The sequence below is a fragment of the Mauremys reevesii genome, linkage group 1 (genome assembly GCF_016161935.1).
Source record: "Mauremys reevesii isolate NIE-2019 linkage group 1, ASM1616193v1, whole genome shotgun sequence".
Taxonomy (NCBI): domain Eukaryota; kingdom Metazoa; phylum Chordata; order Testudines; family Geoemydidae; genus Mauremys; species Mauremys reevesii.
This window is the reverse complement of record NC_052623.1, coordinates 223,477,183-223,548,167: the sequence shown is the minus strand read 5'-3', so window position 1 is coordinate 223,548,167 and position 70,985 is coordinate 223,477,183. Positions and strand designations below refer to the sequence as shown.

Here is a 70,985-nt window from a genome sequence, read left to right as displayed (position 1 = left end):
ATGCCCCCATACCCCCTCGCTTGGGCCAAAACTTTGAAAGGTCTCAATTCTGCCTTCTTCCAGTTCTACTCCTCTCATGGTACTGCTCTCTCACCTACCCCAGTAAAGGAGAACTAGCAACTTAAAATGCCTTGTCCAAAAATTTTAAGTAACACTTAACTCTCAAATGCCTGAACAGCAAATGTAACTTTTCTTGTCTGCATAGTAAACACTGGCATTTTTATCTGTTTGAATAATCAAAGTGGTGCTTTCTGTGCCTTCTTTGTTGCAAAGATTTGAACTGCTTCCTGCTGAAGGTCCACAGTCTTGGCCAGCTCATGCTCTATTGAGATGGTGGCAAGGCTGACCAGCCTCTCCTGTGTCATTGTGGAGCATAGGTGTTTTTAATTAACTTCAGCTTGAGAAGTTGCGTTCTCCACTGGCAACTGTTACAGGAAGTGTTAGAAGTATGCGCAGAGCAACAAAAGTATTTGGAAAGAGTGTGGCCATCTTATTTGTGCACATATATTCCAGAACAGCCTTTGGAGTTGATCCTGCTGAAATGTATCTTGAAAGGGCTTTCAGTTTGTCACCTAAATAACTCGCATCAATATTGCGCATGCCGTCATGTGTCAACACTGTCTCTGGTGCTCTGCATTACTGGTGTAGGTCTTCTTCAGGCATAGTGAGGCGTTTTGGAATATCATACAACATCCCGAATATACTGCTGTGTTCCTTGAGCTGCATGAAACGTTCTTCAACTGACTGTATTGCACAATCTAGCACCTGGTTAAAAAATTCAACTTTGAATTGTTCTCTTATGGGATTATCCCATGCCTCGTAATCAAAATATCTTCTTCTTCAGTGATTCTTGTATTCTTGAATGGATGAGAAAATAGCTTCAGCGTGAAGTTCCTCTGCCAACTTCTGTGCACTCTTCAGAACATTTTGAAATCCCTCATCTGTCCGGTAAGACTGTAGGTATGACTTTGCTTTGTCCAGTTGTTCCATTGCTCCAGATATATCAAGGTCAACACCTTGGAGTCTCTTGTTTACAACATTTATTTCAAACAGTATGTCCTGCCACAACACAAAGCCACACAGAAATTTGAAGTTATATATGTTTCTGGGGATTCCATTTCCCTCTGCCACTGTTCTCCCAGATTCCTGTCATAGCATTATCCTCCATAATGGCAACTATGGCATCATCTATCTTCCCAATTTGGTGTTTGATAGGGTTTAATGCCTCCAGTCGCCTTTCCCATCTTGTGGTACTCAGTGGTTTCAGTGTCAGAGAGAATGTTCCCAGATGTTGCCTCAAAATTTGCAATCGATGTGTTGATGCAGAGAAAAATACATAGATGCTTTGAATTACATTAAAAATTCAGCAGCCTCACTAGAAGCTGATGCTGCATCACTGATCACCAAGTTCAATGTATGGGACATTGAACTGTATGGGACAAAAAGAGCTCAATGGTTTAACTCTCGGATCTGTGTCTGCACTCCTCTATTCTTTCCTCTCATGTGGCACCATTATCGTAGACCTGACCTCTCATGTCAGTTATCGCAATTCCTGTATCTTCCAGCTTTTTAAGCACATTTGTTATACTAGCTCCTGTAGTATCATCAATGTCAATAAATTTTAGGTTGCATCCGATGAAGTGGGTATTCACCCACGAAAGCTCATGCTGCAAAACGTCTGTTAGTCTATAAGGTGCCTCAGGATTCTTTGCTGCTTTTAATAAATTCTAGAAAATGTTCTCTGACAGTCACCATTGCAGGGACATTTTCACTAGGTTCTGTTGTTACAAAAAACACCATTAAAGTCATTTGTTCAGTATGGCTGATGTCAGGTGTGCAGTCCAGAATAACAGAGTAATATCTTTAAAAAGCGACAAAGACTCCTGTGGCACCTTATAGACTAACAGAAGTATTGAGCATAAGTTTTCGTGGGCGAATACCACTTTGTCATAGCAATATCTTGGTGACTTCAGATGTGCCACAATCTTATGTTTGACTTTTGTTGCCAGTAACTGTATGATCTCATTTTGAATTGTTTTTCCAAGGTAGTGGTGTGTGTACATTTCTTGGGTGGTGACTCTTCTTAGATGCTCCTGGTGTACAGCATCAAACTCAGCCATCAACTCCACAATTTTAAGGACGTTTCCATTGTTTGGCACATACAACTGATCTGAAGTGCCACACAGTGCTAGGTTTTGGGTAGCAAGAATTCTCACAATGGCAATGAGCCTTTTAGGAACCTTTTGCCAGTAAAGAGACTCTGCTGCAATCTTGTCTTGATGCTGATCATCTATGGTGGCCTTTAACCTTAGTCTCATCTCAAGCTCTTTCCAGCTATGGAATGCTCTCTGGTGATTTGCTGCCTTCCACGGCATGCCCCATTTCTAGTCAGATTTTCCAGTTCTTTGTTCCTGTAGAACCCAATGTGTCTGGAACATTAGACTGGAAGAGTCTGCAACAAAAAAGTATGCAGCATTCTGGGTTTTTGAGTACATAAGCCATGGCCTCTCCACTTTGTCACCATTGGGGATTTCACACCAGTAATGTGTTAGATGGAAACTTCTATTTTCATTGTCTTTGGGGAACATGAAGTTTTTCACTTGCTGTGGCCCATGCAGTACAAGGAAGTCCTCAGACAACTGCTCAAGTCGGTCCATAGTCCTGGATCATCTAGACTTAAGGAACTAAACTCAGCAGCAGCTGTTTCTAGCACCTCCACCACACTCTTCTCTGATCTACACTTTTCTTTAGGAATGTGCATGATTACATCCATTTGAGATGGAGATATGGATGCTGTAGTAGCTGCCAGGTCACCTGCACTCTGACTAACTGGAAGATCAGGCATCTCCTCACCACTCACATACTCACTGGGGCTGGAAGTCTATATATCTCAGGAGAGCTCCTTCCTGCTTAGCTAGAAAAGCTTCCTTTGCTTTCTTTCTTTTTCTGAATGCTGCCCCAGAGGGGCGTTTTCTTCTTTCACTCATGACTGCTGTCCTGTGCCAGCTAGAGTGGCTCTCAACACTCAATGGAAGGGGACAAATAAGCAGGCTGGTAGCAGGGCCTGAGTGAGGGAAGATATCAGCATCTTAAGGGCCTAACTGGCTCCTACTACTTCAGTTGACTGCCTGTTCTCCTCAAGTGGGTTCAGGGAAGCAGCAGGAAACAGGAAGCTCCCTGTGAAGCTGGTATTAATCAGTCCAGGCTCCTGGGGGTGCTCGAGAGGTACATAAGAGGCTCCTCCTCCTTTCTCTCCCTGCAGCTCCTGCTGCTTTCATTTATTCCCTCTCACCTTTTCTCCTGCCTGCCTGTTATGTCTCTTGTGCCCCCCTTCCTCTAGCACAGCACTCCACCATCTCTGTGCGTCTAGAGCAGAGAGATACATATGCACCAGCAGCAGACACAATTTTCTACACTCTGGGTCCTAGTGGCAACCCCCCATAGTCTGGCACCTGAGGTGGCCACCTGAGTTCACCTCATAGTAAGGACAACCCTGCTGCGCAGGGGGCAGGAGGGAGGGAGCTCAATAGACCAGTGACTGCGGTGGGAGGGGGGCACAGAACATCCCCTGCTCCAATGCTCCAGAGCAGTTTTCAAATGATAGTTTAGCCTGGCCCCAGACAGTCGCTTTCCTGACCCCTCACTGGTTACACTCCAAGGCTGCAGGATGGGCAGATAGGACATTAACTGTCCCTAGAATTGGGACTCACAGTGTATGTTGGGAAGGAATTCCATCTCCATCAGTTTACAAGAGTAACTGCTGGTCTCAACACAGAGCCAGCTACCAGAGCTACAGCTTGGCAAATAAATAAATAAATAAATAAATAAAAATAGATGGTTTGGTTCTCTGGTCATTGGGGAAGAAAAGCAAACTAACTTGAAGATTGTTTTGAGTTGATCCAAAAATGACTTTTTGGGGAAATTTTTGGCAAATGAAAAAGTAAAAAAAAAAGTTTAATGTTGACTGAAATCATTTGGACATTAGTTAATATTTGTTTGTTTATTTGTTTTTTATAGATAAAATTAAAGGAAATTTCTAATGGAAAAGTAATATAAAACTGAAAAAAACCAAAATGTTTTCTTTAGAAAGTGTTGAAATGAAATGAATTGTTCTGTGTGTATTTGGAACAATTGGGTGGAATTGTCAGGAATTTGTGACATGTTTCAGTGTCTCTGAATCTGCATTTTCACCAAAACATTTTGCAATGGAGACTTGTGCCCAGTCCCAATGACAAGCTCACAGGACTGAAGATGCAATGATATAACTCTGGGTCAGGGCCTCAGATCAGTGGCGTAGCCAGGTTCTAAGTGCAGGGGGAGGAAACATAAAAAAGGCGCCCCCCCTTGGCTCCTCCTCGGGCCGCTGTGCGTCCCCCCCCCCCTTGGCTGGCTCCTTCGGCCATGCCGCACCCCCGCTCCTTCGGCCACGCTGTGCTGCGGCCATGCTGCGCCACCGATCTGGGGCGCAGTGCGGCCCGGCCTGGCCGAGGAAGTTTTTAGGAGGGGAGGGCAGAAGAGGCGAGAAAGTTTCACGTGTCTCGGGCGGGACTCACCAGCTGCTGAGCGACTTCGGAGGAAGCCATGACACCGCGCCGGGCAGCCGCCACGGCAGTGGGAAGGGAGAAGCGCGCAGAAAGCTCCAGGCAGTTGGAATGTAACCAGCAGCTAGAGGGTCCATGCGGGGGTGCGTGGTCAAGCAAACGGGCGGGGAGGGGCATGGTGCAGGGGGGTGGGGTCACGGGAGCAACCCGAAGGGCGTGGATGCGCAGTAACCGCTTCACACCCCTGCCCCGGGCGATCCCCGCAGGTGGCGGCCTGGAGTCTTGGACGTGACATGAGCAGGGAGTGGATGGTCGGTCCCTACCCTACCCCCCATCCCGCACATGGGCCGCAAGCCGCTGCCGTGAGATGCTGCTGCTATCACATTAGCAAGGGGCAGGAAGCACTCAGCCGCCGAGCCCTGAGCCACCGCAGGAGGCGGCCGCGGCGATGTTGGGGCCACGCTGAGCTTGGGGCATGCTGGCCAAGGAGCTGGCCCCCTCACTCCTCTGGCTGCACCTACCAAACCCCCCCCATGGCTCCTCTGGCTGTGCTGCCCCCCCTTGCCTGCAGGAGCCCAGTGCCGGCCCCGCAGGCCAAGCTTCAGAGCTGAGCATGGGCCCCGCCTGCTGGCACCATGGTAACCCCTAACTATGGTGCCGCTTTTGGAAAATGTGCTGAGGGGAAGCGGCTGCTTCCCCTGCACCCGCCCTAGCTACACTACTGCCTCAGATCAAAAGGCAGGGCCGGCTCCAGACCCCAGCGCGCCAAGCGCACGCTTGGGGCGGCATTTTGCCGGCAGGGCGGCAGGCAGCTCCGGTGGACCTTCCGCAGTCATGCCTGCGGGAGGTCCACCGGAGCCGCGGGACAGGTGGACCTGCCGCAGGCTGCGGAGGGTCCGTTGCTGCCGCGGCTCCGGTGGACCTCCAGCAGGCATGACTGCGGAGGGTCTGCTGGTCCCGCGGCTCTGGTGGATCTCCCGCAGGCATGACCTCTGCTCCACCGGAGCCGCGGGACCAGCGGACCCTCCGCAGGCACGTCTGCAAGAGGTTGCCCGGAGCCGCGGGACCAGCGTGCTTGGGGCGGCCAAATTCCTAGAGCCGCCCCTGTCAAAAGGGCATTAGATAGCTGCTCCCTGTTAAGAGAGAGACACACAGACCTGAGTGACTGAACATCTCCTGCTTCTCTCTCATCAGGTTATAATCAATCTCCTCGTACACGGCCTCAGAGAAGGGATCCAAGGGTCTTCTGGAACCTGAAAACAAAGGGCAGGGTTTGCACAGGGTCACTGAAACCAGAGATGGGAAACACTATGGGATCATCCAGCCCCTCCCCAGGGCCCAATGTGATCCTACAACACATTCCCACTGCTGGAATTGAAATGAACCAGGGACAGGGTTTCTTTCCACAACAGCCCTTTGATAATGGTTCCCAGGGCTAGTTCGCTGTCAGGAAGCTTCCTCACATTCATCTTAAATGTCCCCTTTTTAATCTCATCCCATTATTCTGGGCTATTCCCCTTTGGAGCAGCTTAAATAATGCTTCTCCCATGATGCTGTCTATCGGCAAAATGGTGATAACACCTTTTTTTTTAAAATTGAGTTTAAGGCCAGGAGGGACCATTAAAACATCTAGTCTGACCTCCTGTATAACACAGGCCACTGCATTTCACCCAGATACCCTAGGTCTGAGCCCAAAGATGCATTTAGACTAAAGCATTTCAGTCCTCAGCAGAATAAGCCTTGTGTGCCACAGGCAGAAAGCAGGAACGACAAAGGTACCACCAATGCCCAAGGCCCCTCCAATGGCAGAGAATTGATTAGGTGAGAGATGTCTAGATTATCCCAGCAGGTGAACCATGCCCCATGCTGCAGAGGAAGAGGAAAATCCTCCAGGGTCCCTTTTTGCCAATCTTCCCTGGGGGAAAATTTCTTCCTTACCCCAAATCTGACAATCAGTTTGAACCTGAGCATGTGGAAAAGACACCAGCCACATATCTTAGCAAGAGGTTTCTCTGAACCACCTCAGAGGACTGGTCCAGCCCATCCAGCATCCCAGCTCCTCTGTAGCTAATGTCTGATGCTTCAGAAGAGGGCAAGAAACAAAACAAAGCAAAACAAAACACAAATATGGGGCTTCCCAGAATTCTTTCCTGACCCTGGAGGTAACTGGCTGAAGCCCTGAAGCATGAAGTCTGATTATAGTCAGAGGTGAAAGTAAGCCGGTCGGTCCGGCGTATCGCAAGAGCCAGTACGCTGTGCTGGACCACACCGGCTTCTGCGGCGGAGATTTCAAGGGCTCTGGGCTCCCCGCAGAGTCCTTTAAATCTCACCCACAGCTCGGCGCCCAGGCTGTGGCTGTGATTTAAAGGGCTCGGAGCTCCTGTGGCTGTGGGGAGCTCAGAGCCCTTTTAATTCCGCCCCGCAGCTTTGGCAGCCGGGCTGGGGCCGGGATTTAAAGGGCTCAGAGCTCCCCACCACTGCGGGAGCCCTGAGCCCTTTAAATCCCCCGCAGCTCTGGCGGCTGGGCCGGGGCTGGGATTTAAAGGGTCCAGAGATCTGCGGTGGCTGGAGCCCGGCCCTTTAATTTGCCCCTGAGCCCCAGGGCTCCCAGCCACCTCTGCAGCTGGGAGCCCCAGGTTGATTTAAAGGCCCTGGGGCTCCCAGCCACAGCCAGTGCCCCAGGGCCTTTAAATCTTGAGATGCCCTGCCTTCTTCCAGTTGAGGCCACACCTCTTCCAGATGAGGCCTCACACCCCTCAGGACTCCGCAGTACCGGTAAGTCTTGTGTTACTTTCACCCTGATTATAGTCATTGTCTTACTGCAAAGTTGTGAATGTTACGTGTATGTTGATGGCCACCCCGTTCTCCATCTTCTTTCCAATGAGCTGTTATCTATATGTTTGTACAGTGTTTTATAGAAGTAAAATCCTACAAGTGCCAGCTTTCAGTACAATACAGTATAATCCTTTCCCACACATCTCCTTCCTAAGATTGTCTTTTCTACTGGATCACTCTCTTCACAACTATTTACCACAGCTCGATTTTAAGACACGTTTTTTCCCGACAATATTTCCAATTTCTCTAGGTTCTTTTCCACGATGTCTCTCCTCATGATATTCAGAACCCCTCCTGTGACAGATACTGCAACCCCAGGTAGTATCTTTGGGAATCACTGTATTAAATCTATGAATAGTTTAAGTTCTACTGCATTTGGGAGGGTTACCACAGCTCCTTCCGAAGAAAAACAGGGTGGGTGGGTGGGTGGGGAGGCGTGATTAAGGTGAATCACTGAGACTGTAAACAACTCCAGAAAGATAACAGCCTTCAAGGTGGTTTATACACACTGGTTCAAACTCAGTTACCAGAGTCAAGAGACAAAGAAAACTTCTGGCATGAAAGGCTGTTTAAACAGACTAAGGGCCTTCATTTTGATTTATCAAATGGGCAGGACCTTCTGACCACGGGATCCCAACACTGAATCATTGGACGGACGGTGGTCTACCAGGCTGCTGAGAGAAAGCTGGCTCGTAACTTGTGACTGCTGGCAATGCACTGGTCAGAGCCTTTGGGGAGAACGCACAGCATTGGGGCTGGCCTGTAGGCAGACTGGGTTGCTGGGGTATCACAGTGGAAGGCAGGGGGCTGTGCAGCATTAAAACCCCTGGCCACAAGGAGGTGGGACAGAGGTTCCCACCCAGAGACAGGTGATGGCTGGGAGACCTGAGTAGGAACTCCTGGAGTGGATCACTGGAAGGTGGGGGGGATAGAGATGCAGCTTCTCTGAAACTGTCCCTAGCTAGTATCATCTCCAGATTTCATGACTGGACTGTTCAATTGCCAAACAGTTAATAAAATAGTAAATGAGAGAGGAGTTACCCAGGCACCCCGTCCACCCTACAGCCAATGGTACCACCCTCACCCTGACACCCTGCAGCCCCCTGCTCTTGCAGAGGCATTTCACACAGTGACATCAATCAGCACCCACCTCTGCGCTGTGCCTGGCACTTCGCACCTGCGCCCCAGGATGATTAAAACCAGGCAGAGCAGGGCCCCAGGATAATGCAGACGACCACGGGCACCGTGACTCTCCACTGTCAGTGGGAGGGCCCAGTGTGAGGAGCTGGATGGAAATGAACATACAACAGAGAGCGATTAGCCTGTGAGAGTCGGGGAATGGGGGGGCAGGGAGTTTCCCAGTCACTCATTGCACGGCCCAGGACAGCAGGGTAATGAGCTGGGACACAGTCTGTGCACCATGGGGGCAGCTCACAGGCTGCTGTTTGAATCATGGGCCCGGCCTGGTTAGCTGGAGCCAGCAAACAGGAACCACCCTGCTCAGCAGGGCCTGCAGCTCCACCCAGGTGTCATTCACCCTCAGATTTCCCAGGCCATGGAAAGGAGCTCCTTCCCTCAGGCTGCAGCTTGCAGCTCCTCCTCTATGACCCAGCACCAGGAAATGTAACCCTTGTTGGGAGGAGGATGCTTTACCTGGGGTATTTGGAGAATCTGTCCTCTCTGTCACACCTGCAAAGGGAAAGGGAAGAGAGTTGGAGCCTGGAGCAAGGCGAGGTGACGTGTTGGTTCCTGGGGAACCTCACCACTGAGAGTCCTGGTTGTCTCCAGCTGTCACCTCCACAAACTCCTCACAGCACAGCACAGGGCCTGCGATGGATGCAGGGGTTATGTGCCAGGCTGATGCACAGGCCAATCCTGACCCCTAAAAGGTCCCACTCCACCAGCATCCATGATGCTCCTGCACACTGGGAGATGGGAGAGGCCTAGTCTGGGACCAAGGGGTGGGGGAGAGGGGCTGATCCATCCCTCTTCCCATAGAAATTACAGCATGTAGCAGAGAACATCTCCTGCTTCACTCACCTGAGCAATTCACAGCAGCATCTTCACTTATGACCACGGTTGCTCTCACCCCAGGCTTGGCAGGACAGTCCCAGAGGAGATTGACTCACTGTCCTCTGCAGTTCAATGTCTCCACCCAGATGGGACCAGTCCCCTCTTGAGATACAGCCTTGTCCGGAGGCAGATAAAGCCAGATCCACAGCCCAAGTAGTTTACACACAACGTTAGCATCTGCCCATGTCCCAGAGAGTCATCACAAACTGTCCCCAGGAACCCTTAATGGTACCAAACCTCCACTCTGCCCCGGAGCATCATTCCTCCTCCCATGACGACATACTTCTCCTGGTGCAAATGTAGAAACCTCACATGTTACTGGGAGGCAGCTAGGGGAGAGAATCCTTAGGACCAAAAGAAGTGAGATAAGTAAAAACAGAGATACCACTGTGCAGCTGGGATTTCAGGCACTTTCGGTGAGCGAGGTTTCGATTTAGTTTGTTTTTTTCCTATGAAGAGAAAAAGCCGAGAGGTAGAATGCTGGAGTTGTGCGTTAACTGACGTGGAAATAGAATTTATCTGTGATTTTAACCCCTAATTTCAGCACTGTATAAACTGTGAAATGTGAACTCCAGGATCATTTAATACCTAATGAATTTGCTACTCAGATGCTACTGAGACACAGTGGTGGGATTCCAGTCTTGCGGAGACAAACTGCACGGCGGGCCATCTCTGATTATTTCATCCCCAAAGTTAGCCTGCCCACAGAAGCTGCTAATGATGATCTACAAAGAGAGCTTTTGCTTCAGCTCTCCGCTACACCTTATCTCACTGTATTATACACTGGTCCCTCTTTTATAATTAACTGATTAATTTTCCATGTTGTGTTGTTACAATCAAATGCTATTTGTCCATATTCTTATTCATTCCATACTCCTCCCACAGTATTCTTTTGCCAGCAAGTTAAAGAAGTCTGGGCTGGATGAATGGATGAAGTAGTGGATGAAAACTGGCTAGATGGATTTGGAGGCTCAGAAGGCAGTGATAAATGATTCCATGCTCTGGTGTGGCCATGCCAGTATCCCAAGTGGGGTACAAGGAGTCAGTGCTAGAGGCCCGATTTTGTTCAATATCTTCATTAATGATCTGAGGTGGTGTAGACTGCCCTTAGCAGGTTACAGGTAGCACTCCTTCGGAAGTGGTTGTTGTCTGCAGAGTGAGCTGAGATACAGAGGACCTAGACAAATTAGAGATTGACCAAAAGAAATATAGTGAGGTTCAACAAGGACAAGTGCAGAGTCTCCTTTGGGACTGAAGAATCCATTATATACTATAGACTAAGAGATAAATGGCTGGGCAGCAGTTGCAGAAAGGACCTAGGGGTTCACGGTGGGCAAAGCTGAATGGCAAAGTGGCAATTGTGCACCCTTATTGCCAAGAAGGCTAATGGCATTTTAGGTTGTATAAATGAGAGCATTTCCAGCAGATCGAGGATGCCAGTCATTCCCCTCTATTCAACCTGAAGTGAGGCCTCATTTAGATACTGTTGAGTTTTGGGCCACTACCAAAGAGGATGAGGGATAAATTGGAGGAGTCAGCGGAGGCATAAATGATTGGGGACTGGAGCACATGACTTATGAGAGAGGCTGAGGAACTGGGATTGTTTAGTCTGCAGAAGAGAGAAGAATGAGGAGATTTGATAGCTTAGCTTTCAACTACACAGAGAAGGGGTTCCAAAGGGGATGGAATCTAGACTGTTCTCAGTGGTAGAAGATGACAGAACAAGGAGTAATGGTCTCAGGTTGCAGAGGGGAGGTTTAGGTTGGACATTAGAAAAACTTTTTCACTAGTAGGGTGGTGGGAAGCACTGGAGATGGAGTTACCTGGGGAGGTGGTAGAGGAGATCTCGTTCCTTAGAGGTTTTAAGGCCAGGCTTGACAAAGCCCTGGTTAAGGATGATTTAGTTGGGTTTGGTCCTGCTTTGAGCAGAGAGGGTTGAACAAGATGACCTCCTGAGGTCCTTGAAACCCTGAGATTCTATGATTCTATGATTCTATATAAGGCTGTGAAAATATGTTTGTATCTTGTGTTAAGAATTTACATCGAGCTTACACTGAGATGTGAACTACAGCAAGTTCTATCATACACTTCAATTAGTGGGCACATTGCATATGTGTGTATCATGCACATGCAGGTAGTTTCAAATTACCAGTGCAAGAAATATGGGTCTCTTCTGCTCGGTTATCACACGACTTTGGATTCCAGGGCACTGATGGGCACTGCCAGAGGGAGCTGTGCTGCTCACTGCATCTAACGTGGTCCAGCCATGTGGGACCCTTTCCATATTCTGAGACTTCTGCAATATACCCTCCGTCCCCACAGTTCAGCTGTTTGCAGACAATTGTTGCGGTGACTTCAGACATCCCATTGGAGCAAACACTGCCCCACGTCCCATTGTAGAAAACCTCCAGCCGCCCGGCACAGTCACTGTCGCTCACCAGCCTCAGATCTGTGAACTCTAGAAGGAAATGCACAAAAGGGAATTTAAATCATCTGATTCTGAAATGAACTGGGGTGTGAAGAGTGAAATCGCAGCGATTGCTAATGATCCTGCACATCATTCTGCAGGAGCAACTGCTAGAGAACCACTCAGAATGAGAGACTCTTTTAGACACCACAGGCCCCTTAGAAATACAGTGGGCATCTCTGGAAGGCCACCAGTTGCCAGCAACTACATACAGATTGTAACAGGCCTGGAAGGATTGTGACATTGGCAGACCAGATGCCAGCTCTTGCCCAGGCTGCAGGCATTAGCTAAGACCTGACAATCTCATATCTGGAGACCAGGCCAGGTCACCTGTGTGTTACTTTGCTCAAAACAGGTATTAGTCTTGTAAAGAATGTATTTAGTGTTTAGACTCTGTGAATGGTGGTTAGTTGCTACAAGCATTAATCTCACTGTAATGTAAGGCAACTAAAATGATTAAGGGCAAGAGGGTCCATATGAGGAAATATTAAAGAGGCTAGGACTCTTCAGCTTGGAAAAGAGGAGACTAAGGGGATATGATGAGGTATATAAAATCATGAGTGATGTTGAGAAAGTGGATAAGGAAGGATTATTTACTTATTCCCATAATACAAGAACTAGGGGTCACCAAATGAATTAATAGGCAGCAGATTTAAAACAAATAAAAGTTCTTGCTTCACCAGTACTGAGTAACAATGGAACTCCTTACCTGAGGAGGTTGTAGATACTAGGACTATAACAGCGTTTAAAGAAGGCAGGATAAATTCATGGTGAGTGAAGTCCATAAAATGGCTATTAGCCAGGATGGGTAGGAATGGTGTCCCTAGTCTCTGTTTGTCGGAGGATGGAGATGGATGTGGGAGAGATCCTTGATCATTTACCTCTTAGGTTCACTCCCCTCTGGGACACCTGACATTGGCCACTGTCATTGTAGACAGATACTGGGCTAAGATGGACCTTTGGTCTCACTCGATATGGCTATTCTAATGTCTGTGGTCATGCTTCTGTCACTCCTAGGATTTAAATGGTAACTAATTTGTGTGTAGATGTTTGCTTGCTTTAACCTGTATTTCTTTTTTTATTCTTTTTATTTCTTTTTTCCTAGTCAATAAACCTGCATATAGTTAATTACGATTGGCTACAGGCATTGTCTTTGGTGTAAGATCTAGGTTACCAACTGACCTGGGGTAAGTGACTGGTCTCTTGGGACTGGAAACAACCTGAATGTCAAGTGATTTTTGGGTGTAAGTCCAGTTTGTGTGTGGGTGGCCAGATAGACTGGAGAGTCTAAGGCAACTGTCTATGACTCCATGGTAAGCTTGATATAGTGATCCTGGAGTTCACATCTGTTACTGACTTGGTGAAATCTAATAGAATATACCACCAGTTTGGGGAGTTGCCCTGTTCTTCACATTTTGCCCGGAGGTGAGCACTCAGAGCTGTGAGCTACCCCAGACAGCATGGCAGGGATCAAACAGTCTGACCTTCTGTAAAACAGCTGCATAGAGCCTAATAGGTTGAGTCTGACTTAAGCAGAGCTTCTAGAAAGGCATCCATTCTAGACACCAAGACTTCAAGAGATGCAGAATGCACCATTTCCCTGGCAGTTTGTTCTGATGGTTAATCACCCTCCCGGTTAAAAACCTGCGCCTTATTTCTGAGGCAAATTTGTCTGGTTTCAGCTTCCAGCCATCGACTCTTGTTCTGCCTTTCTCCATTAGATTAAAGAGCCCTTTAGTAAGTGCTATGTTCTCCTTGTGACCGTCATAAGTTTCCTCTTCGTCTTTCTGTTAAGCTGAACAGATTCAGCATCTTAAATCTCTCACCGTAAGGCTTTTATTCAAGCCCTCAGATCACTTTTGTGGCTCTTCTCTGCTCCCTCTCCAATTTTTGTGGACATCAGAACTGGACACAGTATTCCAGTATCTGTCTCACCAGTGCCATATACAACAGTAACATTTAGTCCTCCCTCCTACTCTCTGCTCCCCTGTGTATACATTCAAGGTTCGCATTAGCCCATTTTGATACACAGAGCACTGGGAGCTCATGTTCAGTTATTTCTCCACTAGGACCCTACATCCTTTTCAGTCACTGCTTTCCATGATACAGTCTCCTTCAGACACCTGAGATGCAGTATTCTAACATTAGGGAAATCTTCCAATAGCTCCAGTATCTCTGGGTGGGAGCTGAAGACTTTCTAATGGTGACTCTGTCATTAGTTGGGAGGCAGGGCTGTCCTGGGAGAAATATCATTATCAATATCCTTAAACATCTGCCTCCAAATTAAATCCCCTGGTAGCTTGTGGCTCTGCCAGGCATTCCAGAACAGACAGGCAAGAAACTCCAGGCATCTCTGTGTCTGCGGTTGTGCTGGCTGGCCTGGGAAGGGACGACCAGAGATCGGATTCATTCAGAGCTGATTCCGTCATCCCAGCCAGATCTGCCGGATCCTTCCCCATAATGAGCAGAACGAGTTTGCACTGATGGGCGTGTCCACATCAGTTGTTTCAGACAACATTGCCCAAGTCAGTAGATTGAAATCATCCAGACTGTCCCCAGCTGCCATTTGTAACAAATCTCACTCTCCCACGACTTTTAGCGACCTGTCCCATTCACCGTCCCGATCGCTGCTCCTGCAGAGATAGATCCCAGCTGCTGACATGTATTTTCCTACTGAACAGAGAATGCTTGTGAGATTTGGAAATGAATCACCTGAACAAAGCGACACCGACGTCCTCAGCAATTCCTGCCTGGGCTGTCTCAGATGTGGAGTTGTCTGCAGAGTCAGACAGTGCCATTTCCTGCACTCTGGACCTTCTCAGCCCCACGAGACTGCCTCAACTCAGACTTGGGGTTATAAAAACACCTCAGTGACTCCACACGGGTTCACCATACCACACTGGCATCTTCTGTGTCCATATTAAAATCAGCACTCCCTTACACACCAGGAGGAAATCTCGCTCTTCCATCACACGGCTCTCTCCGCATTCAGCGAGCTGGTGATTCAGAGGGACCTGGGATCAGGAGAAATACACTGGGTGCTCCTATCACACTAGGAAATAGTACAGAGTGTGTAGAGAATTATGGACTGTTTCTTAATAGAAGATATAAGCCAGTGATCGAGTGTGTGCAGTGTTAAAGACAGCCTCTGTCAGAAGACCTTATTCTTTGAATCTATAAAGTGGAAGGTGCTATAAAGTTGTAACACTACAGGCTTGACAGAAGGCTTGCTAGCCTCTGTAAATGAGTGAGTGAAATTCCTGCAGGATACTGATTGGGAAAATAGTCTCTGTGTGTGGTGGTAGAATGGCTGCTGGGAGTTTAATCCACTATCAAACTAATACCTAGAAACCAATGAAATGAGTGTCTACAAGCACTTACTTGAATCAATTCATAGATAATCTCTGTCAAGATTACTATGAGGTGTTGGCCAATGGAAGAACAGGGCTCACGGTGGTCAGGAACAGATTATTGTTGGTAAAATTCCTTGGTTCCCTCTGATCTCTTGCTCAGTCGGTGGCAACTTTCTTGGTTCACCTGGGTCCAGTGCAGGAGCTCCCAGTGTGAGACAGTTCTCGGCACTAGTGGTTCTGACTGGAGCTGCCCCTGAAGTGTGGTGTCATCTCTGAGCCCAAGCGTGAGATTCCAGCTGATCCAATTCACACCACTAAGCAGGTTGTGTGTGGGGCAGGAAGAGGGATGTTCTCTGTTGGTGAATATTGTGACTCAACATGTCAGTCTTTGCGTGTGTCTCAGAATCAGTGAGTCCTACAGCAAGGTGGTAGAGTTAAGGAATTACTCACTGCGCCGAGTTCAGACCCAGCTGCAGCCAGGAGAGACTGACAATGGTAAAGAAGGCAACAGCAGAGTCAGTGCAGAAGCGCACCCACTGGCTGTGTCAGGTACAGCATGTACTAGTATGGCAACCCTGACAGATGCAGTGTGTGTGCACTGGATCCCAAACAGCTCAAGGATCTTGGTGCCAAATAACATTTCAAGGCTAAGAGTGAAATCCTGGCCATGGAGAGTGCAATGCAAAACCTCCATTGACTTCAATGCAGCCCTGGAGTTTGCTCTAGAGACTGGAGCAGGAGAATGCCTGTGTGCAGCTTCAGTGTAGTGCAGGGGTGTAGCCATGGGTGGGCCATGGCCCCGCCAGTTAGCATCCAGAGCCCACCCAAATTGGGAGGCAGAGCCCCCCAAATCTTATATAGGCACCTATTACACACTCCACCACCTGCTCAAATTTTTACATTTGCTGTCTGGTTACCTAGGCACACCCTGCAGCCTGTGTGCCCCAGGCAGCCCCAGCTGGAGTGCCTGCTGAGCGGAAAGGCTGGCTGGAAGGGTGGAGGAAGAGATTCCCCCCTCCTGCCCCCTCACCAGGGCACTGGATCCCTCCTGCACACCTCCCTCTACCCCTTCCATCATTGTCCACTCCCCAAAATTCAGGACCCCTGTTTGAAATGGGCCATCCTGATTATCACTACAAAAGTTTTTTTCTCCTGCTGATAATGTGCCCCACCTTAATCGATTGGTCTGTCAACCTCATTTTCAGAGTTCTCTGTATATATATCATCTATATCTATATCTATCTTCCTGCTGTATTTTCCTCATACATCTAATGGAAGTGGGCTTCTGGCCATGAAGGCTGTGCTTTGAAGTAAAATGTATTTAGTCTCCAAGGTGCCACACAAAGTATTTCTCGTTCGTTCTGCTTATACAGACTAACGCTACCACTCCACTGAAACCCGTCCTAGCTATGGTACTAGTGTAGTGTGAAGGTAGAGAGTAGATTTGGGGCTTTCCCAGGGCAACTTCACAGGTTTTCTGCCACCCCAAGCAGTGGAAAAAAAAAGAAGCCTATCGGCGGCAGCTCAGTTGTGCCACTGCTCCATTCTTCTGGCCTTGGTTTAAGCGACAGTGTCGCTTTGTTCCCTCTCTTCATCTTTGGCAGCACTTTGGAGGCAGGTCAAGAGAAGAGAGAGAGACTGAGGGACTCAGCCACCACTGAATTCGGCAGAAGACCCAGAGAGGACGGACTGCATCGCCCTTTTGTATTGGCTTTTTCGCCCAAGCACCAGCTTCCTTAGCAGGTGTGCCTGGAGCTGGTCCTGGGCTCTCTGAGGAGCTATAACTGGGTACCAGAGCCCCTCAGGAAGACCATGTGGGATCATGCCAGAAAGAGATCCTGAAGGGCAGGTGTTTTCCTTAGAGAGGTTGATTCTCCTTCCAGTAGCTGTAGGGAGAAATCAGCATTTTCATGTGCTGAGGAGTTCCTCCAAGAACCAGGGCATGGGCTGGGTGGCTAGTTAGGAGGCAGAGAGGCAGGGCTGTGGGAAATTCAGTTAGGAATGCAGAGTATGCAACCCTCTGGCTGAGAAGCAGGAGAACACAGGTGATTTGCCCCCCCAAGGTACAAAGGTATCAGCTGTAAAGAGGAGAGTAGACGTCTGTTGTGGAAGTGCTGGGCAGTTACCTGAAGCTTAGCCATCCATGAGTGTATGTCGCACCACCCAGTGACTCTGGGCTCTGTGGGGAGACAGTCCTGCAAGCTCTGCAGTGTCCATTATTAGGAAGAAGAGTTGAAATCCAAGAGCTTCCCATGCAGTAGGTTTCTCTGTAAGGACCCCAGTTCCAGCCAGGCAAGAAGCCCTGTGGAGACTTTGTACATGGCTGAGAAGATGGGGCAGAGGGGGAGCTGCAACTTCTTAAGCAGGAGGGATCCCTTTGGTGAGGGAGAAGCAGATGATCACGGTGGCTTCTTTGGGTCTTAAAACTCTACAAATCCCCTGCCATAAACCCATAAGACCAGGCTCCATTTAGTCACAAGGGAACCAGAGTGTGCAGCCAAATAAGGCAAATAAGTTTTTTCTAGTGAATTATTTTTCCTGGGAGCTCTGGAACCACTTTCAGTACCCAGGATGGATAAATCGGGGTTGTACAGCATCAGGCTGTTGCCTGTACGACCCCTGCTGTCATTCACTTCCCAGAAACTAGAAGGCCTGTAGAGAAGGAGCAGGGGAGCACAGGAAAAACTAGGATGATCTTGTTGAGAGCAGTGACCATCATGTCAGTAGAGCTCAGTTCTGTTCTTGCCTCTGCTGCAGACTTCACAGGTGATGCTAAGCAGGTCTCTTAAGCCAGTTTTCATGGGGTGTGATTTGCAGAAGTACTGAAGCACTCACAACTGCCGCTAGGAGTCAAGACAAGATGTGGCTGCTCAGCCCAGCCTTCTGCATGATCAGGCAGTGTGGTCCAGGTGGAACCAGCACAGGGCTGCAAGTCAAAATATTCAGTTTTATCCTGGTTCCACTGCTGGCTCACTGGAGTGGCCTTGGGCAAGTCACTTTGTTTTCTCTCTCAGTTTCACCAGCTGTAAAAGGAGCTAATAATAATACTTATCCACCTGCTTACCTGGAGTTCTGTGCAGGTTTATTAATGTCTTGACAGTACTTTGAACACATAAAGCTCTGCAATGGTGAGTACACTGAAGGAATCAGAGCCCTAGAGGTCTCAGGTTGGGTGCCCAATCATCCCAAATAGTAGCAAGTTTGGAAGTTTGGCTTTAATCATTGTATGTAAAATTTTTTAAAGCAGCTAAATGATGTCAGGAGCCTACATGCCATTTCAGAAATGATTTGGGCTTCTACAAAGAAGGTAGAAGGCTTCAGGAGTTCTTGGGATCTCAGTGCTGGAAAAATGAGGTTAAAATCCTAAGTCTCTTAGCACTTGCAGAAATGTTATTCTTGGGCTTCTAAGTGCCTAAGTCCCTTTTGAAGCCTGCAGATTCTTATGATGCCTATCTCCCAGGGTGTTTGAAGACAATTCATTAATGTTTGTGGTGCACTCTGATAGTAGGCACCATAATATGAAGAGTGTATTCTGTATTTAAGGCAGTGTTTGTACAGTATGTAGAAGTGAATAAGGCCTTTAGGTCTGGGTTGAATGACAGGATAAAGAAATACTACAACTCCTTGGCCTAATCACCCATCCTCTCGTGCTAAAGGAGGCGGAGCTAGTGGGATGGAGGAATAATACAACATGTACATGAAATTAGGTGTGTCATAATGTATATACAGAGGAGAGGGTGGGGCTGAATTAATAACTGCGTAGGTAACCTTACTTTGATATTTCCTAATTCTTAGCATTTATTTGACTAATAACACTGTTTAATTTTTAATGTTTTTTTATGGAAGTACCTTCATTAGAGCTGTTAACAATACCCAGCATTTTCTTGTCAAGTACCTTGATAATGCAGTAGTTCCAACACAAACACATCAAAGAGTTGAGATGTAGAAATGGAATGAGAATTTTGTTTACAGATTCTAATCCTTAGAATCATAGAATCTCAGGGTTGGAAGGGACCTCAGGAGGGTCATCTGGTCAACCCCTGCTCAAAGCAGGACCAAACCCAGCTAAATCATCCCAGCCAGGTCTTTGTCAAGCCTGACATGCAAAACCCTCAGGAAGGGAGATTCCACTGCCTACCTAGGTAACCCATTCCCAGTTCTTCACACCCTACTAGTGAAAGAGTTTTCCTTAGCCAGCCTAAACCTCCCCTCACGGCAAGGACCATTATGTATTCTGTCATCTTCTACTGAGAACAGTCTAGATCCATGTCTTGGAACCCTTTCAGGTAGTTGAAAGCAGTTATCAAATCCCGCCTCATTCTTATAACCTGCCCAGACTAAACAATCCCAGTTCCTGGCCTCTCCTCATGATCATGTGCTCAGCCCCTAATCATTTTTATTTGCCTCCGCTGGACTCTCTCCAGACATCCACATCCTTCTTGTAGTGTGGGGCCCAAACTGGACACAGTACTCCAAATGAGGCCTCACCAGTGCTGAGTAGAGGGAATGATCATCCCTTGATCTGCTGAAATGCCCCTCACTTATCTGACCCAAAATGCCATTAACCTTCTTGGCAAGGGCACTGTTGACTCATATTCAGCTTTTACGTCCGTAACCTAGGTCCTTTTCTGCAGAACTGCACAACCATTCAGTCCCTAGTCTGTAACAATTGCATAGGGTTCTTCCATCTAAGTGCAGGACTCTGCACTTGTCATATTGAACCTCATCATGGCTACTTTTGGCCCAATCTCTAATTTGTCTAGGTCCTCTGTATCCTATCCCTACCCTCCCTGCGTATCCAACCACTCCTCCCAGTTTAGTGTCATCTGCAAACTTGCTAGGTGCAGTCCACACCATCCTCCAGATGAATTAATGAAGATACTGAACAAAATCGTAGCACGATACTTGGGCCTCACTTATTACAGCTGCCAACTAGACATGGAGACCATTGATCACTACCAGTTGAAACCACGACCAAAATGTTGATTCATTTAAACTTTTTGAAAATGAAAAATCAATTTTCCTTTTCATATTTGGGTTTAAGTTTCCCCATCTCCCCTATTTTTCATCTTTTCTTCACTGTAAAAGTTTGAAAAAATTTAAAAAATATTAGAAATTGCAGGGAGGAATCTTTCTGAGATTTGTTTTCCAACTGGAAAGGTGTGAAAAGTTAGAAAAAACCAAAGTGAGATAAATTCTCTACTTTCTCTGTGATGTGCTACCAAAAATATCCTCAGGAACTCAAGTGAGGAAATGTTTATTTCAGCAATTTATAATTCAAGCAAATCTGAAGGATTTCCTGCACTAGGGGAAGGAAAGACACTTCCTGGCCCCCAGCATTACCCTTTCCCCCAAATTGCAAGGCTGCAAAGCAGTGAGGAAGCATAAAAACTACTCAGAAGGTGTTGAAGGTATTTTATAATAGAAGTGTGAAGCAGCCTCCATGTTAGGGCTGCTAGTAGCTCCCCTCTAATTACTATAGCAGTGATTTCAAGAAGGATGGGGATAGTGAATTGGTGACATTTATGAAACCCGAAGGACAAAGTGCTGCCTCTGCTCCATTGCCCTGCGGAAGGACAGAGTTGCTAATGTTTTTACTGGAGAATCCAGGGCATTCCTGGGTCATCACTATTCTTTTTGTAATGATATTTATTTTATTTTTATTTTTAATGCGTTTACCATTATTATAGTGGGTTAGGATCTAGCTCCCCCTCCCCTTGCTGTGCCTGAGGTTCCCCTGCTTTAGGGTCTAAGGGGCAAGTGTCATTAATCCAAAATTACACTTACCTGAGCAAACCACACTGGCATCATTGTCGTGGGAGCACTGAGAGGCCCCCAGGGCAGTAACAGGGCAATACCCCAAATGAGATTCAGTTCCTTTACAGTGAAATGTGTCAGTCCGGACAGAGACAGTTCCCCTCCCAAAATACCCTCCTCCTGGGGCTGATATAGCGAATCCGCAGTCGAGCTGTCGACAGAGAATGTTGGCATCTGGTAAATCCCAGCGTGAGTCACAGAGGGTTCCCCAGGCACCAAGAACCTGGATCTCCACCCTCCCTGAGCATGTTGTGCTGCCGTTTACCAGCCGGAGCCCTGTGTGCCCTGGGGAGAAGAGAGAAGGAGTTTAGAAAGGGCTCCTTGGAGCTATTTTATATCATATAGTTAAAGAAAGGAAAGTCAGGGGGGATTTGATGCAATTTTAGTTATCTTGGATCATTTGTGTTTTATGAGAAGCTGGTGCCATCCTATTACCCCAGCTCTCTGCACAGTGATATCAGTATATTGGTTCACCCTAATCTAAAATTCACATCACTCAGATTTTAAAGACTTTGCACTGAATTCTTACCTGAGCATATGGCTCCAGCATCATTTGCGTGTGAGCATGTCTGACTGATGTTCGATATCCTGGGACAGAACGCACAGTGGGACTGTTCCCACACACTGGGCACTTCAGTCAGATTGGTCCATGTCCTTCTCCAGAAGTGAGCTCCTCCCTACGTGAGATGGACAGAGCACATTTCCACGGTAGCCAGTTCATTCCACAGATACGTTCAGCAGCTTTGAGATCAGTGGGCCTCCCCACAGACTATGAGTCCATGTTTCTCCATCTCTTCTTCCATCCGAACAGGTACTATCACCTCCGCCAGCCGGGGCTATTTTTGAAATTCAATGAAGCAGGTACAAGAGAGTCTCGGAGTTGGTCTCCTTGTATAAATTTTGGCTGAACACCAATCATGGCTCAGTGGAAAAGTGCAAGCAGCAGTTGGAAATAAAAAAGCAATATATAACAAATGGAAAACAGTAGTATTATATAACAATCCCAATATACATTTAGATATTAAGATGTGGCAGAAGAAATTGATAAAGGGAGGCTAATGATATTAGGGAAAAAATCATGGAGTTGCACTGTACTGAGAGACTACGTGAGCATTTTTAAGTATACCAGGAACAAACAAAAATCAGAGTGGTGAGTTCCACTGCAAATCAAGATATTTAAACTGTTAACAATGATGACAAAAGGCAGAAATATTAATACTTATTTCAATTTTGGACAAGAAACAGGATGTATCATATTATGTGAAAAAGGATGAACTCTTATCAGTCATTGTAACTCAGAGGAAGTTAAACAGTCTTTACTGTTGCCACTATCCATGAGCCTCAATGACTGAAGTAAACCATGAATAAGAAAATGTAGGGTTGGAAAATCTCAAGAGATGCATCTCCAAGGGAGGTTTAAGTATACCTGGCCCACCTGACAGATGTTTGTGTGTAACTTCTTGTACAAAGTCACTGATGGGGATTACAACCTCCCTATGTACTTGCCTTTCAGTACTTAATTATCCTATAGTTAGAAAGTTTTTCCACAACCTCTAATCTGAATCTCATTTGCTACAATCTAAAATGATTGTCTGATCCCCACCCTTGGTGGATATGGATAACAATTAATAAACTATCTTTCAGTTATTTGAAGACTGGTATCAGTTCACCTCTCACTCTTCTCTCTCTCCTTTAAAAATGTCAGATTAACAACATTTCCTCATGAATCAAGATTTCAGAAATCTCTTCCCTCTGTGCCCTCCTCTGGACATTCTTCAATTTGTCTTTATCTTTCTTAAACAGTAATGACAAAACGCTGGACACAATTATTCAGCTGAGCCACACCAGTGCTAAATGGTGGGACAATTACATCTGTGTCTTGTATAACATTCTTGTTAATACAATTCAGGTGGCATTCCCTTTTCCCACAACAGCATCACTTTCAGATTGTGATCCACTATAACAGATCATTTTCTACAGAACTACCTGTCAGCTATTCCAATTTGGGGGTTTCTTTGCATTTGATTTTTCCTTCGTAAAGTCTAATGCTTTGCATATCTTTATTAATTTCCTTTGCAGTTTCAGACCAATTCTCCAGTTATCCAAGATCAGTTTGAATTTTAACACCCTGCCTTCCAAAGGCACAGCTTTAACTTCATCTCATCCCACAAATTGTGTAGGGTGTCCTCTACTCCATCACCCAAGTTATTCTGAAACGCCTGTGAATAGTGCCAGCCAGGACAGTGTTATTTTGTATTTATCCATGGGACACAGCAATCACAGAAAAATAAAGCCTTTGAAGGCCCACGGAGACTGCTGTCTTTACCAGAAACTCCAGCTTTCCCCTCAAAATCTGGGCTGACTCAGCATATCCAGGAACCCCTGCTTCTGGGGATTGTATTTACAGTCTCCTTCCCTGCAGACCTTGCCTCACCCACTCTGTTCATCAGAAGACTGTGTTAGCTCAATTCCCAGAAGCTCGCATTTAGATTTTCCACCTCGGGGCCTTCCCAGGAGGGGCGTGCTCCCAGCTTAGCCAGATGGAAAAGTTCAAAACCCCTGACACCTGTTTTTGTCCAGTTGCAACAATGCTGAGTTCTATATGAAACCACTGTCTGCAGTCCTGGGACATGTGGGAGCTCAGATGAGGTTGCCCTTTGAACCCTGGTGATGTGAAAATAGCAGTAAAGGACTGGTGCACATAATGAGTTACAGAGATACAGATATTTCCCATGTTCTATGCAGAGGATTTATGATGAGCAAAAACTGAGCATGAGCTCCCACCACTGTGATGCTGCTGCAGGAAGCGCGAAGGTGATCTCTGGCTGTATAAGAGAGGCAATGAGAGTGGCTAGCTGAAAGCGCAGGATTTCAGTGTACCAGAAATTTCACTATTTTAAAATGTCCTGTGAATTGAAATCCAGCTAAAATTTTGTTTTGGAAACTCCAGCCCATGCGTTGTCAACATGAAATTCTCCCAGGAGTTGACAGATCACCGGATGAGCACTGACATCCTGTCCAGTTTCACCACTGTTGATATCAGGACAATCATGTCCGTTCTCCAAAGCCACTGCTGGGGCTCTGGGGCAGCCCTCATCATGTGGCCTGCCTGAACCCGGAGACCCCTGGGCTCCCCGGGCTCCTGGCCAGCTGGCAGCCTAAATAGGCAAATAGCCCAGTCCAGGGACATTCTGCACGAGGCAGGGCTGCCCCACCAGCAAGCTGACCCTCAGGACACAGAACCATCCCAGGACTTCAGAATCCCACAGTGTAGACCCTGGAGCTGAGCCTTGGTTGGGGCGCTGGGGCTCCCAGGGCTTCCTATCCATAACTGCAAGAGCCCATAGAAAGCATTGGCAGGGCTGCCCCTGGATATTACCCAGACCCTAGAAAGCCCAGGGTCTCTAATTCTGAGAGCCATCTGTGGTGGGGCACCTCAGGCTGCCGATCCTAGAAGAGTGGGGTACCCGGCCCTGGGACAATCTGCATGGCAGGACTAACAGGGAGCCACCAGAGACCTGGCAGAGAGAATGTGGACATTTCCACCAGACCCTGCGCCTTGGTTTGAGAAAGTTCTTTGAACCACAATTCATTTTTCATGACAAATGCAGATTCAACAAACTGGCATTTTCAATTTAAACTCTTGTTTGCCAAATAATTCCAACAGCTCTAGTAGGATGTTGATTTTTCCTGTGTGCAGCACTGGGAGACAATCTGCATCTGCTTTAGCATCACATTTATGAAGGATGTGAAAAATTTTGGAAGAACACCGAAGATCCACAATAATGATTCAGGCTTGTGTGCCCTGTAGTAGTGATTTAAGGAGGCCAATCTGTTTAACTTGTCAGGCCAAACCTAGATGTGCATGTGATTTCAGTGTAGCAATACCTTCCCATGGACAAAATGCTGCATATTAAAGGCCTTCTTAATCTACTGGGGAAGGCATAACAAGAACCAATGGATGGAAGTTAAAGCCAGATAAGTTTCTATTAGAGGTAAGACAGACATAATACTGATGAAACATTGGAACAAACTACCAAGGGAAGCAGAAGATTCTCTACCTCCTGAAGTATTCAGAACAAAATTGGATGCCTTTCTGGAAGATATGCTTTAGCCAAACACAAGTTCAGAGGAAGTACAGAAGTAATTGGTTTAAATTCTTTAATCTTTGTTACCCAGGAGGTCAGACTAGAACTAAAGCTCCCTTCTGGCCCTAAAATCTATAAAGCTATGAATCAAAAATAAATTTAAGGTTTCGAAGAGAAGCATTCAAACATTCAGAACGCCAGACTTATACCTGCCTGTGAAACCTTCATTAGTCCCTTTGTGACTATGGCTGCAGGTTCATTGTCCAGAACATGAACCTGGAAAAGCGTGGTTGGTGTTGAAAAACACAGACACTCATGAGAAGTGCTAAGCATTGACACGTGCATAAACACATTCCAGAAGGGTAATACCAGAGCACCCTGATACAGGGTTATGGTGTAGACACACTTCCCAATGATGATACAGGGACACACTAACCCCTCCTAATGGTAAGGTCAGGATGACAAGGTGATGGATAGAGATGTTTTGATCCAACCAAAATGTACCAGGTAAAGGGCGGTAATTAACCACATCTGAGGGGCAAGACATAACTGGTTCCTGTCAGAGTATAAAAGACAAGTTGCAGAGGGAGTCTTCTGGCCTCGGAGTGGGGAGGTGGGGTGGAAAGTCTCACCACTACTGAGCCAAGTCTGGCTGTAAGAGGCATAGAGGTGCCAGTGTAACTGCATTGATCCGGGGAGCTATACCGCGCTTGCCAGCAATAAATCTACGAGCGCTCACCACTGGGAAATCAAAAGTCTGTGGTCTTCTTGGGCAGTGGATTGAGGCCTGCCATGTTAGCTGCTATTCATGAGAGCTGAAAACACACTCAGAGAGAAATACACACAGCCGGGTCATTCTACAACACTTGGGAGGGAAGCAGGCATATTCCATTTTACATGTAATGGAGAACCAAAGCCCAGAGACACTGTGGCCAAAATATCAAAAGCATCCACTGATTTTAGGTGCTCAACTTGAGATACCCAAGTCCTGGCTTTTGAGAGTACTTCGGCTTGTGCAGCACAGCTCCCACTGACTTCAGTTTAGAGCTGTGAGTGCTCATCACTTCTGCAAATCAGACACTCACAGTCTCAAGGGGGTGTGACAAAGTTCCTCTTCTACCTTGGTGGGTCCTGCGCTTCTTGGCGGATTTGCTCACCTCAGTGATCTTCCCCTCTGGTGGAACCCACAGTCTGGGTCAACTCCTCCTGTGTCTGATCAGGAGTTGGAAGGTTTGGGGGGAACCCGGGCCCATCCTATACTCCAGGTTCCAGCCCAGGGCCCTGTGGATTGCAGCTGTCTATAGTGCCTCTTATAACAGCTGCATGACAGCTACAACTCCCTGGGCTACTTCCCCATGGCCTCCTCCAAACACCTTCTTTATCCTCACCACAGGTTCTTCCTCCTGGTGTCTGATAATGCTTGATTGTATGATAATTCCTCAATCCTCCAGCAGCACACCCTCTCAGTCTCAGCTCCTTGTGCCTCTTGCTCCCAGCTCCTCACACACACTTCTCTCCTCTGGCTCCTCCCCCCTAGACTGGAGTGAGCTCCCCTTTTTATACCAGGTGCCTTGATTAGCCTGTTCTGATTGGCTGCAGGTGCTCCAATCAATGTAGCTCTCTCCGGTGCCTTCTAGAAAGTTCTTAATTGGCCCCAGGTGCCTTGATTAGCCTGGAGCAACTGCCATTTTGGTTCCCATGGTACTAGGGATTTGCTTAGCCTGGAGCTAACATACCTGCTCCTCAATACTTTCCTGTAGCCATCCGGCCTTGCTCCATCACAGGGGCCACCCATAAAATGAGGAACACACAATTAATGACCACCTGTGAAACATCTGGTGTAAGTGACTTGCCAAGCATCACATAGGAACTCTGTGGCAGAGGCAGGAATAGACCCTAATTCCCCAGGGACCCTAATTCCCAACTGCCTTAACAAGAGATGCTCCTTTCTCTTTCTGCAATTCCCAGCCTCATACACTGCACACTTCACAATTCCTGCAACAAATGAGGCAGGGATCCTACAGACAACCACCTCCTTCACTCCACAGCCCTGATTCAGAGCACTGTCAATTCCGTGTGCTTCATGAAGCAGGGGTCCTGTGGAGAAAATAGCAAGTTATCATGTAATGAAAGGCTGAATCTTAATGCATATGTAAAGATGGTCGAAAATAGAGTTGAAAGACACTTTAATTCTGTCATTTCCTTATTTTTTTATGGCTCAACTTTGCAAACTTAATGTTCCTTAAAAGTAAAGTTTTGTGCATAATTCCTTACGTTTTTAAAAAAGCAAACTGAAAAAATAGATGTTCCAGAATGCAGAATCATGTTGCCACCCCCATGGGTCATCAGCAGCTTTTCAGCCTTTAGATTCACCACACAAACCTCTGCCACTGGAGCTAATGGAGTAATTGACAGCAGTAGGAGGTTGTCATCCTCTTTGTGGACCAGCACTAGAAGAGGATCAGAAGATTTGGCTGGAGGGTTTGACAGCTATTTGCTGACAGCAGGGGAATGGCAAAACTCAGGGATACTGAGTTCCATTCCAGGCTCTAGAGAGATGTGTGTCTAGCCAGGGCCACCCAGAGGATTCCGGGGGCCTGGGGTCTTCAGCGGCGGGGGGTCCTCTGCTTCGGTGGTAATTCGGCGGTGGGGGGTCCTTCTGCTCCGGGACCAGCCGCCGAAGTGCCCCGAAGACCCGCAGCGGGAGCCCCCCACCGCCGAATTACCGCCGAAGCAGGACCCGCCGCTGAAGCGCAGCCGGATCTTCGGGGCACTTCGGTGGAGGGTCCCGGAACGGAAGGACCCCCCCGCCGCTGAATTACCGCCAAAGACCCGGCTGCGGTCCCGCTTCGGCAGTAATTCGGCAGTGGGGGGGTCCTTCCGCCCCGGAGTGGAAGGACCCCCTGCTGGTGAAGACTGGGAGAGGAAGAAGCTCCGGGGGCCCTGAAAAACTCATAGGGGCCCCTGCAGGGCCCCAGGGCCTGGGGCAAATTGCCCCACTTGCCCCCCCCTCTGGGCGGCCCTGGTTCTAGCAGTCACAGACCCTTCTTCCCATGTTCCTCCTTCAGCCCTCTCCCCTCCAACCTGTCCCTGTCCCAGTCCTGTCTCTCCCCCATTCCTTGCTCTACATCCCAGTCCCATTCTTCTTGTCTACCAATTTCCAGTCTCCGTTCCTCGAGCTTCTCATCCCCAGACCCTGTCTCCTTGCCAAGCCAGTCCTAGAATTCACCTCTCGCTTCCCCAGCCAAGTGCTCGTTTCCCTCCCTGTTCTCTGCACTGCCCCTCCCCTCTGGGGCCCTCATCTGATCTGTTTCTCACTCCCACCCTTGCGCTGGGTTCTCCTGTCTGCCCCAACCCCCAGTTTTCCTCCCTGGATGCCTCATCCAATCTCAAGGCTTCTCTACATGAACACTTAGTTTGTGGCAAAATGTAACCCGCTCTGGGCTGCTGCACAGTGAGTGTCTGCGTGGAACCTGCTGCTGCGCACTAACATCCCCCTAGTGCTTTGAAACGGGACTAGATCTGTTCCCTAGGGAACTGCTAGGGCTTGTCTCCCCTCCCACGCTGTATCAGTGCCAGTGCATCGATGCGGTGGTGCTGATTTAGCACGTCTGATGAAGATGCATTACATGGATGGAAGAACGTTTTAAATCGATGTAACTTACGTTCCGCGGGGGGGAGTCACACCCCTGAGTGACATAATTTACATCAACTTAAGCGGTAGTGTAGACAAGGCCTCGGAGCATGGCAGCACAGTCCAAATGGACACTGGGTGACTGACAGGACAGTGTAAGGTAGATTTACACCCCAGCTTGCCACACGCTAAATGTTCGTGTGGATCTGCTCTCAGTCTCCCCGATCCCACCCTGGCTGCTCATTCTCGTCGCCTAGTTAGTCTTAGACTTCCCGACACCCTGGTTCCTGATCTGGCCTGTTTTTCCTCATCCATCTACAGTTCCTCCACACTGGTTCCCAGTCCCACACTCCTCACCCAGTCAGTCCCAGTCTCCCCAGCTCCCAATCTCCTTGCTCAGCAAGTCACAGTCTCTCCTCACCCACTCCCTCTCCTAATTGCCCTGCTTAGCCAGTCCTAGTCTCTTTCCCTCTCCTCCGAGTCCCATTCTCCTTGCCCAGCCAGTCCCCATCTCGCGCTTTCTCTCCCAGTCCCAGTTTCTCTCCATCCACCAGACTCCAGGCTCAGAATATTCCCCCTGCATCCTTATCCCCATCTACTTTCCCCTCTCACCCCAGTCTGCATTCAATTCCGGTAGCTTCCTCCCCACACTGCTTGGGACCAATAGGTGGAAACAGTCTCCCTCATCTCAGTTCTAGTGCCTGTTGTCTTGCTGGCCCATAGCAGCCAGGAGCATAATTTTATTGGTTACACATCTTGCCACTACTGCATCCCATCTTTGGGGACCGTCACCTTGTTGTGACGAAGGGGCTTGTGTGCTCCAATGATCCTCAGAGCTATGCTGTTGGGAGCTTCATTTTTCTTCACATTTGGTATAATGAGAAGATTCCAGAAGACTTGAGAAATGCCAACATTGTTACCATCTTTAAAAAAGGAGATAAGTTGGAGTGTGGAAATTATGGTGGCATTGGCTTGCTATCTACAGCAGGGGAAACTCTCGCCCGTATCCTCTTAAACCGATTACTTCCCCTTGCTGAGGAAATATTGCCAGACTCTCAGTGTAGTTTTAGACCATCTTGAGGGACAACCAACATGATCTTCATTGCCCACCAAATCCAGGAAAAGTCTTGGGAGCAAAATCAGGACCTGTACATGGCCTTCATCTATTTGACAAAAGCCTTTGACTCTGTCAATCGTGAAGCCCTGTGGAAGGTGCTGCCCAGATTTGTCTGCTGTCCAAAATTTATTAACAGAGTTCACATTCAATAAAGAATGGATGGGCGGCTTATTAATCTTTGATATTTCCAGTTTAAGTCTAAGGTCCTCAGGGCGTCCATTACTGACCTTCAGTACGCTGATGACACTGTCATCGTCACACACACTGAGAGTGCCCTTCAGTCCACACTGCATTTTTTTGCACAAGCTTACTGACACCTATGACTCTCACTCAATATCAAGAAAACTAAACTAAAGTGCTCCTTCAGCCTGCTTCAGGCCTTGCACATCACCCACCAGAAATCACAATCAAGGGACAGACCTTGGAGAGAGTTGAGGACTTCTGTTACCTCAGTAGCCAACTTTCTCAAAATACAAAAAATCACAGTGAGATCCAGCACAGGATCCATTGCACAAGTGCTTCCTTTGGGAAACTGCTCAGGTGCATTTTCACAGACTGTGTCCTACGGAAAGACACCAAGATCCAGGTCTATGAGACAATTGTTATTCTACACTTCTTTATAGATGCAAAACTCAGGTGACCTATCAACAGCACCGCAAGAGTCTGGAGAGGTACCACCAATGATGCCTCCAGAAGATCCTTTGCATCAAGTGGGAAGATCGCTGCACTAACACCAGCATCCTCATTGAAGCCAATGCCACCAACATTGAAGCAATGATCCACACACACCAACTCCGCTGGCCTGGACATTGTGTGCAGATGCCAAAGTCTCGCCTCCCAAAACAAGCCCTGTACTCTTAGCTCACTCATGGTCAGAGATCTTCTGGTAGTCAGAGGAAATCCTACAAAGACACACTGAAAGTGTATCTCAAGAAAACTCATGTGGACATCAAAAGCTGGGAGGAGCAAGGAACCAACTGATCTCATTGATGCCACATTCTCCACCAGGCAGTGGCCTGCTTTGAGGAGAAGTGCCTTGCCCTTGAAGTTGAAAAGAGAGAGAGAAGGAAGGAAAGAAAAAGAACTTTCTCCCAGCAGGCAGCTGACCTGTCAGGAAACGTCTGTACCTACTGCGGGCAGATCTATGGTTCCAGGATCAGATTCCTCAGTCTCGGGACCCATATGTAAATCTGTGGTATAGATCATCCTCAAATGGAGGGATCACCAATGATGGTGAAGCTGCTGCTGCAACCAATGAGGCTGGGGCCTACAGACAAAAGCCTCTTTCACTGTGCATCCCTGATTCACTCCCTGGGCACCGTCCAGCCTGTGCAATGACTGAGTTGGAACCTTGGCGGAGGAGAAAGTTTTGCCGAAGTTTGGTATGAATCCAACCAGAAATGAGAAGTGAAAGCTGGACGAGAAGGGGTTGAGAGAGTCAAAGTTGCTGAGGTAATATCTTTTATTGGATCAACTTCTGTTGGTGAAAGAGACAAGCTACTGAGCTTGCACACAGCTCTTCTCTTTCAGATCAAAAGTTTGTCTCTTTCCAGCAGAAATGGGTCCAATAAAAGATATTACCTCACCCACCCTGTCTCTCTCATATCCTGGGACTAACACGGCTACAACAACACTGCATATAAGAAGGTGACTGTCACTTTTTGGAAAGTTTTCTAGTATTCTGTCAGGACAGCATCTCTCAAAAATCACTTGGTGCAGAAACATCACAGCTCCCGTATGTGTTGTTCTCAGTGATATCTAGTGCACAGGGCAGTTGGTAGATGACTGGCTGATTATTTCTGGAATAATTCTGAATGGGCCCAATCCTGAGTCCTTTATCCTGCTTCTACTCAGTCTGTACAAACCAAACTCACATTATAGTCAATAGCTGCCTGCCTGAGTAAGGAACCCTTGGTTTGGCCTTAGGAGCTGGCCCTGCACCTCTATCCAGGGAAGACAGGGATTAGTGACAAGAATGAACATAACTATAAGGGCCATGATAAGACTCATTCTCCTCTCCAAGCACGTGGAACTACCCTGCCAGCACAGCAGGGGTTAAAGGAGCCTTTGGGCCCAGCTAGCCCCACCCTGCTGTACCTGCAGCCAATGCCAGGCCTGGAGGTGAGAAAAGGAGAGAGCCTGGCTCAGTTCAGGGCTGACTGGCGAAGAGGCAGGAGTATCCGCCTCCCTACCTGAGGGGAAGGGTCACTAGCCTGCCAGCCGAGGCAGCCACCAGGGAGTAAGCACTGTCTCCCCAGCCAAGGGGGACTGTGGAGGAGACTAGGAGCCTCCGGCAACTGGGTCTCAAAAGCCCAGAGACATTGTGGGGTTCAGTCTCACCAAATTTACGGCTGCCCCACCGGAAGGAGGCTGGGACGAGAGGGCACCCAAGATCCACGAGAGGGCGCTATGGGATACAAGCCACCCAGCGAATGGTACTAGAGGGGCCATGCCCCAAACAAAAGGGACAGTGGTAAGAAGTAGCCCAGTGCAGGGGATTTAGACTCCCTGCTGGGAGGCCTCCCCTATTCAGGGGTAGATGCAGGCAGGACCCTGGGCTGGGACCTGGTAGAGAGCGAGGCCCTGGGTTTCCCTACCCCACTGCCTAAAAGACTGAGGCAAATTGACCTTGAAAACAAGGGGCTGGAGGTCAGGGGAACCAACCACTAGGCAGCCCAGCCCTTCAAGTGCCCTATTACAAACTCAAACTTTATTCCCACTGGCATGTGCAGCTCCAGCTGAGATGCAGGTGCAGTTTTACAGAAAAGTGCACAGAAGGGTCTTTTGCTCTGATACTCCTTTGTTTGTGTGCAGCTCCCTCCTCCTGGTGAGGCTCAGAGGAGAGGGACTCCCTGCTGTGCACGTGCTAGGTGTGCAGCACAAGGCATTGCAGTTGTTATTACCACATTAGGGAATTTACACTGGCGAAGGTCGATCTGTTTTTTGCAGAGTTTCAAAGTCCTGACAATGAAGCTCATTTTTGTAAAGCTCCTGCCCAACCCATCTTTTTATTTTGTAAAAATACTAGGAAATTGCAGACAGAAGCATGGGCTGAATGAGTTCTCCCCTGACAGCTAGCTGGGAATGGGAAACACTTCAGGAGCAAACTGTATTTACATGAACACACCTCCTCTGCCTAGATATCCAGCAGATAGAGCAGAATGTAAATTACTGGGGTGTAAATTTACCTCACACTAGCCTGCTGCACACTGAGTGTCTGTGTGGACCCTGCTGCTGCGCACTAACATTTCCCTAGTGCTGTGAAACAGGAGTAAATCAAAGCACACTAGGGAACTGTTAGTGTCTGCCAGCATGGATCACATGGACACTCGGTGCATGGCAGGACAGTGCAGGGTAGATTTGCATCCCAGCTTGCCACAAACTAAGTGTTCATGTAGATCTGCTCTCAGTCTCCCTAACCCCACCCTGACTGCTTATTCCAGTGTTGTTGGCCAGTTAGTTTTAGACTCTCCCCACACTCTGGTCCCTGATCTGGTCAATCTGTCCTCACCCACCACCAGTTCCACCCCACTGGTTCCCAGTCCAAGACTCCTTGTCCAGTCAGTCCCAGTCTCCCCCAGCTCCCAATCTTCTTGCTCAGCAAGTCACAGTCTCTGTCTCCCAACTCTTGTTCTATTTACTCAGCCTAGCCAGTAAGAATCTCCTCCGCTCCCTTCTGCCAGACCCAGTCTCCTTTCCCAGCCAGTTCCCATCTCCCCCTTTCTCTCCCAGTCTCAGTTTCTTGCTTCCCACCAGTATCCAGTCTCGGAATGTCCGTCTGTCCCCCGGCCACCCCACAAGCTCCTTCTCCCAGTCTACTCTCCTCCTCTCATCCCGGTTTGATTCTTGTCCCTTCTACATTCAATTCAGGTGGTTTCCTTTCTGCACTGCCTGGGCCCAATAGGGGAAGACAATCTCCCTGGGACAGAGTGCTGGGGGTGAACAGATGAGCCTGCACTCGGATTGTGATGCTGGCAGACCGGGTGCCAGCTCATGCCAAAGCCCCAGGTCTCATTGAAGGCTTACAAATGCACGGCCTGGCTAATTTACCTGTGTATTAGTATTGGTCAAAGTGATTATTAAATGTGTAAATGTATAAGAGTGTTTAATCTTCAAGAAATCTAACAGGATGTTATTTGCATTGTTCTCACTTATCTATATACCGTTATAATGCAATAGCAAACATTTACACTGTGTATAGCCCTGTAACTAAATAACCCACCAAAGGAGAAAGAAGCCTTGTGGAATGCAAATGAAGAACTTTCACAGAAAAGTGCTAATTTCAAAGCAAGTGGTCATTGTGTGTGATGATTGGAGGCAAACACTAAATGCATTCCTCACTCTCTGTCATCAAAGGAAGAGTCCATGTGGGTAATGACCCTCTCAGTTTGTTTTCTCTGAGAAGAAGCTGTAAGTCTGGATTCAGGGAAAGATCCTTCATCTCTGGACTGTCTGAATTCTAACAGGGTGGAATAAGTGAATGAAAAGATGGAGCTCCCCAGAGTTATTCTGGGGAGTCCTGAGAGACTTTTGGGAAACTGGCAGATGACTACATCTCTGCTACAATTTTGAATTATAGACCGTGGCCACTGGGAACTGCGGGCGGCTGTGAAATGTAAACAAACTATCAGGCGGCCCAGCAACTGATTACTCTGATGGGCCACATGCGGCCTGCAGGCTGCAGGTTTCCCCCATTGGTCTAAGGGCACTGTCTGTGACTCGTGGTAAGACTGTTATAGTAAACCAGGCACAGGTGCCAGCTTCCAATTGTCCCGGGGGTGCTCAACTCCTGGTCCGCCCCCAGTTTCTTCCACACTGCACACCCTCCCCAATGCTCCCCCCTGCCCCGCCTCTTTCTACCCTTCCCCTGATCACGCCCCATCCCTGCTCCTCCCCATCCCTCTCAGTGCCTCCTGGACGCCACAGAATAGCTGATCGTGGTGAGTGGGAGGCACAGGGAGGGAGAAGGAAGAGTTGATTGGCGGAGCCATCGGCAGGCAGGAGGCGCTGGGTGTGGGGAGGTTGGCTGCTGGTGGGTGCTGAGCACCCGCTAATATTTTCCACAGAGTCGGTGCCTAGGAATCCAGGAGTTCACATTTGATACTGGCCTGGTGAAATCTAATTATAGAACACAGCACCAGTTTGCAGTGTCTGCCCTGTTTTCTGACAGTCTGCCCTGAGGAGGCACTCACAGTCATGAGCCACTGCAGACAGTGTGACACGGATCTCTTAGATGTCAGTTAGTCCCCTAAAGAAAGCTGACTGAGGTGATTAGCTAAGAAGGCTCGCGGGCTGGGTGGATAAAGAGCCAAGTAGCCCATCAGCCCGAATCAGATAAAGAAGCACAGGAAGGATGCCCCTGGTGGGGAAAGAGAGAGGGGAACAGGGTTAGCTGAGCCCAGTCTCAGAAAGGCCTTAGGTGAGGGAAATCTTTCTTCCCCTCAGGTCCGGTGGTGAAGGCCAAAAAACACAGAGGATACTGTGCACAGACTGTTGCATGGGAACTGTAGTGCCATGGTGGAGGGAACTCAAAATCAGTGGCACAGTGAATGCACAACTAATGGAGTCTAGGCTGCTTCTGTTGTTGCTAGAGAATTTACATCGGCGAGGGCCAGTCCGTTTTGTGTAGAATTTCAAAGTCCTGGAAATGAAGCTCATTTTAATAAAGTCCTGCCTGTCATCTTTATTTTTTGAACAATGCTAGGAAATTGCATATCACGCCCCTCCACCCCGCACCTTCACCTCCCCCATGTTAAGAGGTTGTTGAGATTTTGCATAGAAACACTCACAATCCAGAGAGGGTTAAGATTAAACACTTACCTTTAGCTCCCATTGCCAGGGGAGCTGCTAAAACATTTGAAATTTTAAGAAAAATATTCTACTCTTCCTTGTACTGTTTGCATAGGAATTTATTACTCCTACTAACTGTTAAAAAGAGAAGAGTTACAAATAAAACTTATAATGGACCCATAGTTATAATGTTAAATATGGAGTCATAGGAAATTCCTCCATAATATGATATCCTTGTTCTGGGTAAGGCTGAGATATTCTTTTGGCTGAGCCCTCTGTGCTACACCAGATCTACAGGGTATCAGGGAGTCAGGATGATCAACCCATTGCCTGGTCACCCTATGAGGGTGGGAAAGGGGCTCCATAAACACCCTTCCCTCTGTGTATCTTCCAAGCTACTCTGGCTGGGTGCCTCAGTCTCGATTTTAAGCTAAGGGTAAACATTTCAGATGTGCCTCAGTGACTTAGGAGCCTACCTGTCATTTTCAAAAGTGACTCAGGGCCAGATTTTAAAGGACATTCAGGCACCTAGGAGTGAAGACAGGCAACTACCGGGACTTTCCAAATCTCCTGGGAGTTCAGCACCAGGCACATTTGAAAATCCCACTGAGCACCTATCTGCATTTATAGACACCTACATATCTTTTAAAACCTGGCCCTTGGGCACTTAGGAGCCAAAGTCTTATTGAAAGTCAAAGCAAATTGGGCACCAAACTCCCATCAGCCTCTTTGGTAATCCCAATGTAAACTCATATACAATTTTTTGAACAGAAGTTAATGGTGATAAACAACCAGACACATTATTTGCTAACAGGCAAATTCACTAATTCAATGATTTTCATTAAATGTTTCTATGACCATAACTAAGTTTCCCAAATATTTTCCCTCAAAAGTGGCAAGTGGCAGCCTCAGTCCCAGGGCCCTGTGGGGCAGACAGCGCCAGCATCACTACTGCCCTGACGAACGACTGCATCAACAAGAAATCTTTCACCCTGCAGAGCAGGGCCAGCTCTAGGCACCAGCACTCCAAGCGTGTGCTTGGGGTGGCACTTTCCAAGGGGCGGAACTCCAGCCCCTCCTCCCGCCCTTTTTTTATTTTTTATTTTTTATTTTTTTACTTGGGGCACAAAAAGCCGGGAGTCGGCCCTGAACCAAGATGTTCTCTGTCAGCTGAGGCTTTCAGGCTGAGCTGGACCTGACACTGCAGTTCTGGCTGCAGTCGCTAGATGGCGCTCACGGCAGCCTGAGTCGCACAGGCTGGACCGCGGTTCAGGCTGCCCTGCCGATGGGGAGCCCGAGCATCATCCCCCGGAGCCGGGCCCGGGCTGGGGTGGTGAGAGGGGCTGAGCTCCGGGGGATGATGCTCGGGCTCTCAAGCAGCAGGGCAGCCTGAACCGCAGTCCAGCCTGTGTGTGAGGAGCTGGGGGGGGGGGGGGGGGGAGGGAAGTGGGACCAGGGATGCAGGGAGAGAGGAGGGGCCCTTTTGCCACCACCCCTGCCGCTCTGAGTCTCCCCAGGGCAGGGTGGCATTTCCCCGCCCCAGTGGGCTGTGCAGGGCACCACCGGGCTGGGCAGGGGGCGCAGATCCCGGCTCCCGCGCTGACAGGGTGAGTGGCTGGGCAGCCCGAGCTGCCAGGGAGCTGCCACCACCCCCTCCTGCCCCCGGACCCAGCTCGCCGCGCATGGTCCCCTCCTCAGCCCCTGCTGCCTGCCCTGGGCGGGGAGATGCAGAGCCCAGCTCCGAGCGGGGCAGCGGGGGATACTGCCCCCCGGGGGACCACCACCGCTTGGGCACCTGGGGTCAGTGTCCGTCCTCTCAGCTCTGCCTGCACGGGGCTGGGGAAGCAGCTGTCAGCACCTGCCCCTCTCAGCCCTTGCACCCCCCATTCCACTCCCAGCCTCTTCACTTGTATCTCCCCCCATTGCTCCTTCCCCTTGTACCTTCCCCCAGCCCTCTACTCCCGCACCTCCTCCCTTCCCCTGCACCTCTTCTCCTGCAACCCTCCTGATACCTCCCTCTCCTCCACCACCCTCCTCCGTGAGTACATCACACCCAGCTTCTCTGCCACTACAGAGCCCCCAAGCGCCCTCACACCCTCTCCTCTGCCTGAACCCTCTTTACCAGATCCCCATCCCTTTCCAGGTAGAAGGTTTGAGGGTTAGTCCCTATGCCTTCCATGTGCATTTGGAGCACTAAAGATGGGATTTTGGGAGGTGGGGAGGGCGAGATTTATACTAAAGTGAAATAAAAATAGGAGAAACAGTTTGATCCCCACTGCAAGTGTAAATGGGGATTGCTATGGTGAACGAGGTGGTCACGTTTGTGGGGGGGAGCCCAGGGCTAGGGTGGCAGGGGATGCGGGTGGGGGAGGGCACTGGTGTGGGGGGAGAGAGCCCAGGACTGGGGTGGGGGGCAGCCAAATGTTTTTTTGCTTGGGGTGGCAAAAATCCTAGAGCCAGCCCTGCTGCAGAGCAGGCAAACTCCTGGCTGGATCAGCGATTCCTACCAGATAAGCCTCCACCCCCTAGCCATGGGTCCCACAGCTGGGCTAAGACCCTCCATGACACCGACCCACATTCAGGAAACAAATTGTAAAATGGGAGCCATTCCAAGGGAAAGGAAAGGCCTGACACTGGAGCATCTGCACACAAGAAAATGAAAACATTTAATAGTCACAGAGGAGGGTCCTCAGTGGCCAGCGCCCTGCAAACACTGACCCTATTCCGCAGTCAGAAACAACCCCACACTTGTTACATTGTACAACCCCTTTGCCCCCTCTCACAACCCCTTCACCCACACTCACAGAGTGCCAGCTAACACTGTCCTTTCACCATCATTAAACACACAGACTGCTTCCATCTCCCACCTCACTGCTGCAATCCCCATGGCAAGAAGATGCCTGTGCTTTGCCCCTGACACACTCTACAGAACACAGCACTGAAATGAGGTATATGGGATCCCCAGGGTAGTCAGGCACCTCTTCCCTTTCATCACATGGTGGTGCTTAGTCCCAGACCTCCTCATATCACAGTCACAGCTCTGCCAAACTGCTCCCACTCATGCCTCCACCATTCAGCACAGCTATACCTAACACAGTGACTGCAGCTGGAGTACATGCAAATAATTCCCAGTGCCAGTAGCTAGTGCCAGCTCCAGGGGTCAGAGTTAAGGCTGCCTTGGCATTTACCGTAACTGTCTATTGCCTGGTTTTCAGCTATTTGAGTTTGGCCCAACTCGATGTCCTAGAAGGGCACGAGATACCTCTGGGCAACATGCACTCTGTGTAAATGAAGCTTTCTGTCAATTAATTTTAACTTAACTCCACAGTCTCTGACATGCGGAGCTGTCTGTGAACAGGCAGTAAGGAGAGTCTGGCCTTCATTGCAGTGAATGAACAACAGCCTCTTGTTTTGGGTGGGACTCGTAGAGCACCAGTGACAATTAATAGTGCACCAGTGTGAGAAATGTTTAACTCTAGCAGTGAGTGCAGGGCTATGTGCACACAGAGGGCTCAGGTCTCCATAGCGCTGTGTGTAGGCAGCTGCACTGGTGTAAAGTGGGCCTTTACCATCCTCACTAGTGCACTGCACCCATTTGCCACCTCTGAGGTGATTGTTGGCTGAATGAAGTTGCAACTAGACCCGCTGCCTCGGTGAGACAAGAGGCAGGCTCCAAAAGAGAATTTGGACAGTGGCTCAGCAAGAAAGGGAGTGATCAGCAAAATCTATATTGTGCATAATCTCCAGTGCAAGCCTGGGCAAATTTGGTGTAAGTGGCTGTTGTACATGCAAAGCTGGTGAACAGGGTCCTACTCAATCACAGCATTTAACAAGGCCATGCTCTGTGCTGGCTTCTCTGCTGTTCTCCCCTGGGGCATGTACATTTTCATGCTTCCCTCCTGGTACTGCCTTGTGGGTACAAGATTGCTGCCTGGCATGTAGACTGTAGACTTTATAAAGCCGCGCACAAGCGACCAGGGAGCTTTGCGAACAGGGGCTGCTAACAGGGAGTTTCGCAAGGGAGTTTAGAAGGGGAGTGGGAAGGGAGTGGGAGCCCCTCGCCAGCCCTAACCCCTTCCCCGTGGCCCCCCCCTAAAACCTATAAACCAAACTACATTCAAAACCTCTTCCTTTAAACCACCCTTTCACTAACTAGGAGACAATGCAGGCAGAAGCCCAGCAGCAGAGTGGGGGCTATCCAGTTTATTGCACTGAGTGTAGCATGTATGATTACCTGCCCTGTGGGCGGGTGGCGTATGTGTGCAGTCGGTGCAAGGAGCTCCTGGCCCTCAGAGACCATGTACGGATTTTGGAGGCCAGGGTGGCGGAACTGGAGGAGCTGAGAGAGGCAGAGAGGTATGTTGATGAGGCTTTCCGGGACACTGTAGAATTGTCCCACCTCCGCTTAGACAGCACCTGTGCTGTTGAGGAGGAAGAAGGGCCCAGGGAAGTAGAGCAGTCAATGGGAGCAGAGGGAAACCTTCCCGTAGTTGGGACCCTCCTTCCAGATGGTGCTGGGGTTGCCTCTCCGGGGGAGGGAACTCCAGTTTCTAGGAAAAGGCAGGTGTTAGTAATGGGAGATTCGATTATTAGAAATATAGATAGCTGGGTCTGTGATGACCGGGAGAACCGTATGGTGACTTGCCTGCCTGGTGCGAAGGTTGCGGATCTCTCGAGGCATCTAGATAGACTTATGTGTAGTGCTGGGGAGGAGCCAGTGGTCGTGGTACATGTAGGTACCAATGACATAGGGAAGGGTAGGAGAGATGTCCTGGAAGCCAAATTTAGGCTGCTAGGGAAGAGACTGAAATCCAGGACCTCTATGGTGGCATTTTCAGAAATGCTCCCGGTTCCACGCGCAGGGCCGGGTAGGCAGGCAGAGCTTCAGAGTCTCAATGCGTGGATGAGACGATGGTGTAGAGAGGAGGGGTTCACGTTCATTAGGAACTGGGGAAACTTCTGGGATGGGAGGAGCCTATACAGGAGAGATGGGATCCACCTAAACCAAAGTGGAACCAGACTGCTGGCGCTAAACATTAAAAAGGTTGTAGAGCAGTTTTTAAACTAGGTGATGGGGGAAAGCCGACTGCTGCAGAGAAGCGTGTGGATCGGACACAGACTTCTCTTAGGGGAGAGTCTGATGATAGAGAATCTCCAGGTTATAGTCAGGAGCAGAGGAATGAGAAATATAATGTAAGGGCCGGATCAGATGATGAACAGTCACATAAAAAAGAATCTGGCACATCAGAAAAAGGCAGGCTAATAAACAGGGACAAGTTTTTAAAGTGCTTGTACACAAATGCCAGAAGTCTAAATAATAAGATGGGTGAACTAGAGTGCCTTGTGATAAAGGAGGATATTGATATAATAGGCATCACAGAAACCTGGTGGACTGAGAGCAATCAATGGGACACAATCATTCCGGGGTACAAAATATATAGGAAGGACAGAACAGGCCGTGCAGGGGGAGGAGTGGCACTATATGTTAAAGAAAGTGTAGATTCAAATGAAGTAAAAATCTTAAGCGAATCCACAGGTTCCATAGAGTCTCTATGGATAGAAATTTCATGCTCTAGTATTTTTTTTTGTTTTGGGTTGTATTATCGACCACCTGACCAGGACAGTAATAGTGATGATGAAATGCTAAGGGAAATTAGAGAGGCTATCAAAATTAAGAACCCAATAATAGTGGGGGATTTCAATTATCCCCATATTGACTGGGAACATTTCACTTCAGGACGAAATGCAGAGATAAAATTTCTCGATACTTTAAATGACTGCTTCATGGAGCAGCTGATACGGGAACCCACAAGGGGCGAGGCGACTCTAGATTTAATCCTGAGTGGAGCGCAGGAGCTGGTCCAAGAGGTAACTATAGCAGGACCGCTTGGAAATAGTGACCATAATACAATAGCATTCAACATCCCTGTGGTGGGAAGAACATCCCAACTGCCCAACACTGTGGCCTTTAATTTCAAAAGGGGAACTATACAAAAATGAGGGGTTAGTTAGACAAAAGTTAAAAGGTACATTGACTAAAGTGAAATCCCTGCAAGTTGCGTGGGCCCTTTAAAAGACACCATAATAGAGGCCCAACTTCAATGTATACCCCAAATTAAGAAAAACTGTAAAAGAACTAAAAAAGAGCCACCGTGGCTTAACCACCATGTAAAAGAAGCAGTGAAAGATAAAAAGACTTCCTTTAAAAAGTGGAAGTCAAATCCTAGTGAGGCAAATAGAAAGGAGCACAAACGCTGCCAACTTAAGTGCAAGAGTGTAATAAGAAAAGCCAAAGAGGAGTTTGAAGAACGGCTAGCCAAAAACTCCAAAGGTAATAACAAAATGTTTTTTAAGTACATCAGAAGCAGGAAGCCTGCTAAACAACCAGTGGGGCCCCTTGACGATGAAAATACAAAAGGAGCGCTTAAAGATGATAAAGTCATTGCGGAGAAACTAAATGGATTCTTTGCCTCAGTCTTCACGGCTGAGGATGTTAGGAGATTCCCAAACCTGAGCTGGCTTTTGTAGGTGACAAATCTGAGGAACTGTCACAGATTGAAGTATCAGTAGAGGAGGTTTTGGAATTAATTGATAAACTCAACATTAACAAGTCACCGGGACCAGATGGCATTCACCCAAGAGTTCTGAAAGATCTCATATGTGTAGTTTCGTAAATATTAACTAAGGTTTGTAACCTGTCCTTTAAATCGGCTTCGGTACCCAATGACTGGAAGTTAGCTAATGTAACGCCAATATTTAAAAAGGGCTCTAGGGGTGATCCCGGCAATTACAGACCGGTAAGTCTAACGTCGGTACCGGGCAAATTAGTTGAAACAATAGTAAAGAATAAAATTGTCAGACACATAGAAAAACATAAACTCTTGAGCAATAGTCAACATGGTTTCTGTAAAGGGAAATCGTGTCTTACTAATCTATTAGAGTTCTTTGAAGGGGTCAACAAACATGTGGACAAGGGGATCCGTGGACACAGTGTACTTAGATTTCAGAAAGCCTTTGACAAGGTCCCTCACCAAAGGCTCTTACGTAAATTAAGCTGTCATGGGATAAAAGGAAAGGTCCTTTCATGGATTGAGAACTGGTTAAAGGACAGGGAACAAAGGGTAGGAATTAATGGTAAATTCTCAGAATGGAGAGGGGTAACTAGTGGTGTTCCCCAAGGGTCAGTCCTAGGACCAATCCTATTCAATTTATTCATAAATGATCTGGAGAAAGGGGTAAACAGTGAGGTGGCAAAGTTTGCAGATGATACTAAACTACTCAAGATAGTTAAGACCAAAGCAGATTGTGAAGAACTTCAAAAAGATCTCACAAAACTAAGTGATTGGGCAACAAAATGGGAAATGAAATTTAATGTGGATAAATGTAAAGTAATGCACATTGGAAAAAATAACCCCAACTATACATACAACATGATGGGGCTAATTTAGCTACAACGAGACAGGAAAAGATCTTGGAGTTATCGTGGATAGTTCTCTGAAGATGTCCACGCAGTGTGCAGAGGCGGTCAAAAAGCAAACAGGATGTTAGGAATCATTAAAAGGGGATAGAGAATAAGACTGAGAATATATTATTGCCCTTATATAAATCCATGGTACGCCCACATCTTGAATACTGTGTACAGATGTGGTCTCCTCACCTCAAAAAAGATATTCTAGCACTAGAAAAGGTTCAGAAAAGAGCAACTAAAATGATTAGGGGTTTAGAGAAGGTCACATATGAGGAAAGATTAAAGAGGCTAGGACTCTTCAGTTTGGAAAAGAGAAGACTAAGGGGGGACATGATAGAGGTATATAAAATCATGAGTGATGTTGAGAAAGTGGATAAGGAAAAGTTATTTACTTATTCCCATAATACAAGAACTAGGGGTCACCAAATGAAATTAATAGGCAGCAGGTTTAAAACAAATAAAAGGAAGTTCTTCTTCACGCAGCGCACAGTCAACTTGTGGAACTCCTTACCTGAGGAGGTTGTGAGGGCTAGGACTATAACAATGTTTAAAAGGGGACTGGATAAATTCATGGTGGCTAAGTCCATAAATGGCTATTAGCCAGGATGGGTAAGATTGGTGTCCCTAGCTTCTGTTCGTCAGAGGATGGAGATGGATGGCAGGAGAGAGATCATTTGATCATTGCCTGTTAGGTTCACTCCCTCAGGGGCACCTGGCATTGGCCACTGTCGGTAGACAGATACTGGGCTGGATGGACCTTTGGTCTGACCCGGTACGGCCTTTCTTATGTTCTTATGTTCTTATGAACTGTGATGTGTTTGCTTTGCTGCAATATGGCTAATTGGCCATAATTGGCAGGAGGAGGACAATGGACCGAGCAGTGACAGGAGTCTAGGATAAGAACTGGCCTTTGGAGAGACATGGGCGCTCATCTGGGACTGAGAGACAGAGAGAGAGAGAGAGAGAAGAAACCTAGATGGGTCCACAGCAACATGGCTCATGGTAGCCCTTCTGTGGCCCAATATGGAGAGGGGTTACAGTTGGGGGTTGCTGGAGGGGATATTTGGGGAATGCTGGAGGGGTGTGTGAATAATGGGAGGGAGTATTTGGGGGATGCTGGAGGGGTGTGAGTGCGTACTGGGAGGGAGTATTTGGGGGGTCCTGGAGGGGTGTGTGTGTACTGGGAGGGGATATTTGGGGGATGCTGGAGGGATGTGTGTGTACTGGGAGGGAGTATTTGGGGGATGCTGGAGGGGTGTGAGTGTACTGGGAGGGGATATTTGGGGGATGCTGGAGGGATGTGTGTGTACTGGGAGGGAGTATTTGGGGGATGCTGGAGGGGTGTGAGTGTACTGGGAGGGGATATTTGGGGGATGCTGGAGGGATGTGTGTGTACTGGGAGGGAGTATTTGGGGGATGCCGGAGAGGGTACCTGCAGCCTCACTCTCAAGTTGGGGTCAGTGTCATGTTTCCTGCCAGCTGGTGCATGCCTGGTCAGCAGAGCCAGCCCATCAGTCAAGGTCTCCCTGCAGGCTTCTCCCCCTTCCCTGGGCTGGGAGTAGGGGCCTGGCCCTCTCACGACTCCTGACTGGGTTCTGAGGCCCTGTGGTGGGGCAGGTGGCCAGGCCAACAGGTGCTTGGTGGCTTCGCTTACTTGGTGGGCCAGGCTGGGATGGAGCTAGCAGGACTCAGCAGATGAGGATGACCTGGGGACGGACCAATCAGGGCGTGGAGATGGCTCTTTCTGAGCTGCAACATCTGGAAAAATCCTGGACATTTTCTCTTATTTGGAAAAACTGCCCGGACAGAGGTCAGCAAACAAAAAAAGAGTTTATGTCCAGGAAAACCAGACATATGGTAACCCTAACCATAGGACTTTCTGATGCTGTGTTCCAGGTGACTAATAAACCCTGCTGTGTTTTGAAAAGGCTGCCTGGAGTCACTGCAAATACTTGCTGAGGTGCATTGGTCCCTGATGAGTGTAAATGTCTCTGAGCAGGGGTCTGTCTCAGTTGGACTCACTGGGCAGAGCTCATGGTGCGAAACAGAAGTGCTGGAGCACAGAGACTCTGTCTTGGAGGCCTTAAGGCCACATGATCTACCTTAAGGAAGAGAGTGACCAATTGGGGTCTGGCACACTGAAGGTGTCCTCAAGGGACTGTTTAAAAGCTGGGGCATAGCACAGATCCTGTAGATCTGTGACACCTGACAAGGCCCAAGTTTGGTGCCAATATGTGATAAAGACTCAAAATGAAGGAGACACACTGAGCATTCATGCAGGAAACTTAAAGTGCTGAGGAATCTTTTCCTTTAGTGTAAATGGCTCTGTAACCTCAGGGCAACGATTCTTTATTTCTGAGGTAAATAATTTTCAGTACTAAACGTGAAGGGACACAATTTATGTTGCTCATTGGTCACTTTGGTACCAAGATGAGTTACATCATCAAAACCAGGTAACTGGAGTTGGATGGCTGGAGTGAGGGTTTCTCAGACAGGTAAGTTTCTACTTTGCATTTATTCGGGATTTGCCTTGGGAACTGCTTGTGCCTAGTTCCCAGGCAGCCAGTCGAGTTCCTTTGCACCCTCTGGATACTGCCCAAATCCCCCAAGCAGCAGGGAACAGCCCAGAAGTTCAGGGTTTACAAGCCCAGGCAGAGACTACCTGTGCCTGCTGATAGTGCGGGGGCACAATTTAAATTTTCAGCCACCCTTGGAACACCTCTAGTCATGCCCCATCCTGCAGAAAGGCCCCACCCTCTGTTACCCTCAGTCTCCCCTCCTGGAAAGCAGCAGCCCCCTCCCTGCAGCTCCCATCTATTCCTCCTGCCTCTCCCTGTGGGGCACAGCTTGCAGCTCACAGGTTCCAGCAGCTGCCAGGCAGGGAGGGGGGCCGGGCCGCACCATGTGACCAAGCAGGGCTGGGAAACCATGGCAGAAATCACACAGACATACACACACGCCCAGCAGGGAATGGGGGTGTGGCTGCTAGGCTCGTGCTTTTGGCTCCTCCCATTATGCGAATGAGCTCCTCTCTGCAATTGTGCATTTCTGGTATAGAAACAGTGGCAATAAGGATGGTGCAGCTGAGTCAGTTACACCAGGGTCAGTTGAGAGACTGCAGCTGCAGGACTCACTTTACGTGGGAAACCCAGAATCAAGCCAAGAAAGAGACCCTTGGCACCGGTAGCTCCTTGCAGCAGTGCTGAACCTGGCACAGGAACTGAGAGGGGAGCCAATGTGTAACCCATTCCTGTTGGGTGTGGTGCTCTGTCTACCTCTAGTAGCACCTAGATATTGATGAGTTTGCTACAGTTTTGGTTGATAGGCTGGTAATTTTTTAGCTCATGCAGTAGAGGCCCATAGCACTAAGTTTTAGAGGTCCCAGGTTCAATCCTGGCCACTAACGACCAGGATCTCTCAGTGTTACAAATACACCTCCATGTACTGGGGGTTACTCCTGTTTAGGAGGCCCTCTGTTGCACCTCCTGCTGGTGTTCTGGGAATTAGCTCATTTTCCAGCCTTGGAGCACCCTCTGCAGGCCAGTATCCCACTGCTGCTTAGCCCCTGTGTCCCTCCCAGGACTCCAGTGTCCCATTAACTGGGATGCTGCCCCCTGGCAGTACACCCCTTAGTCTCAGGGTCTCCCCTCCCCAGGGAACCCCTATCCCCACCTTGTCTCACTCATAGGCTACCGCCAGTCACCAGCTAGCCCCTGCTCCCTGGGGCAGAGTGCAGTATAAGCCACTCATCACAGGCAAGGGGGTTTTGCACCTGCTGCCTTTCTGTACAACTAAGTACCTCTGTGGGGCCGTGAACTAGGCCATGCAACCTGGGGAGTTGCTGGCCTGGAGCTCCCCAGCCCCTGTGGCTGCTCCCCAGCCCTGCCTCACTCTGGGCACCCTGAGCTTCCCAGCAGCCACCTCCCACACCCTGAAAGCAGAGAGAGACTGACTGCTCCCTGGGACACTGCCCTCTTATAAGGGCCAGCTGCAGCCTGATTGGGGCATGGTCCAGCTGTGCCTACTTCCCCTATGAGCCCAGGTTTTCCCCTACCACAGCCCTCTCCCAGGGGTGTTTCACACCCTTCAGGGCAGGAGCAGGGTCACTGCCCCATTACACCCCCACTGTACCAGGCATAGTTCTGAGGGAAGGGGTGGGGCTTATGGTGACTGTGGCCCCTTTGTGCTGACACAGCCGGGGCTGAGAGGGCACAGAGCTGGGGTGAACTCCCCCCAACACACACAGTTTCTGGAGATCCTGCAATGAGGATAGTGAGTGAGTGGCAGGGTGCGAGAGGGAGACACATAGAGCACTGACCCCCGTGCTCAGATGTGACCTCACCAATGTTGGTGATCAGTGACTTGCAGAGAGGTGCAAACTGAGCTAATCAGAACAAAGATGCATTATCACTGTTCAGCCAGCTGTAGTGATCCATGTTCCCATCCTAAGTATTACCTGTCAGGGGCTGTTTCTATCAGTGCATTAGTCACTCTGTGTAAGACCCTGTGCCCAGGCATTTTTCTTGCACAAGCTTTGATGAAGCCAGGTTATGCAGACACATATTTCCCAAATGCAGAGTGCAGAGGGATCCAGGTGTATCACAGTGACATTGCCCTGGGGGTATATCTAGCCCACCCTGCATGGGAAGGCAGCCAGGTGGGCTGTGGAGGAAAGAGCTACACACCATGTGAGAGTTTCCTGCCAGACCCTGTGGGGGGATTCAGGGAAAGAGGGAGCCGTGCGGCGCAGTGTAGCCGGTTTTTGCCCCCCTGCACCTGCCCCAGCTGTTTTGGCCCCTCCCCCTTGCCATGGTCAGGCTCAGGGCTCCTCCCCTGCTGCCTCAGGGAACTCTGGGGAAAGCTCCACAGCACTCGCCCCCGACTCCTGTCCCAGCTCCAGCACCCACAGGCAGGGTCACAGCTGCTGCCGCTGCCCCAGGGAGACACTGAGCTGCTGTACCCAGGCATGTTCCAGCACAGACCTGATAATGGGGTCACCCACCCCACATCAACTACCCCAGCTGCCCCTGCTAGTGGCCCAGCCTGCTCATCCCCAGTCTGCCCAGGGGAGCTCAGGGAGAGACTGGTCAGCTCCACCCTGACCCCAGTGCAGGGCACAGTCCAGTTCTGAGTCACCAGGAACTTCACACATGGGTTCAGTCCCTTCTCCCTCACGGGGAGTTTCCTAAGGGAGCAGGTTGGCCAAGTTCTTACCTGAGCAGATCACTCCAGTGTCATAAGAATGAGGGCAGTCCCATGGACCCCATCCATCATGACTGCAGTTCCAGAGAGCTGACTCCTCACCACCACAATCAACATCATACAGCCAAGTCGGTCCAGATCCTTCTCCAAAATGAGCCCAGCCAGGGGCACTGACAGCAGATCCACATCCCAGCTGCTTACAAACCACCTCAGCATCTTCCATGTCCCAGTCAAAATCACACACCGTCCCCCACTGATCCTGGTGTTTAACCTCCACTCTCCCAGCACAGGGGCTGCCTCCATTTTCCAGCCTCAGCTCCTCAGCACCTTCAAAGAGAGACACAGAGCAGGATCAGAGCAAGCAGGGAGCCCCCTCCCCAGCGTTATCACAGCAGAGTCCACGCCCAGCAGAGGGGATTCACGCCCAGAGCCAGGAGAATGGGATATGCCCAGAGCTGCCTCATGTTGCCAACTTCTCACATCTCAGGGCCTCACATTTCAGGCCTGTCAGTGCTGCAGCTCTTGCCATTTTATCCCCACTCTGGTGATTTGGGGTGTTTTTACTCATCTTGTGAGAACATGATGAAAGACACCAACTCACGGAGTTTCCCTTATTCCAAAAGGCACCATCTCCTGTCACTGGGGCTGAAGCCAGCGAGATGCCGCCATCTCCCTACAGTCTGTCCACATGTGGGAGTGAGGCCACCCTGAATAAATCTGGCTGCCACTTCCCACTGTTTTCAATGAGACTGAAGCCCATAGGGAATGTGGCTTCCCCTGAATGGCTCAAGGGACTGGACAGGACCCAGGGACTGTGATGGGAAGCAGAGACCCTGTGCAAGGAGGATGGGGACAGTGAGGGGAGAAGGGCACTGTGGGGCAGGAGGCAGATTCAGGAGTTTTTAGGGAATGGGGTTCAGGTGCTGTGTGGGCAGAAAGGAGGAGTGTAAAGTGGAGGGTCTGGAGCAGGGGACCAGGGGAAGGGAGGGTTCTGAAAAGTTGGGTCAGGAGGAAGGAAGAGGAGGGGGGTCTGGAGTGCAGGAGGAGTGATATATGTGTAGGGGGCTGGAGAAGGAGGCAGGAAGGAGGGAGGCAAGGAGTGTGAAGGGGCAGATAGGTGGGGACCAGGCGAAGGGAGCAGGGGACCAGGTGAAGGGATGGGGCTGGAAAGTTGTGTTAGAAGACAGAGAGGAGAGGGTCTAGAGTTGTGGAAGAGGGAGAATTGAGGAGGGGACTGGAAAAGGAGGCAGGAAGGAGGGAGGTGAGGGGAATGGAGGGGCAGGGAGGAGGGAGTCTGGAGCAGAGGGGCATGAGGGAGTAGTGGGGTGAGGAATAACGACTGGAGTAGGGTGCAGGAGGGAGGGTGGAGAGGGGAGGAGGGGGTCTGGAACAGGAGTCTGGAGGGAGGCAAGGGAAGAGGAGGGGCCTCTAGATTGTGGGGTGTTCTTCAGTCTGAGACAGAGAAGTTGCAGGGTGGGGTGGGGGAAGCCAGGGAAGTGTTGCTATTTGCAAATGGCTAAACCAAACCCATCGTGTTATGGTGACATTATAGCTGATGTGAATGGTTCATGTCAGTGTGAAGGTCTCCAGTATCTGTAACTCACCCCTGAACAGTAACAGAAGTTCTGTGCGTGAGTGTGAACCACGCTGCATGAATTAACTCAGTGCCTGTCAAACTATTTCCCAGCCACCCCTTCGTCTGTCAGAGGAACTGAACCAGGAGGGAGAGCAAAGGCAGTGCTGGGCAATGGACGGCAGTTCCCGTCTCAGGGGTGAGGGGAGGGAAGCGCAGTCTCCAGCTGAGCAGCCAAGGGGAGTCGTACAGTTTGGGTGCATTAAATGGTGACTTTTCAGCCTGGGATTCTCATCCCCTCTCTGGCAGAGGAGCAGAGGGGAGTTCAAAAGTCCAAAGACAGACTGAGTAACGTGACTGGACATTTTTTATAACCTTGTAATTTTTGTTCTGTGGCGCTTGGCATTACATCCTTGTGCTCTCTACCGGAGCTTCCTCTCCCCACCTGCCCCACACATTTCCCTCTTCCATTGTTCTCTCTTCCCACCTGCCTCCCCTGGGCTCTTCTCCCCTTTCTACCTGGCCTCTCTGCCCTGCATGTACAGGCTGTTTCTTCCCCAGATGAGCAGCACATTCTGGTTCAACAAGGACAAGTGCTCTGCTCTCACTCCCTGCCATTGGCTTTTTTCCCCAGTAGCCAGATCTGAGTTCCACCCCCTACCCCCAGTTGTCTCTCGAGTTTTTTGTCTCTCTGGGGATGTGGAGAGGCAAAGCTGGCTGCTGGGAGAGAGGCAGGTCACAGGAACTGTGAGGATGGGCCACTGCCTGTCACACGGTGCTGGGATATTGGCTGGGAGAATTGGTCTACATGACAGGGTGTGAAGACACAGGATTGACCCTGAGACTGGGAGCAAGTACGGGCATCATTACAGTGCCCATGAGTTACAGCTACATGCAGAGTTCCACTGTGACCCCTGGAACAGGCTGGCTCCAGCAGTGAATGGCTGAGCAGGGGACACCGTGTCTATCGAGCCTCCATGGAGCTCAGAGAACAGCGCAGTTCACACCAGTATGTGCCCAGACCATCCTGCTCCTTTAATGCCAAGCAAATACAAAACACCACTTTTCTGCAATCCACAGGGGCATTTATTCAGGTATGACTTCAGTGCAGTCCCACAGCCAGCCAATGGGGCCTGGTCTGCACTAAGAAAAAAGGGGCTTTTTTTCAGTGGTGTTAACTCAGTGATGGTCACTCGTGGCAGGACCCAAGGCTGTAACACTGCTCTAGCTAAGTGCTCACACAGTTCTGTTTCCCTGCACACAGTAGAAACTAACAACAGCTGGCAATTTCCTTGCTCAGAAATCCCCCAGCCTGCCCCTCCAGCGAGCTCCAACAGGCTTTGTTTCTTTTCTGCTTCCAAGATCCCGGTTACGACTCCTTCTACTGGCTTCTCCCTCCAACAGACACAGTCTGATGCCAGTATCCTGGCCCCTGCATTGGCAACAGTGGAAACCCCTGGCTTAGATCTGCCCTGCCCAGGTGCCCAGTGCCTTTGGCAGTAGGCCCCACTGTCTGCAGCTGTTTTAACTACATAAAGGATCTTGGTTCCTCCATCTGTTGAACCTAAAAGAGAGTTCTTCACACTGCCATTGGCTTTCATGAGGTCTCTGATTGTCCTAGTATCGAAGAAGGGAGGACTCCTGTCTCAGACCCAAGAGGGGAGGACTCCTGTCTCAGACCGAGAAAGCAGGACAATCAGCGAGTTATCTTAAGTGCCTATACACAAATGCAAGAAGCCTGGGGAACAAGCAGGGAGAACTAGAAGTCCTGGCACAGTCAAGGAATTATGATGTAATTGGAATAACAGAGACTTGGTGGGATAACTCACATGATTGGAGTACTGTCATGGATGGATATAAACTGTTCAGGAAGGATAGGCAGGGCAGAAAAGGTGGGGGAGTTGCGTTGTATGTAAGAGAGCAGTATGACTGCTCATAGCTCCAGTATGAAACTGCAGAAAAACCCGAGAGTCTCTGGATTAAATTTAGAAGTATGAACAACAAGGGTGATGTCGTGGTGGGAGTCTGCTACAGACCACCGGACTAGGGGGATGAGGTGGACGAGGCTTTCTTCCAGCAACTAACAGAAGTTGCTAGATCACAGGCCCTGGTTCTCATGGGTGACTTTAATCACCCCGATATCTGCTGGGAGAGCAATACAGTACTGCACAGGCAATCCAGGAAGTTTCCGGAAAGTGTACGGGTCAATTTCCTGGTGCAAGTGCTGGAGGAACCAACTAGGGGAAAAGCTCTTCTTGACCTGTTGCTCACAAACAGGGAAGAAATAGTAGAGGAAGCAATAGTGGATGGGAACCTGGGAGGCAGTGACCATGAGATGGTCGAGTTCAGGATCCTGACACAAGGAAGAAAGGAGAGCAGTAGAACAGAGACCCTGGACTTCAGAAAAGCAGACTTCGACTCCCTCAGGGAACTGATGGGCAAGGTCCCCTGGGAGAATAACATGATGGGGAAAGGAGTCGAGGGAAGCTGGCTGTATTTTAAAGAAACCTTATTGAGGTTGCAGGAACAAACCATCCCGATGTGTAGGAAGAAAAGTAAATATGGCAGGCGACCAGCTTGGCTCAACAGTGAAATCCTTGCTCGTCTTAAACACAAAAAAACAGCTTACAAGAAGTGGAAGATTGGACAAATAACCAGGGAGGAGTATAAAAGTATTGCTCAGGCATGCAGGAGTGAAATTAGGACGGCCAAATCACACTTGGAGTTGCAGCTAGCCGGAGATGTTAGGAGTAACAAGAAGGGTTTCTTCAGGTATGTTAGCAACAAGAAGCAAGTCAAGGAAAGTGTGGGCCCCTTGCTGAATGCGGGAGGGAACCTAGTGACAGAGGATGTGGAGAAAGCTAGTGTACTCAATGCTTTTTTTGCCTCTGTCTTCACAGACAAGGTCAGCTCCCAGACACCTGCACTCTGCATCACGGTATGGGGAGGAGGTGACCAGCTCTCTGTGGGGAAAGAAGTAGTTCGGGACTATTTAGAAAAGCTGGACGAGCACAAGTCCATGGGGCCGGATGCGCTGCATCCGAGGGTGCTAAAGGAGTTGGCCGATGAGATTGCAGAGCCATTGGCCATTATCTTTGAAAACTCATGGCGATCGGTTGAGGTTCCAGACGACTGGAAAAAGGCTAATGTAGTGCCCATCTTTAAAAAAGGGAAGAAGGAAGATCCAGGGAACTACAGGCCAGTCAGTTTCACCTCAGTCCCTGGAAAAATCATGGAACAGGTCCTCAAGGAATCAATTCTGAACCACTTAAAGGAGGGGAAAGTGATCAGGAACAGTCAGCATGGATTCACCAAGGGCAAGTCATGCCTGACTAACCTAATTGCCTTCTATGATGAGATAACCAGCTCCGTGGATGAGGGGAAAGCAGTGGATGTGCTATTTCTGGACTTTAGCAAAGCTTTTGATACAGTCTGCCACAGTATTCTTGCCAGCAAGTTAAAGAAGTATGTGCTGGATGAATGGACAGTAAGGTGGATAGAAAACTGGCTAGATGGTCGGGCTCAACGGGTAGTGATCAATGGTTCCATGTCTAGTTGGCAGCCGGTATCAAGTGGGGTGCCCCAAGTGTCGGTGCTGGGGCCGGTTTTGTTCAATATCTTCATTAACGATCTGGAGGATGGTGTGGACTGCACCCTTAGCAAGTTTGCAGATGACACTAAACTGGGAGGAGTGGTTGATACGCTGGAGGGTAGGGATAGGATACAGAGGGACCTAGACTAATTAGAGGATTGGGCCAAAAGAAATATGATGAGGTTCAACAAGGACAAGTGCAGAGTCCTGCACTTAGGACGGAAGAATCCCATGCACTGCTACAGACTAGGGACCGAATGGCTGGGCAGCAGTTCTACAGAAAAGGACCTAGGGGTTACGGTGGACGAAAAGCTGAATATGAGTCAACAGTGTGCCCTTGTTGCCAAGAAGGCTAATGGCATTTGGGGTTGTATAAGTAGGGGCATTTCCAGCAGATCGAGGGATGTGATCATTCCCCTCTATTCAGCACTGGTGAGGCCTCATCTGGAGTACTGTGTCCAGTTTTGGGCCCCACACTACAAGAAGGATGTGGATAAATTGGAGAGAGTCCAGCGGAGGGCAACAAAAATGATTAGGGGGCTGGAACACATGACTTATGAGGAGAGGCTGAGGGAACTGGGATTGTTTAGCCTGCAGAAGAGAAGAATGAGGGGGGATTTGATAGTTGCTTTCAACTACCTGAAAGGGGGTTTCAAAGAGGATGGATCTAGACTGTTCTCAGTGGTAGAAGATGACAGAACAAGGAGTAATGGTCTCAAGATGCAGAGGGGGAGGTTTAGGTTGGATATTAGGAAAAACTTTTTCACTAGTAGGGTGGTGAAGAACTGGAATGGGTTACCTAGGGAAGTGGTGGAATCTCCTTCCTTAGACTTTTTTAAGGTCAGGCTTGACAAAGCCCTGGCTGGGATGATTTAGTTGGGTTTGGTCCTGCTTTGAGCAGGGGGTTGGACTAGATGACCTCCTGAGGTCCCTTCCAACCCTGAGATTCTATGATTCTATGAAGACTCCCTGATGGCAGCCATCAGCACCTTTCAGCTATCAATCACATACTTCACCTATCATATACTGACTCCACTTCTGTGCCCCAACTTGCAATAATGAACCACTCCGCACTATGAACATTGGGGAGGTTTAGATCTGGATCTGGGAGTGAAACCTGCAGCTTTGACCCACCCCTGATATTTTCTCATTTGTTTGCCTGGACCCCACATCATTTTACAAATTTGTTTTCCCGCACTATGTAAAGAGGTCAGTAATTGTGAAACACGATCTTCTGGCAAAGACTGACCTGGCCTCTACTCAGGGCTCAGGGAGGAGAACTGGGGCACTGAGGGAAACGGAAAAGTAGCTGCTTGGTGATATCCCCTATATTGTAAACTCCCCCATGTCATGGTGTCTGTGTCATGTGAAGCAAACTCAAATTTCCAATAGAAAAAAAAAACTATCAAAGGGATGATGCACATTTCCTCATCAACCCAACAAAAATACATTGAGCTGAGCATGTGCTTGGCATCACTATATGACGCTAGCCCACAGATAACTGGAGAGTATTTTATGCTCCCCCATGTCACAGTGTCTGCATCATGTGAAGCAGTCGAATTTCCCATAGAAAATAAGAAATATCTAGGGGATGATGCACATTTGCTCATAAATCCAACAAAAATACACTGAGCTGAACATGTGCTTGGCATCAGTATATGACATGATCCCACAATCATGCAGTAATTTATCCCTCACGCGGTAGTAATTGTCCATCCCCTGCAATGTCAGTCTGATTGCCCAGGAGTCACCACAGAATTCCCTGCTTTTCGGTCATGCACAGATGTGTTATGGGCTCTAATCCCAGCACATTATATTCAAACTTCTTGGGAATCTGAAATATAAACTCCAAGTAACCTGCTAGACGGTTTGGTTTGCTCAGGATTTTCTGGGTACCAGCCCCCTAAGCACCGCACAGTTACTGAGCTGTCTGTGAAATATACATTAGGGCAGGTTTTTCTCTAAGACAATAATTTAGACTGACATTTCTGATTACAAACTTCAGAGTCAGTTTCTCAGGCTGGCGCAGCAGCACATCAGGTTCCCATGAACCAGATACTGTGGAGCAGTTCACTGCCCTACCAGTCACACGGATCATTATGATGCTGCTAACACCAGCCCAACAGGTTCCAATCACTGTATTATTTGAATCATATCCAGGTGCCACATTCAATTTTCATCCTATTGCTAATCAGCTGTGAAGTCTTTGGGCTAGATTCACTCCCTAAAATGCACCCTGCCCTCATTGCTCAGGCTCCACTGCTAACCAGAGCTGTGGCAGAGATGGGCAGCCAGTGCAAACCCTGCAGCACAGGGTCTAACATGCTCCCAACAAGATGCGCTGCTCAGTGAGTCACTGCTATTTGCACCAGCTTCATTCTCTGAATGGTTCAAAGGTGCAGCCCCATATTAGGGTCATTTGAATAGTCCAATCTCAAGGTAACAAAAGCCTCGATAACAGTGGCAAGGTCCAATCCTGAAAGGAAAGGTCACAACCTCTTAGCCAGGCACAGATGGTAAAAAGCTGACTGTAAAAGTTACCACCCTAATTCCAGTTAACCCAGTTCCCCTGGTGAAACACAGAAGAGACTTACCTGCTATGTCCTGAATTGTTAGGAGAAGAAGCCACAGCACCAGAGCGGAGAGATGTCCCTTCATTGCCAGCCTGACTTGATGTCCCCCTTCTCTCATGCACTGGCTGCACCTAAGCACCTGCCAGGGCTTCTCTGTGTCTGACAAGTGATAACAAAGCAGTGGAAAGGAAATATATAGATTCAGAGGCTGGCATCAGCTGCGGAAAGGAACCAATAGAAAACCCACCTGCCTTTTTAGTTATTATCAGTGGTTTTATCTGTGACTTTATGCAGCTAAAACAGCCAATAAAACTCAAAAGCAACAAACATCACCATATATGAGTGATGAGCCCCATGCTGACATCAGGTTTACCACAGCTTCACATCATCGGGTAACCCCCAATCTCCAGAGCTGGAAGGAAAAGATCTGCACAAACTGTATCCGTGCTGTTTCTCACCCTGATAGATTCTATATCATATTAAACATGAATTGGGAGACATTAGAGGCTGGCTATTTTATAAAGTAGGAAAGAAATCCCCTGTGCCAGAGGTGATCATTAAAAGATCAATTCCTAGTATAGGACATGACCAATTGTAGACAAGAACAACTGACTAGAACCAAGTTGTGTCACTCAGATCAGCTTTATAGAGGAAGAATTACTCAGCAGCATCTGAAATATTGATAGTTCTTCTACTAATCGACCTTGGGGCAGGGCCGACCGGGGGATGGAAGGGCAAAAGGAGTAGCTGCCCCGGGGTTTGTGATTTAAAATTTCAATCACTGCCGGAGCCCAGGGAGGCACAGGCCAGGCAGTGTGGATCGGCTGGCTGGGGGAGGCTGACCCCTAGCTCCGCCCCTTCTGCCCAAGGCCTCCGGAGCTGGGCCTCGCTACCGGTAAGTGCTTAATGTTACTTTCACCCTGCCTCGGATTTCCTGCCTAGACCATGATTCTTAGTAGTAGAGACAGAGCTTAGGGCTTCCTGAGTAGGCCATGACCCTCTCTTGCAGTAGCAGGATGCCCTGCACACACCATGCCCATCAGTGCTGTCAGTAGGGGAAGATTCCTTGAAAACAAGATTACTTGATTCCTGGGACAGGGACAATAAAAGGAACAGGCACAAGGCTAAGGGCATATAGCACAGAATAATGACTGGCTGGCACCACACCTACCTCAGGCTCTTCCTAAAAAGAACTGTTACACATAGATGGATTAAGGGAAACGTCTTTAACTCGTTACCTCTCCATTTTCTTCCATGCTGCCCTTTCTGTATGGAGAAAACTCCCTAACAAAATCTATGCAACCAACACCTGATCCTCCTTTGAATCTCTCTTTGAGGTTCTGCTCTGTGGTGATTCTGGAAAAACACTTGACAGTGAGTGACTAGCTTGGCAGGGGGAGGCGGTGTGGCTGTGCCTCTTCCCCTTCCTTCCCTCTTATTTTTACCGAACTCCTCACCCCAATTCTGCCATTCCCCCTCACCCTGCCCTCCCACTATTTAAAGAAACAGCAATAGCAAAACAGGAAAGTGCACCAAGTAGTATAAGGGCCCTACTATCAATCAAACGTTAGCCACACTCTTCAACCTCTTATGCGCTGGCTATCCATCACAGGAATCCCACCCCTGGGGGTATTACTTCCGGAGTCAAGCCAGACTCATGACTGGAAGCAAGGTGTGTTATGTGACCCCATTCTAAGAACTCCTCCCACTGCCATCTACCAATCAGGATGGGTTTCCCCCCCAAGGGACTGCACCGAGAGGTGATTTGACCAATCAGGTGAGTTCCAGGGTGGTGTGACCCATCTGGAACTGGGTCATGTGATGCCTCTAACAACTTCTCCCACCGCCCTCTACCGATCAGGAGGGGTTTCTGCCACTGGGAACCACCCCTGAGAGGAGATTTGACCAATCGGAGGCAGGTGACCCATCCAGATGTGGGTTGTGTGACCCCTCTTAGAACTCCTCCCAGCACCCTCTACCAATCAAGAAGGGTTTCAGCTGCTGGGGACCCCCCCCCCCCCCCGAGAGGATATTTGACAAATCCGGGGAGTTCTGGGGTGGGGTGACCCATCCAGAAGTACTTCATGTGACCACTCTAAGAACTCCCCCCACTTCCCTCTACCAATTGGGATGGATTTCAGCTACAGAGGACCTATCCGAGAACAGACTTGACCAAAATAAGCTTTTGCGAACAGGGGCTGCTAACAGGGAGTTTCGCAAGGGAGTTCTCCAGGTGAAGGAGGAGCAAATACAGCATCTGTGGGGTAAGTGAATGTCTGTAGTGTGTGTTTGTTTGTGTTTGGGGGTTACTAGCTGTGTTCTGAGCTTGTGTTTGTCAGTCTGTTTGGTTGTTTGAAGGACCGTGTGCTGTGGCTGGCAGTTGGAGGCCGTGAGCTTCAAAGGAAAGTTTGAAAGCTCGAAGCCTCTGGTAATTGGCTGAGCCTTAATCTGTGGGCAGGGCATTCACTCAGGCCAGGTGTTTATAAAGCCACGCACAAGCGACCAGGGGCTGCTAACAGGGAGTTTTGGAAGGGTAGTGGGAAGGGAGCGGGAGTCCCTTGTCAGTCCTAACCCTTCCCCTGTAGTCCCCTTAAAACCTATAAACCAAACCACATTTCAAAACCCCTTTCTGTAAACCACCCTTCCATTAAATAGGAGACAATGCAGGCAGAAGCCCAGCAGCAGAGTGGGGGCTATCCAGTTTATTGCACTGAGTGTAGCATGTATGATTACCTGCCCTGTGGGTGGGTGGCGTATGTGTGCGGTCAGTGCAAGGAGCTCTTGGCCCTCAGAGACCATGTACGGACTTTGGAGGCCAGGGTGGCAGAACTGGAGGAGCTAAGAGAGGCAGAGAGGTATGTTGATGAGGCCTTCCGGGACACTGTAGAATTGTCCCACCTCCGGTCAGACAGCCCCTGCGCTGTTGAGGAGGAAGAACGGCCCAGGGAAGTAGAGCAGTCAATGGGAGCAGAGGGAAACCTTCCCGTAGTTGGGACCCTCCTTCCAGATGGTGCTGGGGTTGCCTCTCGCACTGAGGTTACTTCTCCGGGGGAGGGAACTCCAGTTTCTAAGAAAAGGCAGGTGTTAGTAATGGGAGATTCGATTATTAGAAATGTAGATAGCTGGGTTTGTGATGACCGGGAGAACCGTATGGTGACTTGCCTGCCTGGTGCGAAGGTTGCGGATCTCTCGAGGCATCTAGATAGACTTATGTGTAGTGCTGGGGAGGAGCCGGTGGTCGTGGTACATGTAGGTACCAGTGACATAGGGAAGGGTAAGAGAGATGTCCTGGAAGCCAAATTTAGGCTGCTAGGGAAGAGACTGAAATCCAGGACCTCTATGGTGGCATTCTCAGAAATGCTCCCAGTTCCACGTGCAGGGCCAGGTAGGCAGGCGGAGCTTCAGTCTCAATTCGTGGATGAGACGATGGTGTAGAGAGGAGGGGTTGACGTTCATTAGGAACTGGGGAATCTTCTGGGATGGGGGGAGCCTATACAGGAGAGATGGGCTCCACCTAAACCGAAGTGGAACCAGACTGCTGGCACTAAACATTAAAAAGGTTGTAGAGCAGTTTTTAAACTAGGAGATGGGGGAAAGCCGACTGCTGCAGAGGAGCCTGTGGATTGGACACAGACTTCTCTTAGGTGAGAGTCTGATGATAGAGAATCTCCAGGTTATAGTCAGGAGCAGAGGACGGAAGAGGATAATGTAAGGGCCGGATCAGATGATAAACAGTCACATAAAAAAGAAACTGGCACATCAGAAAAGGTCAGACAAATAAACAGGGACAAGTTTTTAAAGTGCTTGTACATAAATGCTAGAAGTCTAAATAATAAGATGGGTGAACTAGAGTGCCTTGTGATAAAGGAGGATATTGATATAATAGGCATCACAGAAACCTGGTGGACTGAGAGCAATCAATGGGACACAATCATTATGGGGTACAAAATATATCGGAAGGACAGAACAGGTCAGGCAGGGGGAGGAGTGGCACTATATGTGTGTGATGGGCCGACTCACCCCTGCGGCACCTCCTGCTGGTGACTCCAGGAATTAGCTCGTTCCAGCACTGGAGCACCCTCTGCAGGCTGGTGATCCACCTGTCCTCAGGCCCCCGTGTCCCTTCCTGGACCCGGTGCCCTTTTACATAGGGGTGCTACCCCCTGGCAGTAACCCCTTTTCTTTCAGGGCCTCCCCTTCTCAGGGAACCCCCACCCTCTATCCCTACCTTGCCTCAGGGTATGGCTACTGCCAGTCATTGTCTAGCCCCATGTCCTGGGGCAGACTGCAGTATCAGCCAACTCATCACTGGCAAGGAGGATTTGGACCTGCTGTTTTGGCCTACCCCTGGGCTGCCCTCTGCAACCCCCAGTACCTGTTAGCCCAATGCTAAGCCACAGCCTGGGGCTTTCCAGGCTGGAGATCCCCAGCTCCTCAGCTTTTCCCCAGCCCTGCTTCACTCAGGTATCCAATCTCAAGCTCCCTGCAGCTAGGCCCTTCTCTCTCTGCCTTCAGAGAGAGACTGGCCATACTTCTGGCTTCCCTGGCCTTTTATAGGGCCAGCTGTGGCCTGATTGGGGTGTGGCCCAGCTGCAGCCACTTCCCCAATCAGCCCAGCTTTTAGAGCCACAGCTCTCAAGCCCTGCCAGACTGCTTTTAAACCCCTTCAGACCAGGAGCAGGGGTCCTCCCTACTACCGGGCCTGCTTTGTCTGCTAGGGCTGCCCTGCTGGCTGGAGTGCTCCCCGCCCCTTTCTCTGGCTGCCTTGCTGGCTGGAGCTCCTTCTCCCTTCCTAGGCTGCTGTTGCTGCTGGCTGGAGTGCTCCTTCCTGGACTGCTGCTGCCACTACTGCTGAGTGGGTGAGTGAGTGAGGGGTGGGTGGGTGGGTGGGTGGGGGGGGGGCCTTGCTGGCCAGCCCCCACTCCCCCCATCTCTGGAGGGAGAAGCCAGGACCCCACCACCACCACCACTCCAGCTACCACCTGTGGGGGGTCCTTCTTGCCTGGCCACCAGGGCTGCTGGAGGAGGAGTTGCTGCTGCTCCTGGAGCTGTGTTTGTCCCGGTGAGCTGCTAGAGCCTGGAGTAGTAGGAGGAAAGGGACTGAGAAGACCACCGGCTGCTGGGGGACTGCACAAGACTCTGGAGACCGCTGTGGAGGGGGCCATTGAGGACTGAGTGACTCTTTGACTGTGCTCTAGTGGTGGGGGTTTAGACTGTGTTTGTGGGGACACAGGGGGTGTGGCATGGAGCCTGCCCCCTGGTCCATCTGTGTCCCCCTCCCCGACCCCCACCACCACCGCTTCCCCCTCCACCACCCCTGCAGGCCCCTTACCGTCTGCCTCAGTTCCTGCCTCTGGGACTCAGCTGCTCGCCTGGCCTGCCACGCCCTGTTGCCACCGTTTGGGCCTCTAGCAGCAGCCAGCCAGCCATTAACTGTGCACAAGTGCTTGTGGGTGCACGCACCCCCCCCCTTCCCCTAGACTGACCCCTTCCCCTCTGCAACAGGCCCCCTAACTTTGCCCCTTGTTGCCTGCCCCGTTCGCCCCTTATAGCCTTCCCCCCCGCCCCGCCCAGCTTCAGTTTGCCAGCCCCGCCCATCTCCCTTTGCAGCTTTGTTTGTCCTGCCCCAGCCCTGAAGCCAGCCCTTTGGTCCCTCTGCCCCACTCCCAGCCTGGTTGCTTCCCTCCCTCCGCGGCCCCTCACCCTGATTAGCCCCTCCCCTCGTGCGCCCATAGCCCCATCAGTGCGCTTGTGCCTCTCCCCTGTTTACGTTGCCCCTCTTGCACTGCACCCCCCATTGCTCTTGTTTCCCCTCCCCTCCCCTAGTGCAGCTAGAGGAGCTGGGTTTCAATCCTCTGTCGGTGACTAACACCCCCCCCCCCGAAGTCCTCGATAGTCCCCGTATCTCCCCCCCCTCTATTGTTGGCACCATCCTCCCTGCCCACAGCCTAGCAGGGAGGAGTGGTTGACCTGCTCTTCCCCCCGCCCCCTTTCTCCGGTGTTTGCCCTCCCTCCCCACTCAGCATGGAAGGAGACGCAGCAGGTGGGACCCCTGGGACAACGCCCATCCCCCCTCCCACACCTGCTTCCCCCAAAAACCCCCCGGTCTCGACCTCAACCGCCGCTGCCGGACCACCTGCCACCGCTCCCGCTGAGGCGCCGGCAGCGGCGACCGACGGGGTGCCCTCTGCTGCTACCACGTCCATCGCCCCTTCTGCCTCTGGGGGAGCCCCCCCAGCTGGCGGAAAGGGCCAGGGCAAAAAGAAGGGAAAGGGCCCCGCTAGGAAGACGAAGCCCTCCATGGCGGAGCCTGCCACTGCTGCCGCGGCCCCACCACTGGCCACGGCGTCCCTCCCCGCTGTCCCCTCCACCAGCTCTGCGGGTGCCCCTCCCTCGGCCCCCAGAGCGTACGCCCAGGTGGCGGCGGCCCCCCTGCCCGCCGCTACATCGTCTCCCCCGACCGCCGCCTCTGCTACCATCTACAGCGGCCGGGGCCCCTTCCCCAACTTGACCAGGAAGCACGGCGTCCGTTGCCTCCTGGTGCCCGCCTCGCCCCACGTGGAGACCTACGGGCGGGCGTTGGCGAGGGTGGTGGGGCCCACGGCCATCGTGGCGGCCTCCAAAATGTACGGCAAGGTGGTCTTCTTCCTTGCCTCGGAGGCCGCCGCCCAGGAGGCGGTGGAGAAGGCCTGGCGGTGGGGGGCGTGTTCGTCCCCCTGGAGCCGCTGGAGGACCTGGGTGTCCGAGTGGTCCTGACCTCCGTCCCTCCCTTCCTGCCCAATGTCGCCCTGTTACCTGCCCTCTCTACTTTGGGGAAGCCCATCTCTGTGGTGAGCCCTCTCCTCTTGGGCTGCAAGGACCCCGCCCTCCGTCACGTCCTCTTGTTCCGCCGGCAGGTGCAGCTTCAGCTGCCGCCGGCGGCACGTGGTGGAGAGGTGCTCGAGGGGTCCTTCCTGGTCCCCTATCAGGGGGCCCAGTACCGGGTGCATTACGCCACGGGGGAGGCCCGGTGCTACCTCTGCCAGGCGATGGGGCACGTCCAGAGGGACTGCCCATTGGCCCGGCTCGGAGGAGTTCTCGGGACCCCCGAGCCCCGGCAGGGTGCCGGCCCCGCCATCGCCGGTGCCCCTGACCGCCCGGTACCCAGAGCCGCCCCTCCTCCCCCTCGGTCCGTCACTGCTCCCGCTCGGGCCTCAGGGGTACGTTCTCCGGGGCACCCAGATGGGCGGGAGAGCCCCGCCTCCGCTGCCTGCACTCTGGCGGGGCCTGTGGAGGAGGGTGCGGCAGGGTACTGCCGGGCGTGGGAGGGGGATCTCCCCAGGGGGACTCCTCCCTCCCTCCTGTTGTTCCACCAGTGCCTCTCCCAGCCCCCAAACTGTCTTCCCTGCCCCCTGACCCACTCCCTGTTGACATGCCCACAGGCAATGCCATGGAGGGCTGGACCCGGGTGAAGGGTAAGCGGGGTAAGCGGAAGGCTCGGTCTCCGTCCGTGCCACCTGAGGCGGAAGCCCCCCGTAAGACCAGAAAGGGGGCCGCAGGCACCGAGCCTTCCGCCATGCCCACGGGGACAACCCATCTGCCGATGACGGCTAGGGAAGACGTGGCAGCACCGGAGGGTACCACCATCCCTCCTCCGCAGTCCCTCCCTGCGGAGGCCCCCGATGCAGCCCATCCTGTTCCCTTGCCACCTGTGCCCCCGCAATACCCGAGGTGAGCGTCGCCTTGGGCTCTGGGGTGGTGGGTGGTGAGCTCCCCTCCATCTTTGCGGAGATCGAGGCCCTGGGTCTGACCCCGGTCACCCAGGGGGAGGACGACCCTCTGCCGACGGGCCTCGACCTGGCCGACCTCACCCCAGCTCCCCCTTCCCCATGCTCCACCATCCCTCCTGCTACGTCCGCTCCCACCTCCGCGGGTCCCCTGGACTCCTCGACCTGCCTGGCTGCGGATGGCACCCTGCTGCTGGCCGCCGAGCCTGTTGAGGCGACGGCCGGTGCCTCGTGGCTGGGTGACAAGCTACTGGGGGTGTCCCTCGGTGGTGCGGGGCGATCGAGTTCCTTCCTGGGTGGGGGCCCCCCTGAGGGTTCCACGTCTCCCCGTGCCGAGGCTGCTCTGCCTGCCATTGAGCCCGAGCCCGGTGTCAGTGGGGACCCCCTCCCTACCCCTCCAACCCCCGTGCCTGGCCGCGAGGAGCCACTTACCGATGGTCCTGCTCCTGCGGCCCGGGGTCCCATCTCTGTCCCTCCCCCCAACACTGCTCCTGACCCCAGCCCTGCCCCCTCCACCTCCTGTGATGTTATTGCCGCCCATGGGGCTGTCTCCTTCCCTTTCCTGGAGGATGATTCCCAGGGAATGGCCTTTGAGTTCCACAGTCCGGACCCACTAGGGGCTGCGCTCTTCCCTCCACCCCCCCCATTGAGCCAAGGTCTGGGGCGGACCAGGTGGCGCCGGTCCATCGGGCGCCACGTCGCGGGTCCACCCCTTGTTTACCCATCCCAGCGGGCCACGGGGCTGCGCCAGAGGTCCCACCGGTGGACCCCCGGAGGCCAGTGACCCCGCCCCCCCATGCGCTGTGAGAGGAGTTGCGGGAGTTCTTGGAGGACGTCCGGGGCTCCCGCAACAAGGTCGTGCTTGCTCTCCAGCGCTGGGGGGACTTCCACTGGATCCTCCTGGCCACGCGGGCCCTCATAGGGGAGGGCAAGGGAACCGGGAAACAGAATGTCGCGGCTTACCACCGGGCGCGCGGCTTCCGTGACTCCCTGCTCACCTTCGGGGTGGGCCACGGTTTGCTGCGTGGCCCAACGGGGGCCGTGAGCGCCCCTGCTGACATGGATCCCCCCCAGCCCTCCTCATGGCAGTCATCACCTTCGCCACACTAAACACCCGGAGCTGTAGGGTGGGTTTCCGCAGGAGCCAGGTGCTCTCCTTCCTTCGGGAGGGGGGGTACTCCGTGGTTTTCCTGCAGGAGACCCACACGGATCCGGCCGCCGAAGCTAGCTGGAGTGGGGGGACGGGGTCTACTTCAGCCATCTCACCACCCGTCAGGCTGGAGTGGCTACCCTGTTCTCCCCCGAACTACGGCCAGAGGTGCTGGGGGTCGCCGAGGCTGTGCCGGGCCGCCTGCTGCACCTCCGGGTCCGCATGGCGGGGCTTGAGGTCAACCTCCTCAACGTCTATGCCCCGACATCGGCCCCGGAGCGGCTGCGGTTCTATTGGCAGGCGTCCGCCTTCCTCGGCTCCATGGATCCTCGCGAGTGCCTGGTCCTGGGCGGGGACTTTAACACTGTCCTCGAGGAGCGGGACCGCTCGGGGACCGAGCAGAGCCCGGCCGCCGCGGACGTCCTCAGGGAGATCGTCGCCCATCACTCCCTGGTGGACGTCTGGCGCGACCACCACCCGGACGACGCCTCCACGTATACCTATGTCCGGGTGGAAGCCCATCGGTCGTGTCACTCCCGGTTGGACCGCATCTATCTGTCCCGGTTCCATCTCTCACGGGCCCAGTCCTCCAGCATGCGGCCGGCCCCTTTTTCGGACCACCACCTCGTCACCGTGACGGCCTCTCTCTGCGCGGAGAGGCCGGGGCTGGCTTATTGGCACTTCAACAACAGCTTGCTGGAGGATGGGAGCTTCGTGGCGTCCTTCCGGGAGTTCTGGCTGGCCTGGCGAGGGCAGCGGCGCGCCTTTCCCTCGGCGTGGCGGTGGTGGGATGTGGGGAAGGTGCGCGCCCGGCTCTACTGGCGTGACTACGCCCGGGGCGCCAGCCGACGGAGGGATGCGGTGATAGGGCAGTTGGAGCGGGAGGTCTTAGAGCTGGAGAGGTGTCTGGCCGCCAGCCCCGAGGATCCATCCCTTTGCGGAGCGTGCCGGGAGAAGCGGGAGGAGCTCCGGGTCCTCGAAGACCATGGGGCCCGGGGCGCCTTTGTTCGATCCCGCATCCGCCTCCTTCAGGAGATGGATCGCGGCTCCTGCTTCTTCTACGCCCTGGAGAAACGGAGGGGGGCCAAGAAGCACATCACCTGCCTCCTGGCGGAGGACGGCTCCCCCCTCACGGATCCGGCGGAGATGTGCGAGAGGGCCCGGACCTTCTACGCGCGCCTTTTCTCCCCGGATCCGACCGATCCTGCCGCTTGCAAAGTGCTCTGGGACGGACTCCCGACGGTCAGCGCGGGCGACCGGGACCGGCTAGAGCTGCCTCACACTGGCCGAGTTCTCAGAAGCCCTCCGTCACATGCCCACCAATAAATCCCCAGGCATGGACGGGCTGACCGTGGAGTTCTACCGCGTGTTCTGGGATGTCCTCGGCCCAGACCTAGTCACTGTCTGGGCCGAGTCCTTGCGGGGCGGGGTCCTCCCTCTCTTGTGCAGGCGAGCCGTGCTCGCTTTATTGCCGAAGAGGGGGGACCTCCGCGATTTACGGAATTGGCGTCCCATCTCGCTCCTCAGCACGGACTATAAAATCGTTGCGAAGGCCATTTCGATTCGGCTAGGGTCCGTGCTGGCGGACGTGGTCCACCCAGACCAGACCTACACCGTCCCGGGCCACACGATCTTTGATAACTTGTATCTGGTCCGGGACCTTCTGGAATTAGGGTGTAGGGATGGTCTGTCGTTCTCCCTCTTGTCCCTGGATCAGGAGAAGGCGTTCGACAGGATGGACCACGGGTATCTCCTGGGCACTCTGCAGGTGTTAGGCTTCGGGTCCCAGTTTGTGGGGTTTCTCCAGGTGCTGTACGCCTCCGCAGAGTGTCTGGTCAGGCTCAACTAGACCCTGACCGAGCCAGTCAGCTTCGGGCGGGGAGTGCGGCAGGGGTGCCCCCTCTCGGGCCAGCTGTACGCCCTGGCGATCGAGCCCTTCCTCTGTCTCCTCCACAGGAGGTTGACGGGGTTGGTGCTTCGGGAGCCGGAGCTGCGGCTGGTCCTGTCGGCGTACGTCGACGATGTGCTCCTCGTGGTCCAGGACCCAGGCGACTTGGCGCAGGTGGAGGCCTGCCAGGCCGTGTACTCGGCGGCCTCCTCCGCCTGGGTCAACTGGGTCAAGAGCTCTGGCCTGGTGGTCGGGAACGGGTGGCAGGCGAGCTCCCTCCCACCCGCGCTTCAGGCCATCCGGTGGAGCGCGGGTCCGCTGCTCTATCTCGGTGTTTACCTTTCTGCCACGCATCCCTCTCCGCCGGAGAACTGGCACGGTTTACAGGGCAGGGTGGCGGAGCGGCTCCGGAAATGGACAGGACTCCTCCGGTGCCTTTCCCTCCAAGGGAGGGCACTGGTGCTCAATCAACTAGTCCTGTCCATGCTCTGGTACCGGCTCAACACCCTGATCCCGGCCCCGGTGTTCCTGACCGACCTCCGGAGGGTGGTTCTGGAGTTTTTGGCCAGGACTGCACTGGGTCCCTGTAGGGGTGCTCCACCTGCCCCTGGAGGAGGGAGGGCAGGGCTTGAAGTGCCTGCGCACTCAGGTCCACGTCTTCTGCCTCCAGGCACTGCAGAGGCTCCTTTATGGTGCGGGTAGTCCGGCGTGGAGAGCCCTGGCGCATGCATTCCTGCGCCGCTTCCGAGGGCTCCGATACGACCGGCAGCTCCTTTATCTCGATCCGAGGGGCCTTCCGCAAGACATCTCCGGGCTGCCAGTCTTCTACCAGGACCTCCTCCAGACCTGGAAGCTGTTCTCTGCGACCAGGTCTGTGGCGGCCACCGAGGGGACAGACCTCCTCACGGAGTCCCTGCTACACAACCCCCAGCTCCGTGTGCAGGTGGCGGAGTCCCCCGCGGTGCGCCAGAGGTTGGTCCTGGCAGAAGCTACCAGGGTCGGAGACCTCCTGGACTATGACCGGGGAGACGGGCTGGATCCCCTGATGCTCGCTCGGCGTATGGGGCTCTCCAGACCTTGTACTCCCCGGTGCGTACTACAGGAGGTGAAGGCCGCTTTGCTGCCCACTGCTCGGGCTTGCCTCGACCGGGTCCTGTGTGAGGGCATGCCCCGCCCAACCCCCACCCCAAGCCCTCCGGACCTCTTCATTGGGCCCCTGCCCCATGGACCCGACCACCCCCCCCCCGCCCCTTCACTGCCAGCCAGCTGCACGATCTGCAGCCGGTCCGTTTCCAAACCGCGCCAAGGAAGCATCTCTACGCGCTCGTGATCCACACCCTTCACTTCCTCACCCTCGTGTCATGCCCCGACACCAAGTGGTGGGACCTCCTGCCACCTCTGGAGGGTGAGGAGACCCAGTGGGTAAGCCTCTACTCCACCCTGGTCCCAAGGCCCGTCGGGGATATCAGTTGGCGGCTCCTGCATGGGGCCATGAGCACGGGCGTGTACTTGGCGCGGTTTACCCCGTCCCAGACACCTGCCCCTTCTGCGGCGTGAGGGAGACCCTGGCGCACGTTTACGTAGAGTGTGCAATGCTGCATCCCCTATACCGGCTCCTCACCAGTCTCCTATTGCATTTCTGGCTGCACTTTTCCCCCCACCTCCTTCTCCATGCACTCCCTATCCGTGGCCCCATGAAGTCGCGGGACCTCCTGGTCAACCTCCTCCTCGCCCTGGCTTAAATGGCTATCTACGTGACCAGGGAGAGGTGGTTGGCCAGTGGAGACTCCTGCGACTGTGGGACTTGTTTCCAATCCTTAGTCCGTTCACGTCTCCGGGCGGAGTTACTCTGGGCGGCGTCTGCTGGCTCCCTTGATGCCTTTGAGGTGCAGTGGGCGCTGTCCGGGGCTCTCTGCTCGGTGTCCCCGTCAGGCTCCCTTCTTATGACCCTTTGACCACACTCGAGTCCCTGTTCTTTTATTAGTTGTCCCCCGCAATTAGTGGGTTTCTGAGGCCCTGTGGAACCTCCCCTTAGGCTGGGGGGTGATCCGTTAGCATGGGGCGGGCTTTGCCTGCCCCGTTTCCCGGAAACCCAATAGATATCGGGAGCGCTCTGTCTGCTTGGGCTGCCCTGCTAGCTGGAGTGCTTCCCCCTTCTCTGGCTGCCTTGCTGGCTGGAGCTCCTTCTCCCTTCCTAGGCTGCTGTTGCTGCTGACTGGAGTGCTCCTTCCTTGGACTGCTGCTGAGTGAGTGAGTGCGAGGTGGGGGGGGCCTTGCTGGCCAGCCCCCACTCCCCCATCTCTGGAGGGAGAAGCCAGGACCCCACCACCACCACCACCACCGCTGCTACCACCTGTGAGGGTCCTTCCTGCCTGGCCACCAGGGCTGCTGGAGGAGGAGCAGCTGCTGCTGCTGCTGGAGCTGTGTTTGTCCCGGTGAGCTGCTGGAGCCTGGAGGAGGAGGGAGAGGACTGAAGACCACCGGCTGCTGGGGACTGCGCAGGACTCTGAAGACCACTGTGGAGGGGGCCTTCAAAGACTGAGTAACTCTCTAACTGTGCTCTAGTGGTGGGGGTTTAGACTGTGTTTGTGGGGACACAGGGGGTGTGGTGTGGAGCCTGCCCCGTGGTCCATCTGTGTCCCCCCTCCAACCCCCACCACCACCGCTGCCCCCTCCACCACCCCCGCAGGCCACTTAACATCTGCCTCAGTTCCTGCCTCTGGGCCACAGCTGCTCGCCTGGCCTGCCACGCCCTATTGCCACCGTTTGGGCCTCCAGCAGCAGCCAGCCAAACACTGACTTTGCACAATTGCTCGTGGGTGCATGCACTCCCCCCTTCCCTGGACTGACCCCGTCCCCACTGCAACAGGCCCCCTAGCTTTGCCCCTTGTTGCCTGCCCCGTTTGCCCCTTGTAGCCTTCCCCCCCCCCCCCCGGCCCAGCTTCAGTTTGTTTGCCTGCACCGCCCGTCTCCCTTTGCAGCTTTGTTTGTCCCGCCCCAGCCCTGAAGCCAGACCCTTGGTCCCCCTGCCCCACTCCCAGCCTGGTTGCTCCCCTCCCTCCACGGCCCCTCATCCTGCTTAGCCCCTCCTCATGCGCCCATGCCCCCTTCAGTGCGCTTGTGCTTCTCCCCTGTTTAAGTTTGCCCCTATTGCACTGCACCCCCCATTGCTCGTGTTTCCCCTCTCCTCCCCTAGTGCAGCTAGAGGAGCCGGATTTCAATCTCCTGTCGGTGACTGACCCCCACCCCAAGTCACTGATACTCCCCCTATCTGCCCCCCCTCTCCCAGTTTGGGACCCTCCTCCTCTGCCCACAGCCTAGCAGGGAGGAGTGGCAACCTGCTTCCCCTCCCCCCTCCCTTTCTGGCGGAAAGGGTTGGGGCAAAAAGAAAGGAAAAGGCCCCACTAGGAAGACTAAGCCCTCCATGACGGAGCCTGCCACCGCTGCCACGGCCCCGCCACCGGCCACGGCATCCCTCCCCGCTGTCCCCTCCACCACCTCTGCGGGTGCCCCTCCCTTGGCCCCCAGAGCATACGCCCAGGTGGCAGCGGCCCCCCCGCCCGCCGCTACATCATCTCCCCTGATCGCCGCCTCTGCTACCATCTACAGCGGCCGGGGCCCCTTCCCCACCTTGACCTGGAAGCACGGCGTCCGTTGCCTCCTGGTGCCCGCCTCGCTCCACGTGGAGACCTACGTGCAGGCGTTGGCGAGGGTGGTGGGACCCACGGCCATCGTGGCGGCCTCCAAAATGTATGGCAAGGTGGTCTTCTTCCTTGCCTCGGAGGCCGCTGCCCAGGAGGCGGTGGAGAAGTCCCTGGTGATGGGGGGTGTGATCGTCCCCCTGGAGCCGCTGGAGGACCTGGGGGTCCGTGTCTTTCTGACCTCTGTCCCTCCTTTCCTTCCCAATGCCGCCCTGTTGCCCACCCTCTCGACCCTAGGGAAGTCCATTTCCATTGTGAGCCCTCTCCCCTTGGGCTGCAAAGACCCCGCCCTCCGTCACGTCCTCTCGTTCCGCCGGCAGGTGCATCTTCAACTGGCGCCAGCGGCGCGTGGCGGAG

At 51.5% G+C, this 70,985-nt stretch overlaps 1 protein-coding gene across 1 annotated transcript; it reads right to left on the bottom strand.

Annotated features, from left to right (window-relative positions):
* Nucleotides 1-35,447: 35,447 nt before the first annotated feature.
* LOC120404181 (scavenger receptor cysteine-rich type 1 protein M130-like) lies at nucleotides 35,448-56,272 on the bottom strand. The gene is made up of 3 exons (XM_039536243.1): nucleotides 56,145-56,272; nucleotides 48,398-48,712; nucleotides 35,448-35,566 (listed from the first exon to the last, which is right to left on the bottom strand). Exons 1-3 carry the CDS (start codon nucleotides 56,239-56,241, stop codon nucleotides 35,559-35,561), a joined length of 420 nt encoding a protein of 139 aa, XP_039392177.1. The 5' UTR covers nucleotides 56,242-56,272; the 3' UTR covers nucleotides 35,448-35,558.
* Nucleotides 56,273-70,985: the final 14,713 nt, after the last annotated feature.

Coding starts and splice junctions, on each gene's coding strand:
- LOC120404181 (XM_039536243.1), bottom strand. CDS start 56,241: ATGAGAGAAGGGGGACATCAAGTCAGGCTGGCAATGAAGGGACATCTC. Junction 48,713..56,144: donor AACAATTCAGGACATAGCAG/GTAAGTCTCTTC, acceptor CTCTCTTTGAAG/GTGCTGAGGAGCTGAGGCTG.